This window comes from Clytia hemisphaerica, unplaced genomic scaffold (genome assembly GCF_902728285.1).
Source record: "Clytia hemisphaerica strain Z4C2 unplaced genomic scaffold, Clytia hemisphaerica genome assembly, whole genome shotgun sequence".
NCBI classification, from domain to species: domain Eukaryota; kingdom Metazoa; phylum Cnidaria; class Hydrozoa; order Leptothecata; family Clytiidae; genus Clytia; species Clytia hemisphaerica.
In genome coordinates this window covers 1,510,729-1,582,817 of record NW_027103852.1, presented here as the reverse complement: position 1 = coordinate 1,582,817, position 72,089 = coordinate 1,510,729, and the positions used below count along the sequence as shown (strand labels likewise).

Sequence of the window (72,089 nt, the reverse complement as noted above, 5' to 3'; positions counted from 1 at the left end):
AGACTTTGGTCTTCATCTATCCGCTTTCCATTTATTTCTCAACTTTCTTTAAATTCACTTACCGGTTTTCTCTCCGCTAAATTTGTAGATTTATATTGATTGTTTGTCTTGTAAGATTGTTTATTTGTGGGTTGTTACTTTTTGGTTCTTTGTTTTTATTTTGTTATTGTTGTTGGTTTCAAGGTTTGTCGCTGTTTTGTTTTGTTGGTTTTCAACTTTTGTCCTTGTTGCGTTAAGTTGGTGAAAATGATTTCTCGCTCAGTTTGAATGTTTTTGATTTTTAGTTTGACACGCGTTTTCTGAATTTTAATTAGCTTTTTCAGATAAATACGAGTTATCTTCAAAAACGAAAATATCATTATAGGATTTTATGTCATGTATATATCTTTCTCTTGTTCTTTAGATTAACATTCATAGTTACTATAAATAAACATATGAATAAGACATTCTTCATGTTAATCTTATTCTAATGGATGAATTACAATGTCCAATCCCTGGTTGTAACTACAAGACACCAGCGGGATCATCAGAGAATGTCGCATGCACCCTTCTTTCTGCACACAGCACGATTCATATGGGTGGTCGCACACCTGTCACCCCTGGACCAAAGTTGGATCGGCCCAAAGTGGATAGCGGCCTCAACCAGGAGGATTGGAACTTATTTATTCACCGCTGGGATGCATTTGTGAATGGATCGGGTCTTGACCCAAATGATTGCTCGACTCAACTGTTCCAATGTGCCAGCCAGGCACTTGGAGATAGTCTTCTTCGCTCGAATCCGGGAATTATGAATCGTCCCACTAATGAACTTTTGGCGCTAATGAGATCACTTGCCGTTGTTGCTGTTGCCACTTGTGTCACCAGGACCGAGCTGATGAACATGACTCAACAGCGTGATGAACAATTTCGTATATTTGCCTCTCGTGTCAGAGGAAAGGCAGTGACTTGTGATTATAAGACGAAATGTACCTGCAATAACACTGTTGATTTCACGGATTCAATTATTAGAGATATTTTGATAGCGGGTATTGTAGATTCTGATATTCGTCGAGAGATACTAGGTGTGAAAGACATACTAGATACACCTATCAATGACATTATCGCACTTGTTGAAAGCAAGGAGATGGCACGCGATGCGCTTCCACTTCCAGTTGGGAGTGTATCATCCTCTTCCTATCGTCGCAATAGGTCGAAACAAGTCGAAACACCTCAGACCGACATTCCTGTTCCTTGATTTCAACAGGTGGCCCCTCTATTTTCTCGTCGCTGTCGCTTGGTCGCTCGAACAGTCCAAGTATTTCACACAGGGCTGCCCCTCGCTTATCGTTGTAACCGACCATGAGCCTTTGGTGAAGATCCTCGGAGATCGAACGCTCGACGAGATTACGAACGATAGAATTTTTCGGCTGAAACAGCGAACACTGCCATGGTCCTTCAAGATTTATCATCTACCAGGGAAAACGAACCTTGCGTCCGACGCCACGTCACGCTATCCATCGGCTGTCATTGGATTATTGACTTTTGCTGACCAGGTAGAAGATGCCATTAATGCGGCCATTCGTGCTGATACCAACGCTACCTTCAACATGAGCTGGGACCAGATCATTGTTGAGACAGCTAAAGATCCATCGCTTTCCCTCCTGCTGAAGCACATACAGTCTGGCTTCGAGGAAATCCAACCTGACGAAATTGCCACAATATCCGAGTACTGGCGATATCGCGAGTCTCTCTACATATTGGATGATGTATTGCTTTATCAAGATCGGGTTGTTGTTCCACCATCTCTTCGCGAAACCGTTCTTTCGATACTTCACTCAGCACACCAAGGAGTATCTGCCATGTCATCCAGAGCTCAATCCACTGTCTTCTGGCCCGGTATGTCAAGAGATATCAGTGCAACACGTGCCAACTGTACCCAATGCAACCGAAATGCTCCATCCCAAGCGGCCATGCCTGCAGCCCCACCATCGACACCGTCCACTCCATTCGAGATGATATTCGCTGACTTCTTCTCTTATGCTGGTTCCCACTATTTACTCGCCGGAGATCGACTATCTGGATGGGTTGAAGTTTATCGTTCGCTACACGGTAGCAATAAATCTGGTGCCAAGGGACTCATCACTGCGTTACGCTCTCTTTTCGCCACATTCGGTGTACCTGAGGAGCTGTCGAGTGATGGCGGCCCAGAATTCTCCGCACATGAAACTGAATTGTTCTTGAAGAAATGGGGAGTGAGTCACCGTATTTCATCGGCTTACTTTCCCCAGTCCAACGGTCGCGCAGAGGTAGCGGTTAAGAAGTGCAAACGTCTTCTCATGGAGAATATCGACCCGAACGGTTCTCTTGACAACGATCGTTTCCTACGTGCTCTCCTTCAGATGAGGAACACACCCGACACAGACTGCAAGATCAGCCCCGCTGAAATTATCTTTGACAAGCCTTTACGTGACGCTTTCTCCTTCGTAAATCGTCTCCCGATGTACACCAACCCCTCCATCCGTCCAACATGGCGCGACGCTTGGAGCAAGAAAGAGGAGGCGATGCTCACTCGGTTTTCACGGTCATCAGAACGCTTGAACCGATCTTCCCGCCAACTACGACCGTTGCTCGTTGGCGACTACGTCCTTGTCCAGAATCAACATGGAAACCATCCTACAAAATGGGATAGATCGGGTGTCGTCGTAGAGGTTAAAGATCACGACCAATACGTTGTCAAGGTTGATGGTTCCCGTCGTGTCACTCTACGAAACCGTCGATTTCTACGCAAATTTACACCGATCACTTCGACCATCGCTCGACCCACAACACCTATGAGAGTTGACAACCCGCCACTACGTCAACCATTGCATAGAACCTCCGAGGTACCTGTCCCGATCACGGCAGAAACCACGACTTCTGTACCACTTTCCACGTTTATTGAGGGTGACCAAGATTCTTCACCGTCGATTGTGAGTGATTCACCACCCTCTAACATTCAAACCGAGGGTGATAGGAGAACTGTAACTCCACCCAACGGGGATTCAGTCGCATTGTCTCGTCCCCGTCGTACAACAAGACCACCCCCAAGATACGAACCAGAGAGTGGAACCTGGTCTTGAACTACATTGATGATTTGGTTATTTACGCGAGTTATATTTGTTTGTTATTACGAACGATCCTTTGCGATCTGACACGTTAACGTTCATGATTTACTCGCTAGCTTTGTTTCATTTCTGAGGGACACTCCTTGTTGCTTGACGTCTTGCACGTCATTACTGACAGTTTACCCGGCGTACGGGTGGAACAATGACATGATATGTGTTATTTTTTTTTCTTATGTTGACATCATCTTACATGGTCTCAACGGGTGTTGATCTCATCTTATATGCTTTCAACATGGGGGGGATATAGGATTTTATGTCATGTATATATCTTTCTCTTGTTCTTTAGATTAACATTCATAGTTACTATAAATAAACATATGAATAAGACATTCTTCAATCATAAACAAAAGAAATTAAACGGACTTTCCAATTTTTTTACACCCCTCTTTCAACGTTAATTTCAACGTTAATTAACGTTAACAAAACATCTCGTTTTATAACGTTAAACTAACCGTTATATAACAATAATTACAACGTAATTTTAACATTGAAATAACGTTTTTGTGCCAGCTGGGAAGAGGCCTTCGGCTTCAGTAGCTCGAAAATCTTTCTTCCACTCATGCTTTCAAACTTTAGAAACTGCGCAATATTTTTTCACTTCACTCTTCCAAAAGAAAGTTACTTAAATCTACTCAATTTACGAAAAAGAAAATTCGTCTTTTTTTTCTAAATTTTAATTCAGTTTTGATAAAGGAGTCAGAGCCTGGTTTTTATTTACAACTCTTAAACAAATAACCTTAACCATACGAAGGCGGAAATAACTCTTTGGCAACAATAAACATTTAGCTTTCTTTTTACTTTCTCTGATAAAACTTTATAAAAAAGAGAATTTCTTTGAAAATTATTGGGGTTGCCATGGCAACTCCGGCCATCCTTCCTGGATGTCAAATGAATTTACCGAATGAGAATTGAATTTACCGAATGCAAATTGCATTTTCCAAATGATAATATTGAATTTACCGAATGAGAATTGAATTTACCGAATGAGAATTGAATTTACCGAATGATAATATTGAATTTACCGAAGGATAATCTAATTTACTGAAGGATAATTGAATTTACCGAAGGATATTCGAATTTACCGAACGAAAATGCTAAATTTCATCGAAAAAATTATCGAGTGAATATTTCTACAAGCGGCTCTCCATATAGATGGACCTTTATGACGGAAAGCTGATCAATCACATGAGAAACATTGAAACTTTTCCATTGTCGCTACTTGTTTATAGCATTGTAATATTTTGAACCTTATTAGATAAATTCTTCAACCCTACAATATAGAAATAATGCCTACTACACTTTAAGGCATTGTACTATTTATTTGAATAATACCCACTACCACTATCCAAGTGCCTTATTCCTAGAAGGTAGGTATTATACAGGATTCGACAAAACCCTGAATAATACATGCGTTCTAGGAATAATGCCTACCATCATATGAATAATACCCACTGCTAATCGGAATGGAACCCACTATTTTTGACACCAACGAGTACCCTGGCCCTGAAACCTGTAACCTGAACCTGCTTTTCGTACTAGCCGTTAGATTCATAACTCCTTCATAACTGACTTATTAGATGACTTTGCTCCACAAAATTTATTTAATTCGGCTCTGTAAATTATATGGGTACCCCAATAAGTAGCCTAATTTGGGCCCCAATTGGGGTGCCCTACCTTTTAGGAACACCCAGATTTGTCTTTTTATTTAGCGTTTTTCCCTTTTCCGTGTGGCCGCTTGAATACGGGACGCCGGGCGTAAATTTTTATTCTGTCAGCGGTTGAAACCCAGCCTTAGCGGCCGAAACACAGCTTATGTCATGAAATCAACTTTTTAGTGGCCTAAACCCATGTAAAGGGTGGAGTTCAGGGCGGCAGTTTAACGGCGTCCCATTTCGTGCATTGGTACTTGAGCCTAGGCTAAATTTTAGGCGGGAACAAAAAAACAAGTGGAAAATGAAAGTTGACAGCGCAGAACAGTGAAGGATTTGTGATTCTAAAGTTAAGTAAAGAATTTGAAAGGAAAATGTTTGATAACGTTTGATAGTCTCATTTATTTTTTTGTGATTTTCACAGTCTGTTTTAAGTATTTTGCATCACAATGACATTATTGCCACCTATATGACCTGATGACATCATTAATTTTTGCCATTGCTCAAAATAGGACCTCCTCAGCCTCAGTTCCCCCAACTTTTTGTCACTTACACTTAAACAAAAAATATGAGCTGGAAATATTAAAGTGATAAAAAGTTACAGGGGCCCTATTATTACCTGGTGATGACGTAATTTTTGCTCATTAACTTTTGCCACTGCTCAGTCCATATTTTAGACATACTGAGAAAATCTCATGAAAAAATTTTTAAAGTCTTTCAAAAGTTATTTTCTACAAGGGGGGTCTCAAAAGGTGCGTTAAAAAAATAAATTTAGACTGCCTTAGACCTTTGGAGCACCTTTTTGGATTCTACACCCAAAAACCATAAAATATCAAAACTTGATGAAAACTTTTTGACCCAGACCAGATTCAAACTCTTGGTCTCATAGTGCATGGAGTCTTAGTCACTGGCTGACTTCTGGTGAAGTGGTGGGAATTTTTTTCAGGGGTGTCCATGGCTTGCCACCGAGCTCATAGGGACCCTTCAGTAGTTTTTGACAGAGAAAAAACTCTCACTACGCTTCACGAAACCAGGAGCACCCAGGCGGCCTGCCATCCAAGTACTATCCTGACCAGATGATGCTTAACATCTATTACTTGATATGGTTGATTGCTTTCGCCGTAGTATGCTTCTCTTTTCCATCAATTACTTGCAATCAAAGCGCACAAAATCTATGTCAGGTGTATTAAGACTCAATACTTACAATTTTGTTTGTTTGTTTTCAGAATGACAACAATCAAATTATTTTTAGAGTTTAAGGTGGGCCACAGAGGTAGGCCATGTTTTTGACTGACGCCCTTAGATAGACGTCATATTGTTTTCAGGTTCAGCTGTTGTTGTTTTAAGCTCTGGCGATATATATGAAAGGCTCTCGCAGTGATGCTAAAATCAAAGGTGAAAAAAATTCCTCTTTCTTATACTTTAGTTTCAAGACATAAATCTGAATGGAAATTTGCAAAAATGAGGTTTTAAAAGTGCGCTTGTTCTCACTCTGTCTCATTTGGATATAACTGCAAAAAGAATACCCTTGTATTGGATGAAAGGGTGTGGCTTTCAATGGAAAAACAATTGAGTTTCCAGGGGGGTTGACAGAGTTTGGTATCCCGCTTTACTTAATCAAAGATTTTAACAAAAACTGCCAAATCTGCCGAAATGTTTGCTATTATATTAAACTTTAAGTTGTAATTTGAAGTAGGACTTATAATATCTGCTTGTCTTTTCAGCTACAACTGTTATTTTGGATTCTGACAAATCAGACACAGATATGAAACTCTCGCACAACAAAGTTAAATTGGAAGGTGGGAAAATTTTTCTCTACTAAAAAAAGATGTGTTGCTTATCCATTATAAATCCCCAAAGATTTCATTGGTAGGGGAATTTTGAGGGTAGATTACCGGAGAACTATCTTTTAACGGCATCTTAAAAGCAGTGAGTTGCAGTACTACAAAAGTTTCGTAAATCCTAAATTGTGATATTGAAGTAAGACTTTCTGCTCGTTTTCTCAGGTCCCGTTGTCGCTATTTTGGATTCTGACGAATCAGGCAAAGACATTAAAGGCTCTCACAATGAATCTGAAGTCAAAGGTGAGAATAACTTTCTCTATCAGTATTTTTCTTTGTTAATATAAGTCTCTGATTCAAGAGTTGTTGAAACACGAGAATTTAGTTTCCTTCAAGAATATTGCACTAGCTGTCAGTGAGAAATCAACAGGTCCACTTATATTACATGACCATCTATTTGAGAAAGCTGGGAGACTCGTGAACAGTAAAAGCAATGCATTACTTCCAACAATCAAAGAAATAAAATACCAGCGATCCCTTCAAAGAAAGAACTTATTGACAGAACAAGATCCTGTCTCAGAGTTCATCCGGTACGGCTTGCATGAAAATAATTTCACACCTTTAATTTGTGCTGTACCCGCAGCTGACAACCAGATAAACAACATAAGAAATTTTTGTACGGATCCCTTGGAATTTACCATTCTGACCATTGACACCACTTTCAACATATGCGAGGGGCTTTACGTGACTCCCCTTACCTACAAACACCTGCGCCTGTTAGAGAAGGAAAGTAGGAGAAATCCTGTTCTTCCAGGTCCGCCCATCATTCATTCTTCCCTGGACGCTAGCGTCTTTGAGTACTTTGGCCAGAAGCTTGTGAGCATCAACCCGAAAATGAAGGAGGTGCTAGCTGTTGGTTCCGACCGAGACAAGGCAATCCGCAATGGATTTATGTCATCATTTCCCATTGGAAGCCTCCTATCATGCAAAAGACATGTCCATGGGAATGTTACCTCAAAACTAACACAACATGGCATAGTTGATCATAACAAATTTCTTTAAGAAATCTTTGGAAACAAATCACAATGGTGATCTAAATGAAACCATTTTCTGGATCTACTGATGTTGGCCCTCGTTATCCATTATCACGATAAGCACCAATAACTGAATTTCTATTTCCGGAATATCAAATGAAAATTAAAACTCAGCATTAAGACAAAGGAAAGCTAACAGGCAGGTACAAAGGAAAGACACCCCTACAATTTTAAACTTAATCATGAGTGTTGTAAAGTGCTTTAGGACGGGGAGTTTTATTTATACGTTACGATAACAATTATCACATCCTAGTTAAACGAACAAACTGCAATACACTGGACTTAAGCTCATCTCTCCTAATTTCCTTACATGCCATGGTTGACCCGAGCATGTCTGCTAATTATGTTTTTAAGCAGTAGAATTTGATTCCACAAGGCTGTGAAAGTCCGACGTTCTAGCCACACGATCACGTCTTTCCTTGTATGGTAGTAACTGAAGGCTAATTACACTATTGTTTTAGGGTGTGGTTGATGCAGAAAGCGAGGAAGAATTTGATCAAATATTGATAACGCTAGTCGAAGCTTGGAAGTGAAAGTACACAAATTTAAATCTGAGAAAGACGCAAAATCTGCTGACTAATTTGTGAAGAATGTATCTTTGTATATGAAGCGGAAAATGATTCTGCCAGTCCGCCGTCAATTGATGCAAAACGGGGACAATTTTTTTATAATAATGCTAGCGAGAGCATTAACGATCGCCTCAAGAAACTAGTACAACAAAGAAAAGCAGAAATCACAGCATCTGGCCAACCCCAAAGGAAGTGTACATGGGCAGAATTTTCCAGTCTCCATAAAGTAAGATATTGCATGATACAATACTAGTAAATTAATGGTTTTAAAATAAATATCTAGATATTTTGAAATAATGCGCTCATAGCAGTTATTATGTTTAACTATTAAATTTAACTTCAACTTCAGGCTACTTAAATTAGATTAATTACTGCGAGATTAAATTTTGCGATTTTGCTTTTATTTGCCTTTTTCGCCAAAGCAAGATCGAAAAAAACACTACACCTACACTGAGCTCAATGGCAAACAATTTCTATGTCAGAAAGCCAATTTTGGGATTTGTAGAGGTTCGTAGATAGTACAGGTTAGAGTAATGTAGTTAATATTCTGATTGTTGAACTCTCAATGGACTCTTTTTTTTACTAGGACTATGTCGAAATGATTCAAAGAAACATTCACCGGAGTATTGTTGGTAAAGGCACATACGTTCTCTCTAACGAGGTAGTACAATTTGGACTTGATCTACACATATTTCGAAAAGAAGAGTACAAATGAGTAAAATCTGCGAATCAACGTAATCGATTCAACTCTCAAGGTGAAAGGACCTCCACCATCCGCATTTTCAGAAAATAATTCCGACTGTTCAATAAGTGAAGTGCCTCAGAAAGCTGCCAACACAAATCCACTAAATGAAGTAATCAATTCTAATGAATGTAACGAATTTCCTAGATTCGAAACCACCGGCTTGCCGAATTACTTAGCACACAAATGGAAGAAGGCGTCCGAGATAATCCAAATGAAGGATGGAATCGTTCCTGCCCCAGGACTTAAGTCAAAAGTAATCGTTATCTCTTTTCGACTTTGTTAGCAAGGAGGAGGTATTAAGGAGATCCAAGTCTGTTGATGTTGAAGTTATTCTAGCCCAGAATCGACTTCGTTGGCTCGGTCACATCGCTCGTATGGACAACAGTCGAGCTGTTATCTGGCACCCGATGTAGAAATTTTCTTCCGACACGCTAAAGCTCTGAAGGTCGGGAAAATTTTCAACATCTGGAAGAAATACATTACGGAATTTCGCCTGACCGCGTAATTTTTTAGAAAAATGGGCCCGAGTGCAATTTGGACAGGGAAGGTGTCATGGCCGACAAAATTTGGGTCAGAAAAAACTTCAAAAGGTTTCACGAAATAAATTCAAATACAAAACTTTTTGGAGAAGGAATCATGCTAAATATTATCATTCTTTTCACAAGGAGGGCATGTAGAAATACTCAAATAAGTATTTTTCCTTCTTTAAACTGATCACAGAAGCAAAAACAAAATAGAAATAACATTGTACACAAAAAAGCCTGAAAGAAGAGAAGAGTCATAATCAGCATCTATAATAACACTAAAAGAAAAACTAAAGCTATAGAAAATGAATATTAACCCTCAATGAACACTTTTGTGAAGTTTGATAAAGATTTTATCCAAAAAACTTCTGTTCTGGAACATTGAAGTCGGTTTGTCGGTTGTCGGCCGGTGGATAACAGTTATATTTGGAGGACGGTCTAAGATAGATAACAACATGAAAGTTACTGATAAAAGCCTAAGCCCATAGGAACATACCTGCTTTAGTTTCTTTGGTCTTTGAATGGTATAATATTTGAGAAAGTGCAGAAAAAATCAGCCATCATCAAAACAAACAAAAACAAAAGTTATGATTATCAACTTTTCTCTGGTAGAAACACATTTTTTGGGTTGGTGCACATACAGAAATTACACTGGATACTAAAACTAATATTCAGGGAGTGATAAGTACAGTTAAACTACAAAAAATCCATCAAAAGAAACCAAAAACAACCATAACAGCACACATTTTTTGAAAATTACATCAGCCATGTTGTTTGTAATTTTTGCCGACATACTCATGACGTGGTAACTAACGACAGTGATTTGACGGTCTTTTTGAGGCGCCAGATCTCAAAAAAACAATTTTTGAGCGTTCAGCACGGCCCCGAAAATGAGGGCTAAACTTATGTCGGCACATCAATGGATGACTACTATTTCTCTCCGATGGTATATTGGCCCGCTCCTTTAGAGCTTTAGCGTGGGCGGCCGCCAATACGCCATCGGAGTATCAGATAAGTCGAGCTGTCAAAAAACTCTTCTATGGTGAGCTTGTCCTGGGCAGTAGACCGATTGGGCGTCCACGCTTATGTTACAGAGACAACATCAAAGCTTTACTCAAGACTGGTGACATCTTACAATCGTGTAATGAGTCAGTTCTAGATCGGTCCAATTGGAGACGCAAAATTCTTTCGTTTGTTTGTGAAAAATTTAATGCAAGACGTTTGCATAATTTTTTTTGGTCCGTTGGGACCCAATTAACACAAATCCGAGATATTTTTTGATTTTTTTAATTTTTGACGGTTCTCCGGCCTTTTTTATACCCGAAATGGGCCAATTTTGGGCATTTTTGCCTGGATAAAAAACCTAGAACCTGTTTTGTTGGTGCTACCACCCTCAAATTGGGCTTAAAATATTCCTTTGAAAAAACTAGGATTAGAATGTAACAATTATATACCTCTACCATATAGGTGAAGGCTTCTTCATAAAGACGAAAGACATGTATCTATTTTTCGGATCCGGTATGCGGGAATAGTGTCAGGACCTGCAGGTGACCTGGTAGGGTTGGGTATGGGTGTGGTTTGGGTGTGGCTACGTATAATATTGGCTAGGAATTGGGTTATTATCAGTTAGGTTAGCTTGAAACAAGCACTCTTTTGTGATTTTTTCTTAATGCAGTTTGGTCTGCAATTTGTACAATATAAATAGCCGTCAGAAGCGCTATCCTACCATGAATCCATTGCGCAATGGATAGGGCAATGGGTTTCAAAACATCGGAACTTTGCATTTAGTGGGTGGCGATCCGTCGGTAAGTCATTCAGTAAGTTAGAAAACATAGAAAATAACTCACAAAGAACCAGAAAGTCAGAAAAACTACGAACAAGAGACTGGAAAGTACAAAATAAGTCCAGATCTGTCTTTCGTCTTTGTGAAGAAGACACGACCTACCATATACATAGACTTCAAATAATTAGGTATTTAGGCCAAAATTAACCGAAATCACGAAAAACAGGGTTTTGCCCGGGAAAAAATCTAAAATCTGTTATGTTGCTGCTACAAGCCTCAAATTAGAATTTAAATATTCCTTGGAATGTAACAATTATATACCTCTACCATGTACCGGGTGCGTCAGAAAAAACTTTGGACGTTTGGTGAGCCACTGGGACCTAGGAAAGTCTTTTTGAAACTCAAAACCACTTTTATTATAAAGAGGATAGTCTAACTTAAATTTTGAGGTATAGCTTTTTAAGTTGGGTAAAGTATTTCTCAAGTTATAAGCTTTTGAAGTTAAAATTCACTTTTCGAAAAGTGTAAAAAAACGTCAACAATGGGTAATTAAAATGTTGTGACAATAGACAGTGTTGTCGAGGTATGTTTTACAGAACACAACTTTTTTTCTTTTTTAAAACGAAGTTTAAATATTTATAAGCTCTGGAAAATATCAATAATTTATAAAGTTTGAACATCATTCATTAGGAAAAGAGCCACCACCGACAGCAATACATTTCCTAGCGCGTGTAACCATACCGTCAAAAGCTTTTCTGATAAAGACAGGATTAAGATTATTACAAGCTTGTCTGAGTCGATTCTCGAGCTCGTTGAGGGTTTGGGGTTGGTTTTGTACAGGAACGTCCCAAATCATTTGCTTCAAATGGCCCCAGAGAAAGAAGTCGCATATTGCCAAGTCTGGAGATCGAGCAGGCCAATCCCAATCACCTCCCTTACTCATGACGCGTCCAGGAAATTGACCTTGTAGATATCTCAATGACCGATTGCTGGTATGAGCGGGAGCTCCGTCTTGTTGCCACCATATATTTCTTTGGTTAACCGCGTGCCTTTGAAACTCTCGTTGGACGACGTTGAACCTGACGATCCTGAGGTATTCACGTGTATCGAGCTTGCCACGTACAACATGAGGACCAAATATTGTCCCATTTCTCATCACACCAACCCAAACCATTATCTTATCGGGACCTTGCTCAAACTCAACATAGTGGTCTTCAGGGTGACCTTGACCAAATGGTGCGTAATTTATCACGTTTCTAGTGTTTACTTCAGAATTTAAACTAAAAATGGCTTCGTCTGATACAATCAATTTGTTTAGAAAATTGGCATCGTTTGCAACAGTGTTAACAAAACGGTTACAAAATTGTAACCTACGGGCTGGATCTTCAGGCTTCAGCTTTTTCCTTTTTATCAACACATATGGATGAAATTTGATATATTCGTGGATGATTCGCAGGAACGTACTTGGACTAAGATGAACACCATTTCTTCATGAAGAGCGTCGACCATTTTGTAGAAGAGATTGTCTGACTAGATTAATGTTGTGTTGTGTTCTGGCAGTCCTTCTTCGTCCACTGCGACCCTTATTAACGTTCAAACAAGTGCCCTCTCTGACAAGTTTATTGTAGGTAGCTTTGATTGTCATATCACTTGGAGGTTGAATGCCAGGCCAATGGTTCGGCCAGCGTCTTTTAATTTCAGTGGCATTATTAACTCTGGCGAACTCAAGGCAAACCCAAACTCTCTGATCTTTAGTGAGACGCGGCATTTTGAGAAAGAGAGATTTTTTTCCATACATCACACTCTTCACAGATAGATTCTCTCAAAAATTCACCAAAATAAAATTTTTAATTGTTGTTTTACAAATTCCCGCTGGTATGTTTTATTACCCAGTGGAAACATTAATGACATCGTTAAAAACGCGCACATCAGAACAAAAGAGAAAGAGAGAGATAGAAAAAAAGAGAACAAATTTAATTACCTGTTTTTGATGCATTTTTGCTCTTTTTGATAAGTAATTTTGAGCTTCAAATAGCAATATCTCAAAAAGTTTTGCTTCAAATTTACTGAATGATACCTCAAAATTTAAGTTAGACTATCCTCTTTCTAATAAAAGTGGTTTTGAGTTTCAAAAAGACTTTGCTCGGTCCCAGTGGCTCACCAAACGTCCAAAGTTTTTTCTGACGCACCCGGTATATAAAATTCAAAGAATTAGGTATTTAGGCCAAAACTGACCGAAATCAGGGAAAAACGGGGTTTTGCCTTGAAGTAAAACCTAAAATCTGTTTTGTTGGTGCTACAAACCTCAAATTAGGCTTAAAATGTTCTTTGGAAGAAAGTAGGATTGGAAAGTTACAATTATATGTTATAGTTACTTACATCTACACCGTATTTTGTAAGGTTATTTATGTTATGAAACCTAGGCAAAAAGTGTCAGTTTTCCTCTGAAATTCCTGTTTTTTTCACATTCATCAAGCCTGTTTTTATTATGAAAAATAGCCTGTTTTGTATTGGAAGGCCTGTACGAACCCACTTTGTTTACTAAGAACTTATTACCGAAAGGTATAATGCCTTCAATCAAGAGATATTGATTTGATTCTTATAAAATGGGTGCTTATAAGAAAACTGAATATGCTCAACTTTTTTGCCATACTTTGTTTACTTTGTAAAACTTATTACCGAAAAGTATATTGCCTTTAATCAAGAGATATTGACTTGATTCTTCTAAAATAGGTGCTTATAAGAAAAATAAATATGCTCGTCTTCTTTGCTATCCATTATTTACTTTGTAAGAACTTATTACCGAAAGGTATATTGCCTTTAATGAAGAGACATTGACTTGATTCTTATAAAATAGGTGCTTATAAGAAAAATAGATATGCTCGTCTTCTTTGCTATCCATTATTTACTTAGTAAGAACTTATTACCGAAAGTATATTGCCTTCAATCAAGAGATATTGACTTGATTCTTATAAAGTAGATAAAAAAGTCCGCATGAGTTACATAATCTTTAGGGCGTGAAATATTTGGATTCTCTTTTCATGGAAGGAGGAGAGCGGGGTCAGCTCCGCAAAATTTACAATAGTAAGTATCAAGTATTAAGTATTAGGCGTTTTAGACCTGCCAGTAATTCAATTGTCTTTTGGAGGTCTTGGTTTGGAGACTTGCTGTTACAAAATTCCTGAGAGAATTCTATTGAACTAACCATCATGTAGAGAAAGTAGTACTATCCTTGGCTAGAAAAATACAGGCTAATCCTGTAACATAGGCATGGAATATGTCACAAAAACCTCAAAAACTTGTCTTCTTTTATGAAAATTGTCCGTTTGATTTTTTAGAATAGAATATGAGAAGCAAAAAGAAAAAAACTGCAACTAAAGAATATTTTCATGTGTATTTCACTATGTAATGGCACTTACAAAAGATATTGATCCTGATTATCTTGAAGTTTTTTATGAACCTCTTCCATTGGATCCAAAAGATTCATAAAGGTAATGAAGGATGGAATCCTGAGTTTTCTTGTGGTTTGCGATCACAAAATGATGTTAAGAATTTTGTTGATAAATATTGTGAATTAACAGGTGAAACAATAAAGACCAAAGTTGTATAGCCTCCAACCTCTAAAAGTATTTATGAGACAAGAGCCTTTTACCGCTGCCACCTGGATACACGTCATGGAGCAACAAGAGATGCTATGAAAATCCTATCTGAAAGGCCATCGAGCAGATTTCAAAATACTTGCTGTAATTTTGAAATGGTGTTTAAAGTGTTAAAATGTACCACAGATCAGACTTCATACCCATGTACAATTAAACTAGAAAACTTTCATAACCATTCAACTAAATCTTTAGAGGCTACAAGTTTTTGTGACTACTGATGTCAAAGATAAAGTAAATAGTTACTTTGAGATTGGAATGAGTCCATCATTAGCCTACAACGAATTTCTGCAATCATTACGAAAAGATTGTGAATGTGAGTTGAACTTCCATAAAATCAAGGCTGATCGGTCTGTTTGCCCCCGAGACGAAGAGATTTCAATTACCTTTACAGTCAATTTTGCATCCAAAAGTTTGGTGGAAAGAATGGTGCTGAAATGTTTGATTTGAAGGAAACTTAAATTTTGAGGTATAAGTTTGGTCAAGTAGTGGTCAAGTTATAAGCTTTTTGAAGTAAAAATTCACTTTTCGAAAAGTGTGAAAGTGTTAAAGCTTGGGCCCCTTTTCTACGTCTACTCAAACTTTGTTCAAGGTACCTCAATCCGCAGAGATGATTTTCATTGACGCAACCTCAAACTTAGATGAACATAACTTAAAGTTCTTTCTGCTTTGTACACAATCTGTCGCTGGAGGATTACCCTTAGGTATGTCTTCTATTTTTTATTTGTTTTTTTATTTTACTCTTTTGTGCTTGTAGGGGGGTCATTTTGCAATTTTTGGAAAAAAATTACCCCATAGCATTTTATTAAGAGCCCCTCCCCCCATTTTATGACTTTTCCTTCAAAGTACTTACCCCCTCTGACCCCCTGCTTATTATTATCTCCCCCATTTTGATACTCTGGATGCAAAGCAAACATTTATCAATTTCTACATATATTTTTAACAATAAAATAAAAAACAATCATTTTTATTGTTACCCGCTTTAGCGGCCATAAGTTCAAGATAGAAACTTCGACCTACCGCCTATTATATTAGACAAAATTTGCCCCCTCCCCCTTTGATGCAAATAACCTGAAATGACCCTTATTTACCCTTTTTTGTGAAATATTTTTACTATTGTATAAATTGCTTTTTAGCCATTGTACTTACAAGCGATGAGAAGGAACAAACTTTGGAGAAAGCATTTGATATACTGAAAGATATTCTACTAGACGGAGCATTTTATGGCAATGTTAATGGTCCAGCAGTGATCATGACGGACGACTGTGACGAGCTTCGAAATGCACTCGGATCCAAGTTTCTGTTCTCACTTATGTATTTTTCACCTGCTCCAACAAGTGTGGCGTTGGCTCTACGAAAAAGCACATGGTATAAATAAGGATGACAGAGTCGACATAATGCAACGCTTTCGGAAGATCTTTTACTGCGAGGAGAAAAATATAATTGACACTATGGATGCCAATTTCTTTGATTTTCCTCTGCTAAAGAAATATGGAAATGCCATTGTTTACTTCTCAGAGCTTTTCGCATTGAAGAAAAGCTGGGCTATATGCTTTCGAAAAGATTCGTTGGTTTGTGGATCGAACACAATTAACTTTGTGGAAGCCCCATTTTTGGTGCTTAAAGTAAAGATACTATTTTAAGACGTCAACGTCAATTCAACATCAATATGTTATTGGAACGATTATTTTCAGAATTTGAGGAGCATTTCAGAACAAAGTTGCTTTCCTTATCTGATGGAACATTTGATGGGATCTATCGAAAACGATTCTAAATCTAAAAAAGGTAAGTGTTTGTTTTTAACAACTCTCGGGTACCTAATAGACCGGAGGGGGGGGTCGGAATAAGCGGGGTGGATGGAAAAAATCTCAAAACTTAATAAGCGGGGGTTGGGGGTTGGAATAAAAGTGTCCTGGGTGGAAAATTTTGGAAAAGCAGCCTAATACAAAAGAATCAGGGCAAAAAAGGAACTTAAATTAATAAGCGGGGGGTTGGAATAAGAATGACCTGGGTAGACTGGCACGCCAGTCGAGCTGGAACGGTATCACGCGGGAAAAGTGAGCGTATAGTAGGGGGAAATTTGTAGTCTCTGGTAGTCCAACAACCATATATTTTTGATAAAGAACGTTTGACTTGTGAGTCCTGGAAAATTTAAAAAGTCTTGAATGTCAGTACAATTGTTAGGGTACTGTACCTGGGTTATCCCTTTGATTACCACATGTAAAAACCTAGGAAAAAGAAAGCTGAAATGAAAAAAAACTCACAGTCCATAGTGTTTGCAATCTGAATACTCCATTCCTAAAATTGAATGAGTTATGAATAGGAAAAGATTACAAGTCAACAATTTCTGATAACTGATGTTACAAGATTTTCCATCTTCTCTTGCCTCTCAAATCAAAACAAAAAACAACCAAAAATGAGCCAAAGAATTTTGTATACAGAGAACCATGAAGAAAAGCCACATATACACAAAGAAGAGACTCATCAAATAAGAAACAAGAAACACAACATCTTTTCAAATAAAAATTTTCACTAGAAGTCAGCCATTTTTCTTCCAATCACTCACTCCTCAAAAATCAAAACAACACGATCTGCGACTTTGAAGGAAGTTCATTTCTCATTTCACGAATTTCTCAAAGTTCATTCATTTCTACAACGCCGAAATCTGGCGTTGTAAGATTGGGGCTTCAGCTTAGCCGTTTTTTCCTTCCTGGGGTTTCGGTAAACCTGGTATGGTAAACATCCTTTTCTTAAAGAGTTCAGCGCTAACTCAAAATTATTTTGTGATAGCTTACTGGATTTTTCATGATTTTTTTTTCTTCTATTTTATTTACTTTGGACTTGTCGATTTTTATTTGTGTTTACTTTATTGTATGTTCGGGAAGAAAATTGCTGCTGATGACCACTTCGGTGGACCTGTGTCACAGGTGACCCTGTTTTCTTCTTGGTACATAAGTCAGTCCAGCAACAAGGGTCGAAACTGAGCTACTTATGTACCCTTACAATATTGGTACCGGATTTGTCATTTTATTGGATTTGTCTTTTCATGTGTATGTCGGATGGAAATGGTTATTTAGGTGTGTGGCATTGGGTCGATGGATGTGTACTAAGTGGCAGTTTTCACACTAGGTTTGGATAGTGGTAGTATTCGAAGCATTTGTTTTGAACTATTTCCATCGATGATCTTTACTATTGATTTTGCCTTATATATTTTTCTTTGGATTGATTTGCTAGTTTTGGGTTCAGTTGTTAAACTTTTTCTTTTGGAAAGGTAGTTTTTGGCCTTCATTAACAGCTCTGTATTGCTTTCTTCATGTTTCTCTAGATATTTCTTTGGGCTTGATGAGGATCCTCTCGGTTTTAGCATTTGTCTCATTGTGTTTACACGCCTCCGCATTCCAGTTCTGTTGATGTTTGGCTTCCTTTACTTATCCTTTTGAAATTTTGTTTGACAACTCCCCATCAGGTATTTGATTTTGTTATATGAATAAATTGATATGTTAAGTCCTACGGCGCTGAGGAATTGGTGACGGGTATAGGTTTGGTAAGCTGGAAATACTTAATCATGACCGGTTTGAGATACTGGATCGTACTTTTTACTAACTGAAGCAAAGTAAATTTATGGTAGCTACTCAAATGACCAAGCAGCCTTTTTAGGATAGCACTGCTTGCCCTAATTCAGGGAGGGGGCTAGAAAAGGTGTCATAAACAAAGTTTGTTTCAATTTACCAGGCCAGCTGCCGCGACTGGCGGTTTCCCATATTTACGGTGTCAAGAATAATATGAAAAATGTGAAAAATGTAAATTTAAAAAAATTTAGCCATAAATCTTCAAGTGTGAAGTTAATTTTAAAGTACACACATACTTATAATTTACAGAACAATGGGTGATATATATGTCACATGTTCAACAACCCATTTTTTTCCACAGCTCACTTGTTCAACAAATTCTTGTCAAATTGGATGTCGAACAAGTGGGGTGTGGAAAAAATAGGTGCCAAAATGATCGACAACCCAGTTGATTGACACCACTTGTTCGACAATCTATATAGTTGTTCGACAGGCTAGTTGTTTGAGAAAAGAGTGTCGAATAAGTGGTTGTCGAGCAAATGGGTGTCGAACTAATAACTGTCGAACAAGTGGGATTTCCCCAAAATTATAGTCGTACGTAGATGAAAATTTGTCAGAATTTATATTACGTTGAAAATTCTCAGTTTGACAACAAAAATTTCTCAAATAGGTAATTTTAATTTACATAATTATAATATTAAATTGTAAGATTAGTGTGGCAAGAAAACTCTTTAAAAAAAATTAGCCATAAATCTTAAAGTGTAAGGTTAATTTTTCAGCATTTTTGGTGTGACGAGAAAATTCTTCAGCACATTGCCACAATCTATAGAAAAAGGTCAGATCTTACAAAAATACAGCATTTTTCTAAAATTATGAATACGTGTACCCAAAAGCTTTTCTGTAACCATATAAATTCTGGATTTTCTATCAGAGCTATCTATCACAGCACTAAATTCTGCAAATTTCAATTTTCACAAAATAAATTTGTGCATGTCAGATGTTACATTTTTCATGGCAGACTTAAATACTTAATTATTTCAACATGACATCTTAACTAGCAAAAGGTCTATCTATTTAATTTTCTATGCGTACGTGTAATTTTCCTGTGCTTGGCTGGTATGTTACATGCTGACAGTCAGGACAGGTTGTTTTTGGTAGCAGTGAGTCTGGCTGTCAGACAGCAGCCTGACAGTAATGACATTGAGAGTGATGAGAGGGAGAATCTTTGGAGTTTCTTTAAACTAACCAGGAAACGCTGTTTATTCTCACGATAACCTAAAAATGGTTTCAAACCGTACGAAAAACTTTAGTCAACTGCATATTATGTTGACTAAAATTTTTGGTACGGCTTGAAAACCTGTTTTAGGTTATCCTGAGATTTCAAAAGTGTCAGAATTATTGATTATTATGATATGTTATTATTCTAAAAATAGTATCAAAATGTTTTCAAAAAGGTTATATTGCTGGGTACTTTTGAGCAGAGTTCCTACCTGGTCAGTGTTACTGTTGTATTCATAAAAAAGGGTGTTGGAGAGTTTCACTTTCACAGTTTCCACAATGAGACTAGAGTAATCAAGTTCCTTAACAAGTAGTCTGTAAGTACTAAAATAAAAAAGACTAAAAAAGCAAAAAGTATTTAGGTGGAACCAAAATCGAAAAATATTTCTTACCTTGAGATCAAGAAAGTTACGTATTAAGGAAAGCAGAGTTCCAGTTACCCCATATGATTTGAGTTTGAAACTCAAGCCATCATGCCAAACCCGGTCGAATGCCTTTGAAATATCTAAAAACACACCCCTGGTATCTAAAGAAGGGTTCACGTCAAACTCTGTAAAAATATCATGCGTTATGGACAACAACTGAGAAATGCAAGAGTCACCCTCCCGAAATCCAGACTGACATGGAGAAAATTGATTATTTGTTTCAAAATATCTGTAAAGTGCATCATAGATACACTTTTCAAATATTTTTCCAAACACTGGAAGAAGAGAAACTGGTCTGTAATTTTTAGCTCTGCTCCTGTCTCCCTTTTTATAGACAGGAACCACATTGCCTTTCTTCCACTGTGATGGGAAAATGCCAGAATTGATGGAAAGATTGAATATACTAAACAAAGGTTTTACTAGAGAATCACCACAGATCCTGATCATACGAGTAGAAACATTATCCCACCCATGGGCCTTGTTTACGTTTAAAGAATTAATAATTGACGCGATTTTTTCTTCGTCAAATTCAAGGTTATTTAGCCTGGAGTCAGTAACACGGCGATCTTTGATTGGATTAATCGGATTCAAATTTTCTTGTTTGAGCCAGATTTTAGGAAATTAACTGAGAAGAAATGCTTTCTTTTTCTTTTATCCTTTAGAGGACAAATATAAGTACATTTTGTGAAAATTTCATGTCTCTAGCACTTTCCTATCCAGAATTATCTTGATTCCGATTTTGAGGGATCTCAACCGGGATGAGGACGGGATAGAGGGATCTCTCGAAAACGAAAGTGCCCAATAACTGGTCAACAGTTTGATGTATCAAAAAACTTTTTTTCCTACTTTTAAATTGCTATAAGGAGACTTTATATACCAAATTTCATCTCCTTTTGAGCACTAATTAAGGAGATACAAAGGGATATTAGCCAAAATAATCCCGATTTTACAAAAGTTCCAATGAAAGATCACTGTGTAAAAAATTGTTCAGGTGGCAGCACGCTGCCAGTTTCGATCAAAGAACATTGGTTTGCAAAAAAAGAGTTAAAAATATCGGCCTTCTCAGAAACATCGCTCACAAGGACGTTTCTTTCGTCGCGAATGGGTGGAATTTTAGGGGTTTTTCGTATGCTCAGGAACTGCTTAAGGGTAGACCAGTATTTCTTACTTCCGATGTTTGGATCATTTAAAGAAATGCCAAGACGAGAAAAATAGTTGTCCTTGGCAGTATTAATGGCTAATCTGCACTCGACAACCATATCATCGAGTGCCTGGCGATCTAAGGGATTTTGCCACTTTCTCCATCGACGATATATTTTAGCCTTGTCCAGAAGCATCTGCTTTATCTCAGGAGTCATCCATAACGCATCTTTATCCCTGATTGTTATAATTTTATTTGGGACAAAGTTAGAAAAGATGTTAAGGATACATTCAGAGAGAAGGGCGACGCGATCTTCAACATTGAGCCCCAGGAAGGTAGTGTCCCAATCAATGGCATTCAGAGCAAGCATGATTCCCCTTTGGTCAGCGCGAGAGAAGTTCCAAATCTTGCGTTTATAAGCTGGAGGGAATTTAATTTGATAATTTATTCTAACAAAAGGTATCTGGTGGTGACAACGAGGGAAGGTAAAACCCCAGATTCTAAAATAGGTGTTCGCGAAGATGAAAAAATAAGATCTATACAGGATGGAGAGCACCCAGGCTTCAAGTGAGTTGGCTGGTCAATCAGTTGATGTAACCCATACTGCGTGGCTAAGTCGTTAATGTCAAAGGACAGTTAACATAAGAACAAGAAATCCTATTTATCCTCTTAATATACGAACTGAGCGTTTTCGTAATACATTTTTTCCTTACTGCATATCACAGTGGAATATCCTGGGCGCGAATATAAGAGATCTACCTTCTGTTAAGACCTTTAAGAATGCAATTTTAAAATTTTTGAGACCCAAACAATCTCGTGTTTTTGATGTTTCTGACAATCAAGGTGTAGTCTTTCTAAATCGACTGCGGGTAGGGTTCACTCATCTGAACGAGCACAAATTTAGGCATGGTTTTCGTGATACTTTAGACCCTTTTTGTGGTTGTCGAACTAACTCAGTTGAAAATACTCAGCACTTTTTTCTGCACTGCTCTATATATTCCCATGCGAGGCAATCTCTATTCGACAAACTACAAGACTTGGGTATTATTTTCCTCCCACTAAACCCTTCTTATTTTTGTCGATTTTTATTATACGGTGATGAAAGCTTGACTTTAATTTTAAATCAAACTATAATTCTTTCTGTCGTTGAATATATCCACGAATCTGGAAGGTTCAGTGGTGCGTTATTTTAGTCTACTACAACCATAGCTCTCTCCACACCACACCTTGTTTTACTTTTTTCCTTTCTTCATAGCCTTACCTCTGGCGATATAACTTAAGTTTCTAGCGGAGGGAGGGACTATATTAATGTTTAGTAGTATTTTGTATTATATGTTCGTAATGTACCCTGTGTTTATGTTTCAATAAAGAAAAAAAAAAAAAAAAAAACTCTCTAGATCTTCCAGTTCGTCGAACATCGAAAAACGTGACCACTGCTTGTCTGATGTAGTTTCAAATAATCAACCTTCTGCAAAAAAATAGGGTGGAAAATCTGTGATAGTATTACAAGACATCCAACAAAGAGAATAACGAAAGAACAGTGATTACGACATACGTTTAATATATATCTATAAACTGGAATAAACGTTCTATGTAAAAAAGCCAAAAATATTTTGGTTGTTTGGTCGTTGTTATATACACACGTTTATAAGTAACCACATTTTGCGGCTTGGGATTGCAAAAAAAAACTTCTTTAACTTCAGGACTTGTGATCGTTTAAAATCAATGATTGAAAGAAAACTCTTTCTCAAAAGTTTCTTATGGATGGATGACTCTGAAAACTTTTGAACTGTTGGGCTATTTTCAGGGCTAAGAAACTTGGTTGCTTACATTTTAAAATGTCTCCAATATTTGATTTATATAAACCTATATTTTAAAAATAAGTAACAGTTCAATGTTTTTTCACTTTATGTTGCTTAAGGTTTTCCTTTCTTGTAAAACTTTTGTCACACTTATCACAAGGAAATCCAGCGATTTTCGAATGACTCATGTCTTTTCAACCGAGAGTTGTTTTCGAAGCATTTTGCGCAAGTGTCGCATTTATGAGTTTCAGTGTGTTGCGCAACATGGTGCAATTTAAACGTTTTCTTCGAACGAAACTTCTCGCCACAAACCTCCCAGTTTACATGTTCGTTTTTCCTCTTGATTTTCTGGAACACTTTCCCACATTTTTTGCATGGCGAGACCGGTATGCCATCTTTTCCAGCCTTGTTGAGCTTCTATAAAAAGATCACACATATTTTCTAGGACCCAAAACGAACTATATGATTCATTATTTTTCAAAGTTTTACCAATTAAATTGAATATATTGCCTAAAAGTCTTGCCTTTTATTGAAAAAGAGCAACTCCTTTTTGACACGAAGAAAATAGGCAAAAACTAACCTCTCTTTTTCAGATGTTATTTCTCTCCACTTCAGTCACATATCAGCAGATGTTGCTCCAAACGATTCTTTGTTCTCTTGTGCTTTCATTGTCTGAAAGTAAAAATTAATTAAAATTGGTTTTGATTACTCGATCATACTTAGATTTTATGTAAACATTATCTAACAAAATGAGAAACAGTTATTAGATTTTTCTTTTAAAATGTAAAACCACAATTTACATTTTCTAGGAATTTTTAAATTTTATTTAGAGAAATATATTTAGAATATTCAGGCTTCAGCATAAGAAAATTCTAGGCGTGTTGTCAATCACACTCCTGCACGTGATTAGGGGTTTCATAGTCAGATTTCAATAGAGAATTTTGAAGTGATTATCTTATGTATCAAGTATTGATATCCATTCATCTTTTGTCTTGGTGTCACTTGTTGTTGTTCGATTTCATTTTGATCTTCTTTCTTTGGCTCCACCTCGTCAATATTATCTAGAGCAAAGCGATTTTATTAGTTAAAATTCAACTACTGTAGTGCTGAAACAACCTTCGATGTTTTTATTTGTATCTGGATATATACATATCCATTGTAAGTATACTATAGTAACAACAAATCAGAGCTCTATTTGTTCATATTTAGTAAGAGAATTTGAAAAATGGTTATGATGTGTAGCAAGCTTTTTACTACTGAAAGAAAAACTAATTGAATTGTCATTTTCATTTGTTGTAAACATTTCTATGATTATTTACCTCTCGAATCATCATCATTTGATTCGGGGATTATATCATCAACCTCTTCAATATCCTAAATGAAATAAATAAGTTAGGCTTATTTAACATGAAATTTTGTCTCAACATCCAGACCATGGAAATTTCAAAGTTTAACAAAAGTTATTCAAATTTTTTACTCATCCCTTGCTCATTTGTTTAACAACGTCAAATGTCTCTCTTTTTCGGTAAATTTTATTTGACTATTATTGGACTGGGGAAAAAAGAATGAGATAAAATGTAATAAGTAATCTCGCGAAATTAATTCTGATTAAAATAGCAAGGAAGCTCAATCTTTTTATTGGACTTTCTTGGTGTTACTTTTCCAATGGCCAAGTGAAAAGAGTTGTCGCTACCCATCCTTCATAAAAAAGGACATTAATGCCATTCTCAGGTAGTCATTGAACTGATTGCATCAGTTAGCATTCCATCTCTTTCAATTGCAGCCAACACGGAAAGTGTCCTGACAAAAGAGTTGTCAGACTTGGTCGTGATAAAGTCTGCAAAAAATTTCAATGAGCCTCAAATTGATCCAATTTTGATTTGCAAGTAGGGCTAAGTCGCTAGTTAAGAGGTTTTCATATCCTGGGCTGGCGCTTTTAGTATGAAAATTGTTTCCTAATAGGTTTTTAAAAAGTCCTACTGATAGTCTATCCGGAGCAGGAAATGATGGGGTGTTTGAACATTATCAAGTTGTTGAAACCATAGCCTTTCATTCTCGAGTGACTCTTTCAGGTCACGTGCAAGATGCGTGTTTTTACAGGCATTTACATCTTCTAAGGAGTACAAAACTCCATCAACTTTCGCCACGTTGTAACGATCTTGATATCTTTTTAGACTTTCTTTAATGATTTCACAATTTGTGAGAGGTAGCAAATGAGAGTGTTTTACGCGGGCTCTTTTTTCCACCTTAGCGTAGCGAACAGTTCCTTCTACTGACTGGACTTTGGGTATTTGGATGTGTAAGAATTCCTTCCTTGGTAAAACGCTCAAGATACCCTCTTTGTACGTGATTTCCTATAAGTAACAGGGAAGATTTTTAAAAGTCACTATGAAAAATAAGCTTGAATTCACTCAAAAAAGAGTCCTGCGCTTGAAATATAAATAAAATAAGTGGAATATAATTTTCACCAAAAAGCTCCCGAGTTTTGAACCACCCATATAAACATAAAAGCCGGCTAGTTCGAAACGCAGGTCACAGGTCACAGGTCAGTGATGACAGGTTGACTCTAATCAATGTCATTGCAGAGGAAAATGTTTGGAAAACACAAAGAATTATCAAAAACATAATTCTTCATCCATATAAAACCATTTCAAACATCAAAATTTAACCATGTGCTTTTATCGATCTTTCGCAGTTTGCGCCGTGTATAACGCAGACCAGAAAATTTAAAACCATATTATACGTATAACAGGTATATTACATATTGTAATGTTTGTAATGTTATATGATGGTTACATATAATAAAACTCATCTCTCTAAAACTACCTTCTCAGAGAACTCACGAGCTTCTGATTGGTGTAATTTTATATCCAGCCATATTGTTATCATCACATTCGGTATGCTAAATATTTTTGGTGTTTTTCTCTTGTAAGACATGATATTTTGTGATTCTGTCAACATTTTTGTCAAAAATTGTCATTAGGTCATTAAAATAACAATTGAATGATTGATTAGTTTCATCCTTCTAAAACCACTCTCTTAGGGACCTCACAAGCTTCTGATTGGTGCCGTTTTATATCCATTCACACTATCAACATCACATTCTGTATAATAAATATTTTTCGCGCTTTTGTCTTTTTAGGCATCATATTTTATAATATCTAAATAACATGTATTACTTTTTTGTAATTTAATGCGTTATGTATTGATGTTATGTTATGTATATGTTATGATCTTATTATCTTTTTTCCGGTCTGCACTTTGTTGACCTGTGACCTGTGACCTGTTGACCTGTGACCTGTGACCTGCGTTTCGAACTAGCCGCATAAAAGCCTTGTAGTGTCCTAGTATTTCTATTTCTATATATTTATTTGCATAAATTACTTTCGCAAATATTATGTATGTAAAGGGTTAAATTTTATCTTTTCCAAACAAAAAGAAACCAAAACATTTGAACGATTGAAGTATTACCCGGATTTTTTGGCGCACTGTATAACCCGGACCCGGACCGGACCCTGGACCCCGAGAAAACCAGGACCCCGGACTTTTACAAAAACCCGGACCCTTTTAATTTTTCGAGAAAACCCGGACCCCTCGTAATTCTTCTCGTAGAGAAAATTCCAAGAAAAGAATCTGGGCTAGGTAAGCTAAGTGCTCTGATAACACTTGTTTTACGCGGCTTTACGCAGACTATAGGCTGTTATAGGTCTGTAAAATTGACGAAGTAAAAAACATTGCATGCATTTTTTTGTTGTTGTTCAGTTGCTGGTTAGTGGTTAGTAGAATATGTATGCAAGTAACTGTGGCTTGTATTCTTGAAAAGTTTTGGAAACTTCAATCTATAAAGAAGAAGGTAGGTAGACACTTTTTAGCCTTCATTTGTATATGGCTTGAAATTTGATTTGAATGTGAGACTGGTTAATATTTTCTTGGCCTTGCTTTGTTAGCTAATCCTAATCTGTTCCATTCTCTCCAAAAAAATTTTTCTCTAGCTGCTGGCTTTAGTTACTCGATAGAGTGAAGCAATCAATACCTAATAAGCATATCAATGGATTATATTTCATTTTACTGATAAATCCCACCTAGCATAACACTAGCTAACACCTCATATAACTTTTTATAATAAGACTCTAGCATCTCCAAAGTCTCTTTTAATTTTAATTTTTTTGCCTGCTGTGCTACCGTGAGATCGAGTAACTTGCACCAGTGGTGGCTAACATGCATAGCCCTCAAATAAATAACCTGGCTGGTCATTAAGATACAAAGTTAAATCAAAACAAAAATGGTAGAGTAGAGCTGCAAGCGGAGCTGCGTAGTTCATTTTTTTGAAATTTTGCTGCTTTTGATTGGTCAGTTATTTGATAGTGATGCAAGTTACCCAGCTTCACGGTGCTTTATTATACACCCAATGATATACCGTGAGATTTGGTAACTTGCATCAGTGGAGGCTAACATGCATAGCCCTCAAATGAAAGACCTGGCTGGTCATTAAATAAAATACAACTAAGCAGCTCCGCTCGCAGCTCTACTCTACCATTTTTGTTTTGATTTAATTTTTCTCATGGTACTCAGGTCGGGGTAGGGTACTAAATTTTCAAAAATTACAAGGGTCTCTATGACAGTCTAGAAAGTAACGCATGTATATGATAGATATATATATCCGGCATAGACTTTGTATCTCACAAGCTTAGCCCAAAGTTATGCTCAAAAAACCATCTGGCGTGCATGTTTCCTTATTTTAAAAGATTTATGCAAAAAGAGGAGAAAACTTTAGAAAGAATTTTTACTGAATAATTGCACTGCTTCTAGTCAATTTTTCCAAATCAAATCGTCATGCGTGCAGTGGCAATATTTTTCAATATTTTTTCTTCGTCAAATGACTCTATATACAAAAAAAATAAAAAATTGAGATTATAGTAAATAAAGTATTGAGAAAGTAGAATTTTTTTTTAAATTTTAGTAAGAACCAAATATATTTACCAACCAAAATATCAGAGCAAGATCATGCCTCCGTAAAAAGTTAAGGCAATATTATGAAATACCAGGCTGAAATTGCTTAGACATTAAAACCTAATTCAAGTTAAACATTACTATAGTGATATGACTTCAGTAATCAATAATCGTCGATTTGTTTGATATGTAATATGTAATCACATGATGAGGATAGTTAATGCAATTAGAAGATGATTGCACACAAGCCTACTTTGAAAGTCATTTTCCAGGATTTGCAAATTTATAAGCCTTCTAATTCTATTCTCTTAACCCTATAAGGCCTAGGGGGGGGCTATTTTTGTAGAAAACTTTTGGTAATAAAATTTTGTGAGTTTTCCTACATTTTCGATCGCCTGAGGGCGATTTTAACAGTGTAGATATACAAGTCAAATCTCGTTTTTGAAATCGAAAGTAAATGTTTGACTCGCTTACCTTTATAAACTCATTAGTTTCCTTACATTTTGTCTGAATAGGAGAGATTTTAAAATTTTTTCAGGCTATATCCCATCCCCTTCCTCAAAGTGTAACTTTTTTCTCTAGGGTCTACGCTTTACTTTTGCTTTGATCATGTGTTATGTACTGACTAATAATGGCAAAAGTTGCAGATCAAATAAAATGTATAACAGCCTTAAGTAGTCTATTGTATTCATCACTTTTGTATGGTTTATGACGTCATTCCCCTATCATTTCAATGTTCGTCTCATTTATCCATGTTCATTATGCCACCATTATGCTTAGAGCTGTTAAATTGATTTACTTTAAGCGAGGACAATAATTTCACAGCTGTTTTAAAACGCATGCGTAAACACTTGTTTTTTACTACAACGATTTTGATAGTAAAATAAGTCTCCTGAATTGAAATTGCACGGCCTTTGAAACAAAACAACGATAAAGAAGTTTTTAAAGAGGTAAGGTTCACTCGACCATTTTACTCGACTTTATAATTTAGTCTAGCTGCTCTAATCTTGCCATAATTTACCAGAGATAGATCCGCATCGCAGGGTGTAAGGTAATAAGCCATCAACCTTGCCCTTCTACGACTAAACGAAAAAATGGACAAAGTGAAAATTAATTTCTTAGTGAACACTACCACCAGGTTCTTTCTCCGATGATTTTGTCGGAAATAAGCGATCGCCAACAGTGTGTTTGAAACACGCTGACCTAGTATATAGCATCAATATAAAACACATTTCATCCCCTTATTATCTTCACATCTTGAGCATGATGACATTTTTGTCAAAAAGATATGGCACGTTTTTTGCGTAATTGCCCTTTTAATGTCAAATATATATCATTTAAATAGAAATTTTATGAATAATTTAAAGAAAAAGGTCATTTTTATCTATTAATTCTGTTCTGTACTCAAAATTTTGCGATTTTCAATTTTTGGAGCCAAAATTGGCAATTTTTATTTTTGCTCATATCAGCATGATAAGTGACGTCATTCAGCCTTATGCTGAATATGAGCAACCAAAGTTATAAATAGTTAATAGAAAACGAAAGTGATCTAAATCTTGAGATAGCTAATTTTTCAACCCTCATTTTATATCCTCAATTTAATCAGGGGAAAATTTCCGACCGTTTGGTATAACATGCGTGGGTTTGTTGCCAGAAAAAATATTTCGCATCTAAAAATGAAAAATCCGCCATTATGGATTTCTGACCACATCCCAAAATTTAAACCAAACTTTTTTTTAGCCTTCACATGATTCCTGACCAGGATCAGAAGTTAAAAATTAGTTAAAAAATCATGCACACTCTATTACACTCAGACCCTAGAGTACTAGTGAATTTCAGCTTAATTGTAAGGTTTTCAAACTTCTGCATTTGTACACAGATTGATTGTAAATAAATAGAAATATTGTTACAGGTTATTAGCAATTCTTTATTCAATGCTTTCCAGAAAATATACAGTGAGAAGAAAAACGTTAGCTATATTGTTATCAAGGAAAAATGTCATTTCAACAAGAGAGGTAATTTTCTAGTTTTTCTTTACTTTTTGGCTAATTGGTTAAACATGATTAAAGCATACAGTAATGCCCAATTTTGCAAGAATGGTTAAGTTTAGTGAGCCAAGCCGAGTGCTTTTTATTAAAGAAATGCTACATTACCATGTAAATAGTGACTAGGTTGAATCTTTGACAGGGTTTCATAAAAGACTTTTGAGATTGAAATTCTTGATATTTCGATTTCTTTATATTCTAATTTTTCAATTTTTTTAAATTTTTAAAATGAGAAAAGCTGTCTTATTTTTAGAATTTCTATGTCATTATAGTTGGTCTTCTGATGGAATTATTTTTAGGGTGACCATATTTTTCGTATCCTATTCCTGTTAGCAAAAGCGATAAAGAGAAGAAATTAGCTTGAAAATACTTATCATTAAAACCAGTTAATTTGTATTAGATTAAGATAGGGAGAGGAACTTTTCTTTGCAATTATAAATTATAAATATTATTTTGTACTGTATAGTTAGAAAGTGCACTTTAATCCAATCGATCCAATATATATTTCAAAAATTCTAAAAGAAGAATGGTGAAATTTTGGATTACATAAATAATTTTCAAATTATGTAATTTTTAATTTTCCAAACCTGTGAATGAAATTTAGCAGGCGAGTTATACTGAAAAAAAATTTTCACCCGTCTGGTAACACAGAAACAAGGAATTTTTTAGGAACGACTTTAAAGAAGATCTGAATATTATTTCTGATATTTATCCTTGTAGTATATTCCAACTGCCTGATCCATATTCAATCATTGAAGTCCCAGGTGACGGGCATTGTATTTTCTATTCATGGGAGATATCACTGACAGCATCTTCAACAAGCAAGTTCAAACCCACATATACATCTCTTTTGGATCTGGTGCGTATGGAATTCCTAACGAATCAAGACAACTACAAGCCGTTTTTCTTTGGACAAAAAGATTATAATGATGAAATCACAGACACTTGAGAATAAAGTTACGCAAACTGTATCTGATATATGGCTACGCCTTATCAAATACAACTAAAACACTGCGTTTTTGGAGAAGAGAATGTCAGTTGGTTATCAAATACAACTAAAACAACTGCAGTTGTTTGGGAGAAAGAGAATGGTCAGTTGGTTCAACGGAACGTCATCATTCCAGCCTTAGACGCAAATCCAGTAAATTGAATCATTCACCTACACAAAGAAGGGCAGCATTTTGAACCTATTGTCAAGAGACAACAAAAAGGTATGCACTTTTCATGCTTGATTTTATAACATTTAGTTTCTCTCATATGTTCTATAGGGGGGGGGGGCAGTTTTTCCCAACACTTTATTTTTGTCTGAAAACATTATAAAAACATATCCAAATAAACAAATAAAGCTTAACAAATTTTGAAAAACAAATCTCATTTGGGATTTTATGATTCTAAGTATTTTCCTCAGTGGAAACATAAAATCAAAAATCTGCAATTCTTCCGCCTGTGATGTCATATATGACGTGTAACAAAGCAGAATAAAGATTGAAGTCTGTTTTTAAGAGTTTGTCCTTTATTAAAAGAAAAGAGTTGAATGGTGCAGAAGTTAAGAAGGCAATCTTATATCTTCTCTGTTTAGAAATCTCAGACGCTTTGTCTAGCACACATTTCATTACAGCAAACCCAAGCTTTATCCTCAATACGTGAGTACATTCAAAAATTCAATCTTATCTTCATTCTTACCACATAACAATAACATAATCGCTTCTAATTCTTTCAGTATGGAAATTTGGCATTTACTAAAGGGTGCCATGTTTTTCTTGGTGAAACTTGCAATAAGAATTATCTGTGTGAGACAGCAGGTCTATTGTTTAGTACAATATAAAAAAAAAAAATGCTATTCTTTTATTCTTATAAAAGAGCATGTAGGTGAGGTGTGCTTTGTCTTGGGGATGGGTCAATAAGTTTAAGGAGCAATCTTCTTCCTCTATGTTGAAGTGCTTAGCTACACCTTATTAGATCTTTTCATTTTAATTTTCTCTTTTTTCAGAACGTGAAGATGAAAGTATCGTGACAACATTAGATTCAGACTGTGATTGTGTTATTATCGAAAATGCAGGACAAGGTACTTTCAAACTTTTGCTTATCTTCATTTAGCTTTTCAAAGTACCTTGTTTGTCAAATAGACAATTAAAAGAATAGTTTTATTATTCTAATTTTAGAGGGAAATAATTGTGATTTTTCATGAAAAAGTTGATTTTGGACATTTTTTTGGGTGCTGATCTTTGATTAGTTTTTGATGATTTTTGGGATCTGGTGCTGGTATGGACCTGGTTGGCCAGTAAAAACTAAAAATCAATAAAATTGAGGTGTATCGTTTTTCTGGCCTTTTTGTCTAGATTTTGATAATTGAAATATGGGGAAGAATCATTTAAAGAGCACCCTATTGCATAGCCTATTCACCGATTTGATTACTGGATTACTTCAAATATAATGAACAAAGTTGTTGTATTTTGACTTATAATTAGATAATTATTAAAATACTTTTAAAAGCAGTTTTTAAAAACAGTAAAATTGGTAATTTTAAAGAATTTTCGAAAAATTTTTCGAAAAATTGTCAAAAATACCTAATTTAATCTTTTTCAATGCTTCTAGTTCTACCCAATTTTATTTCAATTGTCAAATCGTGGCAAAAACTTCAGAAAATAGGGAATCTGAAAAATGTTATCAATTTCGACAAACGTCGGTCATCCCTCCCCCTCTACTAATTTTCTCTTTTTTCAGAACGTCAAGATGAAAGTATCGTGACAACACTAGATTCAGACAGTGATTGTGTTATTATCGAAAATACAGGACAAGGTACTGTCAAACTTTATTAATTAATCTTCATTTAGCTTTTCAAAATGTTTTCTTTGTCAAATGGACAATTAATAGAATAGTTTTATTGTTCTAATTTACTCTCTCTTTTTCAGAACGTGAAGATGAAAGTATCGTGACAACACAAGAAACAGACAGTGATTGTGTTATTATCGAAAATGCAGGACAAGGTACTGAACAGTTTTTTTATCTACCTCGGAGGTCCTAAAAATTAACCGATGTCCGTTTTTTCGTCTGTTCGTCCGTTCGTCTGTTACAAGCTTTTCTCGGGATTGGCTAATTATTTTTTTTTTTTTTTACACAATGATGCAAAATGCCAAAATACCCAAGTTGTGACTGAGCCAAATTTTCGAAAAATATTTTTTTGGGCAAATTTGGGCTAAATTGGTTTATTTTTTTTCTGTTTTTTTTGGCAGAAATATAGAGGGCAAGGTTCTCTAAAAGATAGCTGAAGTATTTTTCCCAGAAAATTGTTGTTTACCATAAAATACGAATTTTCGTATTTGGGGAAATTTCCTTTTACCATTTCACAATTTTCATTAGACTAGCTTGTTTATTTTTCCAGTCTGAATTTTTGTACAATTATTGCCATTTTTTCCTTTTTCATCTTACGTTAATCATTAGGTAGGTTCATTCAGCATGTTGCTTGTTTAAATTTGTTTCGAAAAGTCTTTCAAAGCTTTCTCAAGTACTACCAGTATTGAAAATGAAATTAGGTCTTGTGGATAGGGCAACAAGTCGAAAGATCATAGTTTAAGTATTTTTTCCTCTAACTACACCTCAAGTTAAAGTTTTGTGTTACTTACTTTTTAATATTTTCATGTGAAAATTTCCGTTGTATTCTATAAAAGATTACTATTATTTAAGTGATCTTTTTTTCTTCAGGTAATGGCAAATATGTAGATCGACTTAATCAGATTAAATTTGACTCTAAGAAAGACATTCAGATACCTGGTAAGATTGTACTGTTGAACATGATAATATATTTTTGTGCACCCAACCCCAAGAAAGCCCCCATTTTTGCAAAGCGAATAAAGTACTTATGAGTAAAGCGGTTTTTCTCTTGTGTGTATCTATATTATAATACATACGCTTATCTCAGAAATCAATTCATCAAAATTCTCGCATCAAGCTTATTCGGTAATAATTTTTTAAGACAATTCTATATTCGCTATGTGCATTTCCTTTGTCAGTGCAAATATTCCTCCTAAGGATGAATTACAATTAAACAAAACTAAATTTCGCAAGAATTGGTTTTGGTAAGAGCAATAACTTTTTGGTAATTGGCGAAATTTGCTGAAATTTACGTCCGCGAAAATTTCTTCCCTTGGGGTAATCTATAAGGATCTGTAATTAGTTTTTGTTAACAATAAAAAAAAACTTAGCAATGCGAGCGTTCAGAAGTTATTGTCCCTTTGAATGAGAGTATATTATGCTCTGTACTCGATGAGGCTTTGCTCTCTTTAACGTAACAAACGTAGACATGATCGACTATCATTTCCAGACATTCTATCTAAGGTGGATATTTTAAATTTTCTAATTTTAGGAATAACTTCAGAGGCTATATGTTATCTCGATGGTGACAAACGATTCCCTTTCTGGAAAATCGCTTCAAAATCATTAGAAACCCTGCCAGTGGCTGAAAGCATTCACTATGGAAGATACGATCGTAACAAGCTGTGTCCAATCCGAACTTTGTAAATGCCAATTGCAGCTTTCTCGTCAACACTGATAACATGCTTAATGCAAAAGACATCTTTTGTGATCTCCATGGGCATTGGGAACGTGCTGGAACCAAAAGAAGGACATAATAAAAGTAAAATTGATTATTCACCGAGGATTTCATAAAGTTTGGACTAAAACCATCAATGATGACCTTAACGAGAGCCTTGGATGATTAGTAGATGTGCTTGAAAATCGAGGAATCTTGTAAAACGTTCGTCATCGGGAGGTCATTGTCGACTAAGTGGGAAAAGATGGGGACTGGGGAAAAGAAATTTAGGGACTATTTTTGCAATATAAAGCAGACGACATACGCAATTGCATGACTGCCGAACTACGAGCAATGACCAGGACTGGGGTTTCCCCCAAAACAGATGGGGACTGGGGAAACTACACCCAAAACCCGAACGAGTCGAGTAACGCCAAACTAAAATCTGGCCTTGTCGACTCACGCAAAATGTCATTAAAAGAAGTGGTTCAACTATTGCGTACTGCTTCGGAGTACCAAGAAGAACAAGTCGAATTAGCTCTTTTGGGAAGGAACTCTTGGCGGCTTCTACCAGAGTACAGACAACAATTTCCTAACATTAACCGTATTTATCAAATGAACAAGTCACAACGCGCAAGATTTTTGAAACGTTTCAATTCTTTATCTGTTGTTAACAACTCGTCCACAACGGAATTTCAGATAAAAGCCGAGGAAACTGGACTTCTTTATCCTCCGATGACAATTCTTAAGGACATATTCAATGATGGGTCTGTATTGCTCAATCCGGACAGTATTACCGATGCCCCTGGAGCACCCACAGTAAAAATTGTCAAGAATTTACACGACCCGTTACAACCATATAGAGTATCAATCAAAAATGATGGAATCGTATCTTGTCAACAGACATGTGACAGGTACAAAGCTTATGCTATTTGTGAGCACACCCTTAGTGTTTCTCAAAGAGAAGGGATTCAAGATAAATCTATTAACAAATTAAAAAGAAAGCAATCATCCAGATCCACAGGGCGAAACCTTTCTGATCTGTGTAACGTCAACAAGGACCCAAAAACTGGAAAGAAAGCTACCAAATCAACGTCAAAGAGAAAAGGGAAAAGAAAATCCAACAGTGTATTTTCTTACACCAACACCCTTAATGATACCTCCAGTGTTGCCAGGCAAAACCCCGATATCATTGGTCAAGTTACCCAGTCATCAATCAACCCCATCCAGAATCAAAGCATCGCCTCGACATCCCAGACCGATCAGGAAATATCTTCAGAAATGGGAAGCCCAGAAACTATTTATCAAGATACCCATACCAATCGAGAAATGTCTTCAGTATTGAAAGAGCCTGAAAACATTGGTCGAGATACCCATTTATCAACCCAGCCAATCCAGGCTCAAAACATTGCCTCAATATCCCAGACTATTCCGGAAATACCTTCAGTAACGCAAAACCCTGAAACTGTTTATCAAGATACCCATTTATCAATCCAGCCCATCCAAGCCCAAAGCATTGTTTCGACATCCGAGACTAATCAGGGATCGTTTTCATTTTCGCGAAACCCGGGAACCAACGATACCCATAAAGTCAAAAGGAAAAGAGCTGGTACCCGTATTACTCAACCTTCTAAAGTGGTCAAAGAAATGCCAACAAAGATTATTCTAAAAGCATCCAAACATGCAGTTCCACCTAGTGAGCGAAAAGAGCAACCACTTTTACCTTTGGGAAGACCACTCCCACCAATACCACCAATGCCAGAGCCTCAAATCCGTCCCTATGAAATAAAAAAGCGAGCAGGAAATGTTGCAACGTGTCATGGATGTCGTAACGGCTTTAAGAAATCAGATAGCAGCTTGTTTATGTTGTTCAGGGAGGAGGAGGATTGGTTTCCAAAAGTAGATAAAGAAAATTATACGAAACAGTGGAGCACAAGCAAAAAAAACGCCGACGCCCGTTTATCACAAAAGAACATTTGACTGTACTTTACAAAGGTGATGAACGTCACAGCTAGTCTTGAATATGTGACTTTTGAGACTTTTGCAAAGATTTTGAATTTTGTTTTTAGGCTTTATAGTCTGTATTGTCCAGACTAGATCATAGACAAAAATCCTGGTCTGACAATCCATTGTTTTAGCTTTTTGTTAACTTTTGTTTTCTTGATTGGTACCCAGTTTTCCGAAGTTAAATGTGAAAATGAAATATGTAATATGTATTTTACTGAATCAACACTTTAACCTAATCAAACTGAACTAACTAATCTAAAAAATCAAGATCACAGCATGTTTTTTGAACCGGTCAAAGGATATGAAATTCAAGAACTCATTCAAAAACTAGATCCAAAAAAAGCCATAGATCTCTACAAATTTCCAATCAATGTCATCAAAGAAATTGGAGACCTTATTTGTACACCACTTTCACTTATTATTAATAAATCTGTAAAAAAAGGCATTTTTCCAGAAAAACTTAAAATTGCTAAAGTAACTCCTGTCTTCAAAAACAATGGTGACAAACATGACATTATCAATTATAGACCCATATCTGTGTTACCTTTATTTGATAAAATCTTTGAAAAAGCCATCAACGACAGACTTAAAAAATACTTAATCGATAGAAAAATACTCTCTCAAAATCAATTGGCTTCCAAACAGGTAAGTCTACTGCTGATGCTGTCCTGAAGTTTAACGGATGAGATCTACTCGCAGCTAAAAAATGATAAGACCTGCTGCACTATCCTCCTAGATCTTGCTAAAGCATTTGACACAGTTGATCACAAAATTTTAGTAAGAAAATTGTATGCAAATGGAGTAAGAGGTCCTCTAAACAAATGGTTTGAAAGCTACCTTACAAATCGTAAACAAGTGGTAAGTATTGGAAATGAAATCTCGAGTGAACTTGACATGGCATATGGGGTACCACAAGGGTCTGTGCTGGGACCCACCCTCTTTCTGCTCTATATCAACGATCTGCATCATCCTCGTCAAAATTCTCTTTTACCCTCTTTGCTGATGACACATCCCTATTCCTACCTTAGCCATGAAAACCCAAAAACTCTTGAAGAAATAGCCAATCAAGAACTAAGACATGTGGACCACTGGCTAATTAACAATAGACTCTCACTCAACGTTAAGAAATCTTGTTTTATTCTTTTTACAGGGAAAAAGCAGATAGAAAACTTCAATATCTCAATATCCGACCAATGAAATCACAAGGGTAAGATCTGCAAAATATTTAGGTGTTATGATCGATGAAAAACTAACTGGCAAGCACAATAAATCAACAAAGATAAAACAAGGTTCGCCTCATACGAAGCTTTATTTAATACACCTTCTAAGATCTCGTAATTTAAAAACACCAGCATAATTACACTTGGGGCTCAAATACACACAGGTAGTCAAATCATGATAGCGGCATAAAATTAAAAAAATCTAGGAAAAAAATAATAAACAGGTTTACATAAAATAAAATTCAGTATATAAATTAGAGTGTGGTAAACTATATAAACATGTAAAATAAGTCAGCTGATAAAAATAGAACAAAAACTAACGAGAAATTCAAAAATACTGGAACATAAATTTATGTTTTGCTCAAAACTCTACGCAAGTACTCCCATCTGGTCTTTACCACGGTTGAATCACCACAAACCAAGTGTAATATTTTCGTATTGTATCTTCCTGTATCATTTTTTCTTGCTTAGTGACATTAACTCCTAGAGAACTCGAAAGCTCAGGTTGTTTTTCTTAAATAAATCTCTCACATCAACTTTCATTATTTGAAAAACTTTTTGAAAGTTCGTTTTTTTGCAAGTTCATTTTTTTCACTCTGGAAATTTTTTTCAAATTTAGTTTTAGAAGGAGTCTGTTCCAGACCGCTCTGTAAAAGAGTTTTTTGATAAAGCATTAGTTTATCTTTTTTCGTTTTGCCCTCCAAAAATACAACATCATAACGAAAACAGTGGTGGTCCAAATATCATTCTAATAGAAGCAATTTCACTAGCATATTTATTACAGGGGCCCCCAACAAAGGGAAACAGGTAAGTTAAATTCTGTGATAGATAGCATAACAAATAAAATTAAAAAATCTATGAAAAAAATAATCTAACAGGTTTAGCACATTAAAGATAAATTCACTATATAAAATTAGAGTGTGGTAAACTAATATATAAACATGTAAATAATAAACTATCAGCTGATTATCTAAGCACATTATTCACCAAACCATCCCATTCTCTTGGTACACGACAGCCAGCAAAAAACTCTCTAACGACTTTAGTCTTTGACAATTCACCCTCTCCTATTCGGTTCTATGGCCCCCATATCTGGAATCAACAATGTCTAAATATCAAATCCACCAGCTTTTCTGTGTTTGCTCGAAAACTCAAATCAAAATTACTCAATGATAACTAAGTTCCCATCTAGTGTCTTATTCAACCACGTTTATTATCATCCACAAACCAAGTGTAAATATTTTCGTATTGTATCTCCTGTTGTTGTATTATCTTTTGTTGTTTTTTCTTTTCTCTAGTTAGTATCTCTTGTACATTATCACTCCATATATCCTTTCGAACTCGAAAGCCTCTTAGGGTTGTTTTTCGCTTAGGATTTTTTAAATGTAAATAGATCTGAAAAAAAAGAAATATATATCATCATCATCATCATCAACTGGGGACACTTAGCGCCCCAATCTTTGAGAAATCTTTTTGAAAGTTTCTTTTTTTGCCTTAATTCTTTTTTTCACTCTGAACATTTTTATTTCAAATTTAGTTTTTAGAAGGATTTCTGTTCCAGACCGCTCTGTACTAGAGTTTTTTGATAAAGCATCCCTTAAAGTTAAAGCGTATATCAAAATATACAATAATTTTCTTTTTGCCCCTCGAATGAGCTGAAATATCTTGATTAAATTGAACAACATTCATAACGAGCAAACAGTGTGTCCAGAAGAAAGTGGAACAGAATCTACACAAAGATAAACTTTTTTATTTTTTGTGATATAATTTCTAAATTTCTTTTCTGAAAAGCTATTGTAATTGCCTCGGAAATTGGATTTCTTTTGAATGATCAAAGAATGTGCATTGTTATTGTTATCATTTCAGTTTCTTGTTAGTTTTCTTTTGTTATTTTACTATATTCATGGAATATCCCGGAATTAAATTTTTCTCCTGTAAACCTCTGAAATTTCATAAATGTTTTCAAGATGTCCTGAAATATTCAAAACCTCTTTTTCATACTTTTTCGTCTTGCATTCTGAAATTTTAGAATAAAATGTAGACTATCAGTTATTATAATATGTCTAAAATCTTAATGTGTGTCATTTTCTACCCTGGAAAATCCTTATTTTCTCTGTTTTATACTATTTTGTCCTCGAATATCCCGGAAATTTGTGACTTTAGGTCCTGGAAAAAGTCAAAATATGTTACAAAAAAACTTTCTCGATGGTGCTGGAATTCGTTTTACCAATTCCCTGAAGGATTGTCTTAGTTGTCTAGGAGCCATCCACTACATCAGTATAATATTCCGCGGAAAGATGATTTGGCACGCTTTCGGCGGTTTCAGTCAAAATCCAACAAATTAAGTGCTCTTGATTTTTGCCAATACATTTTATTTTTTAAGCTTTATTTTTCAACTGATTTACAAATTTACCATGTTTTCCCAAGAGACAGTTAAATGTTAGTGACGTCGAATGTTGTTGAAGTATCTTGACAACAATACTGTAGTTTCGGCCTTTATTAACTATAATACCGCCAATCTTGATATTTCCTGGCCAACCCGGAATTTTGATCGGCACCGAGAACCCTAAGCTAAAGAACATATGGCATGAGGTCCGGGTTTTCTCGTAAATTTAGATGGGGTCCGGGTTTTCTCGTAAATGTAGATGGGGTCCGGGTTTTCTCGAAAAATTACGAGGGGTCCGGGTTTTCGTGAAAGTCTGGGGTCCTGGTTTTCTCGGTGTCCAGGGTCCGGGTCCGGGTCCGGGTTATACAGTGCGCCGGATTTTTTCAAAACTCATTATAAACGAATTTCGCAAGATGACTTTACACTCAACAGCATGGACCTCAAAAGAAAATATTTTCGAGAAAAGAGAAAGAGAAGGGGGACTTTGCAATGCAATGCCATCATACAGAAAGCAAGCTTAGCTTGGGTTTCGACCGTTAACGCATGTGGTATGCAGAAGTATGACCTTTAGCTTTTACACCCTAGCTTTCGGCCGCTATATAGGGTCCCCATTTGCATGGCTGGGTTTCGGCCGCTAAAGCTGGTTTTCGGCCGCTAAGGCTTATCTGATATTCCGATGGCCGCCCACGCTAAAGCTCTAAAGGAGCGGGCCAATATTGAAAATTTTCCCGACCTTCAGAGCTTAAGGTACCTTAAGAGTGTCGGAAGAAAATTTCTACATCGGGTGCCAGATTAGCTAAGGCTGGGTTTCGACCGCTGACGGAATAAAAATTTGCGACAGCGAACCGAGTTCTCGGCCAACTTTTCCGTGTCTGTAATAATGACTGCAGCATTATTTCTAGTAAAGATGACGGGTGACTCGTGAGTATATCAGAGAGTGCTGAGAGAGACCACACGTAACTCTAGGCTCTGTCTTCATCTTGTCATTATTTTAATTGTTTGTATCTTTGTTGATTGTCTATTATCTATCTGTGCCTTCTTCTTTTGTTTCGTATCTATGTTCTTTTGTGAAAGTGAATGTTCCATCTATGTTGGCCTGGATATCCAGACCGTAAACTATTTCACCGTCTATTTCATCGTTTTTTAAGATCAGATTTCTGGTTTACGGTCTAGTCCAACTAACTCCTCTGCAGGGATATCTGTCCCTGCATATGCGAGTGTATCTAATTGGTCAGTACGCGCTCAGTCACTGAGCAGAAAAAAAAAGTATGTGTATAGTTTGTGAGTTCTTTTAAGATTTACTGTCAAATCTCAGCCTCCTAGTTAACTAAGCCCGTATTCACAAGGCTAGGACACACGGCTTATGGCAATATAGCGTTTTCGGTGCTTTAAAGATTTTTATACTTGCGGATTTTAAGTTTGCCTTGGTAGTCGCGCGGCTGAGGTCGAAAAAAGTGGCTAGAAAATGATTTTCGTGATACACCTCTTAGATTCCACTTTTTTCGATGGAAACTCTCGAATTACCACCTGTGAAGAAAAAAACTAAAAAGTTTCCGCCCTAAAGATGTGCAAGTAACGAGCATTTTGCATTTTTCATTTACTTTCTCTTTCCACTAACCAATATATTATCAGAAAATAAAAATTCAAGCAATATATGCGGTATATACGTCGATGAAACGTAAATATCGATAAAATATCGATAAAATATCGATAAATTATCGATTTTCGCCCTATTTCACGAAGTTTAGTATTTAAAGGTTACAAAATGTCGAAAAATAATATCGATAATTATCGATTTTTTTGTTATTTGGCACTAAAAATCCTCTTTCTTCAAAAGATTAAAACGTATCAAAAGAAGATATATTTTTACAAAAAATAAAGAAAGAACTAATTAAGTTAATCGCTAGAAGAAGAGTCTTCCGTAAGGAAAGCTGATGTTTCCCACTCCGAAATTGGGTCTTCAGCCGTATCACTGTCAGAGTCAAAATTATCCTCACTGTCACTATCATCATCCGAACCATCGTCGTTACCACAAAAAACTAAATCATAATCTTCTTCTTCCTCCTGATCTCCTTTACTGGTGTTAGAAATAATGTTCTCGCAATCTTTGCATTTACATAAATCAGTACATTTTAGGGAAGCCTTTTTACAAGAACAACGGTTAGTTGAACAACCTGCTGTGCATCCGCAGTTAATGAACGATAAAATACTATCGGGGGCAATAGGTAAAGATAGCCATTTTATTTCCAATCCACTATCAGCAGTTGACTCCCAGCCATGATCTGTTGCACTGGGAAGATTTAGTAATACGGTAGAAGCGTGCCTCCAAATATAAGCCTGGTAGTTGGCACGTTGAGAATGGAGTAGGAGAGAATCTTCAGTCGGTGGTAGCGATTCTTCGGAAAACTTTCCACTTTTAAAAATTTCAAAACGAATACGATTCACGTCAAGCGAATCTTGATGGCCATATAACTCACATACAAACTTATTGAAGGCAGGTGGATCGTCGATCAATGTGGAACCAAGTGAAGTGAAAGAGTCCAAATGATCTTTGTTTTTTTCCAAGACTTGAAAGGATTTCGCTTTCCCTTTACCGTAGAAGGCGCTAGTCGAATCACAACCTGAACAAATTAAAAAGAGAACAAAATAACGATATCATTTTTCAAGTAAACTGCCCCCCCTCCTAGCCACAAAATTACTTTATCTTGGTGAATCTTCACTACTATTCTTCTCGGTAAATTGGACCACTAGCAATGATCAATGTTTTGATTACAATAAATGTAGGATTGTAAAATTATTTCACTTACCAGAAAATGCATGGAATCCAACAAGTGCTTTACAAAGCTTTCCTCCGAGTTTCTGTTGGATGGCCGTTACTGTGATGATTCGCCGCTTGATCCCAGTGCCAGTCAAGAAAAATATTTCAGATGCACAGGTGACTGATAGATTCAGCATTATGATGAAGACATCTGTGTCAGGCGATGCGATAATGACGTTGCTTAACCCGTTGTGAGAGGCGTGAGTTGCATGGACTGCCATCCTAGTGTCTGCTTCTTCATGATCACATGTCAACTCAGAAAGGTTTTGAGCCACCACTGTATTACCGATCACTCTGAAACGGTCACACTTGTCTTTGTGGCAGAGATAAATTTCTTTCATCCCAAAGGTTTCATAAGGAACATTTTTCCAAGCTTGAAGGAAGAACTCCATGATACCTTCTTTGTTCTTACCAGATCTTAAGAACTTCTTCCACTGGCGAGGTGTTTTCTGAGTACCACCAAAGATGTTGATGATGGTGGCATCATCACTGCCTCTTTTGACACGCTCTGCTCCTTTGATGCTTTCATCAGGGTACCTGTCACAAACCACGTCTATTCGGGTGCAACCGAACTTTGAAGCAAGTGTCACGATACTTTTGAGGATTACCAGAGCTAGCTCATCAAATGTGTTTGGAATACCTTTCAAAGCTTGCAGCATTGCCATCGCATCAATGACCAAGCAGCTTCCACGAGGAACTGATGAGACACATTCAATTTCTGCTTTCTTCTCAACGATTTCCAGGAGTTTTGACTTCTGCGTTTTTACCATGTTGCCATCATAGCTTGCGAGGGGTGAAGGAAAAGGTCGAAGAGAGTATTTCAATACTTCATTCATGTCCACTTCTCTGCTCTTTGCCAGCAAAACCAGCTTCGCGAATAAGTCTTTAGTCGACTTGATTGCTAATACTTCATTCTTGGCATTTTTGATGTTGACATTCTTAGATTGAGTTCCAAAGGTTTTTAACTGTGTTTTCTTCAGTGTCTGATAGACATCTGGCTCGTCACTTAGCAGGTTATCCAAATAGGTGTCGAGTTTTTCCTCGCCAATATCCCACATTTTGCGTGCAGCCTCTTGTACTTCAGGCGATGCTTCGAGCCCACTGACGATGTGAACAAGGTTGGTGAAATCGTTATTGAAAGGATTAATCATGCTTGTTACTGTGTTTGCGATTGATATGATGTCTCGTTCATCTCTTTTCTGTCTGTTTAATGACAACTCCTTGTGTTTCCTGAGAAAGAGAAAATTGGAAATAAATATAATAAGCGGTTGAAAAACTCATTAACATGCTTCACAACTGTAAAAGATCATACCCCATATTATTAATATTTATTATCTGATAAATGCGCATGAGAAACGACGTCATTCGGGAACATAATTCAGGAACTTGGAAAATAATAAATGGTTTTTTTAAATTTCTAAATGGTATGATAAAATAAATTCGATATACCTGGTATTGGATTGTTCCAAGCTAGTCATTCCTTTGAGACTGTTGACAATTGCAGCTTTTTCAGCGTGACATACAATCCATTTATGCATTGTTGTCCTGTCTAAGGTGAAACCAACAACATCACCTGAAGTTTTACTGTCGCGATTCAACGTTTGTTCAATCGTTTGATCGCAGGCGATGCTTGAAAACCCTTGTTCGGTATGCCTTTGAACTGTCCATGTCGACTCGATGTGTGATGCGGTGACTAAAAAAAAAAACATTTTATATCTTACAATTTGGTGAAAAAAATACTTACCCATAACAATTCAAAAGTTCCCTCAACAATCAAGCTTTTCGGAGCACTGATTGCTCTATTTTTCTCAATTACATCATAGCTTAAATGTCCCTGACTAAAATAAGATCATTTAGAACAAAATACTGAAAATTATACTTACAAGGGTGTGTTTCAGCTAATGTTAGCATCTCAATCAAGTAGCAAGGGAGATAACGAGAATAATTTATTCGATCTGTAACAAAAAACCATGGCAGCATCAGTCGAACAACCTGCAAGTGTAGGTGCCAATTCGACGTTCTGGTGGCACGGATGTAGAGAAGAAGTAGTTGAACCATTTCAATATATGACGACCAGAAATGAAAAGTTGGATTGTTTTTGGATCGAATATCGACATATGCGAAATAAGAGTTGGTAATCTCTATGAAGTCGGATGGTGCATCAGAATAACTTGAGAAATCAAGATTTGCAACTACATCATCGATTTTTAGTTTCATATCTTCTCCAACATTCTCATAAAACGACTTGAAACGAAGACGTTGTAGTGATTCGTACATCAGTTTGTGCGATCGGACACTCCTGTTATATTGTTTACCTGACATCACAGTGTTGATAGACCCCAAAGCAATTACATCAGATTCGACTAGTATGTCCTGAATCGTAAGGATAAAAAAATTTCATTTTTAACAACATAGAAAACATTAATAAAAATAATAATTCAATTTTCTAACCTGATTTGGTTTTCCCCATATAAAAGTGAAAGATAGATAGGCCAAACTGAAACAACGAACAAGATCACCAAAGTTAAGATTAAAGGATACAGCAAAACCTTCACAAACAATGAATTGATAAATAATAGCTTTTGAGGAAGACAATGATAAACGACATGCAAATTGGTTCTAAGAAAATTAACTTCCAAAGTAACAATATACTAAGATAAGAGAATTTGTCTTACCTGCAAACCAGCATGCTGAAATATCTTGGCAATAGCACTACAGAATGACATTGAAAGCAATGAAAATCCCCAAGTCGAATAACAAGACGCTTTTTCAAAATTTCATTTCCCCAACGAATCATTTGAACTTTGGAGTATATTGCTTCATCAAAGACTAATGTAATTTCAGGAAGATTGAGTTTCTCGCAAATCGATATGCCTAAAAACGATAAAAAACAACGATTTTATGACTTGAGATTCTTATATTATATGATCATTATTCTTTCAGGCTGCCATGCCCATCCACAAATTAAAAAGTATACAGTGTGTCCTGAAAAAAGCACATAACGGAATTCATATAAAAAAAGTCCTCAAAACTTATGTTACTTTTTAATGACCTAGTTACTTGATTTATTTTATCTAAAACCTATTAATTCACCTTGGAGTTGAATATCTATTGGTGGAACAAAGAATTTCCATTCTATTGTAATTATTCCAAACAAATTGTGAAAAAACTAACAATATAAGATTAACAATAAGATTGGCCTTAGACAAGTGGAAAAACTAGAAATTCATATAATAAAAAAAACTTACTTTTCCATAGAATAGCATTAACAGTGTCCAATTCAGTGACAGGTGCGTCGATTATTGGAAGATAACCAATTTCAGATTTACAATCAGGGAATGGTGCAACATTGATATTATATCCAGTCCATGATGGTAGCAAGATATCCTTCTCATTAGCCCAATACTTTTTGAAAATGAAGAAATTTTCTGCTTCAACATGCTTGGATGGTTTTGTTGACGCAAGAAGTTCTTTCTTAACATCGGAAAAATCAGGTGAATTCTTTTTTGTAAGAATAAATGGCTCAATAATGGTAGATGGTAGGGAAACTGGACCAGAACTTTTTGAAACAGGAGCTTTCTCACGAGGATCCACAGGATTAAGAAGACTGCGATTCTGAACTATTATACCATTTGCAACGTGTGTAGTGCCTTTCCCAGACAGCGTTTCTTCTGTGAAGTCGTTGTTATCCCATATCAGTGTTGCAGGAATATTAATTTCAATGTTCCTAGGAACGAAAACAGATTCTTCAGATATCTATTTTATCAGTGCTGCATCATGGTTGTATAAAACATCTGGAGAGCAGCAATGTCCCAATTTGTTCAGAATTTGAACCATTCGTTGACTGCCAGTTATCTGCCGGGCTGTGACTCCTAATGCAATTGACTTGTGAGTGAGAGTTCTTCCAGATGTAGATATTTGAATCAAATCTTCAGCAATGGAAACGACTTTCTTTTCTTGTGATTCAGATATATTAAGTTTGGTATCAAGAGGTTCCGAGGTGAAACCTAACAGCAAAGCTAAAAAGTGTTTTAATTTTGGTGGAATAGTCATTGCAGCATTTTCATACTTCAAGTCGTTACTATCTGGTGGCCAAGGTAGATTTGTCTCGATCTTTGACAAAACATCTTTAAGAAATATAGCAGAGTGATAAAGTTCTCTGTCCTGAATATGTGAGAGAGTAGACAGTGTTTCAGTGTTTTCATCTTGCGAGTGTTCATCCTGAGAGGAGTCATCAACTGAAGAAGGGATATCATCAGGGACAATGGAGGCATCTATCACATCACCAGGTGTAACTGAGTCATTATAAACCAAGTCGCTTTTATTTTGTTGTTTTGATTTATAAAAAATGAGGGTTGGGTACTTTAACTGCAATTTCGCTTTCAATCTGGCTGTTGTAAAAGTCGAGTCATTAACATCATCATCATTATGGTATGTCTTGAATAAATCAAGAAGTTTTCTTTGTGTGAATATTTCATTATTAGATGTGATATGTTTTTCAATAATATTGGTACAAAAACGCTCAAAAGGAGTATCATCTTTGACTGGATTGCTTTTACCACTAGCTGCTAATATGTTTGCGTATTCTTTAGTATAGGAATTATAGCAAGCTTGGTGATATCTTGCCTCGACGCAGGAACAGTCCTCTCCACGTATGTAGACCAAAATAGACTCGTCATTCTTGAAAAGAGCTGTATCATACAATAAACCACATTTTTCAGTCATAGCTTTGCTCAAATCCTGGCGTACTCTCTTCTTTTTCTGAAGATAAAAAGAAAGTATATAGGCAATAAATGGTCCACGGGTAACCTTATTCAAGACAGCTAAATTTTATATGAAAAATAACTTTTCAAAATCTTAGTACCCTGAAGTCAGGTAACTTTCATCAACATCAGGTAAACTTTCATCACCTGGAATTTGCAGCTTTTCATGGTTTTTTAAGTTGACTGAAAATGTGCACAACTATAAGATGAAAGTTACCCAGTCGACATGGATGAATATTACCCAATTTCATGGTTCTTAGTATATATGGTACCAGCATGAAAAAAAGTGAAAGGAAAAACTTTAAGAATTATACTAAAATAAATAAAAAAGTTCTACGTAAAATTTCCTTTTTGCGCTTAGTTAGCTCGCCAGTATTTACTCTATTATTTAAGTCATTATTTTCACCAGAGATGTACAGTATGAAAAAATTCATAATAAAGTATATATATTGCTGACCTTAGTATCTACCACATATATTGGATCATAACTTTTACATATCAAGCACTTCCTTGGCAAAATATTTGAGGTAGATGGAACAGGATCGTCCGGATTAACATTGGCCTCATGATCTTGTCGTTGTTGAACTCTAAGAGAACGTTTGGGTGCAGGTCGTTCAAGCTCTTCTACGTGCTCTTCTTGGATTATTGGTACTGGTAATGGAATTTCTGCTGCCCTTTTTGCACGCTCGAACTTTTCTTTATTGGTAAATTGTTGATAGCAAGATACGTGGTAAGTTTTCTTGTCATTGTCTAGATCTTCTAGTCTGCTATTGGGTGGAATCAAATCTAAGGTATTTCTCGCAACATCGATGAATTCTTTGTAGTCTTTCTCCAATGATAGCCAGTCATGTCTTTTGGTTAAAAAGGTTTGAAATGAACTTTCTGTAAATGTACGTGTAGCTCCACTCTTTCCAGCAAAATGCAGAACACAACACCGATCCTCTTCAGTCATTTTTTTAACTTTACTTTTTATTACATTTCTACATACATTTATTATTATCTGAGAGATAAAATATAACAAAAATTACCAAAAGTTTTAATTTCTCAATGTTTCTTACACACCCAATTAACCAAATGAACACCAACACACATATGAAAAAAGTTAAAACGAACTCACACTCAACGAGCTCTAGTCTAGATAACACATGCAGAATCGAGTAAAGTAATATAAAACATAAAAAGGGTTACATAGCACACTATTTTAAAAACATTCTAAAAGTTGCATTTACATAACATCATAGTCAACATAGCTCACATTGAGTATAAAATCCATAAGTTCAAGATCAAAGTTTGATATGTAGATTCTCACTGTACTACCAGATAGAGAAAGCACTTTATTACGCCAATTACCGCTACTTTATCTACCATATTTGTTTACAAGCGTTTTTATAAATTTTGGAACGTTCAGGTCATGTAAAAATAACGGCGTTTTTTCGTTCCTCAAAATACAACTTTGTCGATTTTGTAAAATCGATCAACTCGATTAAAATCGATAAGAGCCAAAATCAGGCATTTTAAAACTCAAATTGTGCACTACTTGCACCTTTTTAGGGTGGAAACTTTTTTGATTTGTAATCTACACATACTAATTCGCGAGTTTCCGTTGTTTTTTTTGAATCTAAAATATGTATCACGAAATGAAACGTTTTTCGACCTCAGCCGCGCGACTATGGAATACTGCCTTAGGAAAAGGGCGCATTCATAATATGAACGCAGGATTCGGTGAGCTTCTGATTGGTTAGAGTGGGTCATGTGGTAAAAAATCCGGAGTTTTCGTGAGCGATAGAAGTTTATAATTATTTTATCAGAAAACGAGTAGAAGAGGACGGGACTCATTGAATGCAAGATCTTTCTTTCAAGTTTTCAAGACCTGATCCCGACCTGATAGTGCTTCTCTTGTTTTTGGGAAGAATTAACTGATGAAGAAAAAAGAATGCTATTCGTCGTAAAGACAGCAAAAGTTGCTTGTTTCCAGAATGGCAAATAATAAAGTAAAGACTTGTGATTGAATATTGACTATCGTATGTGGCAGTATATAAGAGAGAGTACTTGTACAGATCCTGTAGTTCTGTATTCTGATTGGATTGCATGACATGATTAGATGATAGGCAGTTCTTGGTTTTTGACTGGTTGTGGTTTCTTGTTGTTTTAAGAATTTGAGACTTTATGCTCGATTTTACAGACAATGACATCTTTCGTTTTGGAAGAACATAAAATTCAGAAAATTGCCGGTGCTTATTTTCAGTGACAGCTATACGAATTCAAGACTCAAGAAAATGTTTTTTTTTTGAGGGATTGATTACATTGTTTTGTATACGGTATTTTAGCCTGCTAGTCTAAAGTAATTTTTATTTATTTTGTTGAAGGTTATTTTTATGATGAGCTTTGTAAAAATCATACAAAATACTTTTATGTCAAATCACAAAATTATCACTCAAGAAACGAATTTGTCTCTTGTTGACTTTTCCATAAAACACGAACATAACTTTTTGAATAAAAGGGGCACACTTTACAATAGAAAAACCCGCGAATTTTTCGAAAATCGATAAACCGCGAAATTAAATTCCCGCGAAAGTTTCTTCTCTTAAGTACTCAAATATATCTAACTTTCCTCTAAATTCAATCGCCTTCTTTTTTCATCTACGTACCACTAAAAGAGATAATTGAAAGTCAGATATAATTTCGCAGTGCCTTTCTTGTGAAGGTACGAAATAGTAATTTCCGATTTTCAATTTCCAAGTTTATCCACGCTTTTTAAAAGAAAGACTTTTGCGAGATAAACTATTCCTTCAAGGTAAGCTGTTCGATCAAGATTGAGGACAGAATTCGTGCTCGATGAAGGTACACCAAGATTTATAAATGTGTAAAAACAACACAATATATAAATAATCATTTTCATTTAAGCATTTTTAAACGTTCGAAATTAAGATTTGAAATTTTAAACTCACGTTTCTGAAGGTTTGTCCAGCTTCTTCATCTAAAGTCTGGTGGTACCGTTTGGATAAAGGTGTGAATACCTAAATTCTATAACAGAACAGGTACAAAAATTCAGTACTGGGAGCGTGACATTTTTGTAGCTCGTTACAAGATCATTCATAGATTGAAGCCCATTGTGCCAAATTCATTAGGCTTTTAACCGAGTTAAGTTTAAAATCTTGTATTTTTTCTTAATAAAGCTTGACAAAAATTGATTTTCTATATCTAAAGCTATAACTTAAAACAAAATGTGACCAAAAGTGACTTACTTTTATGGTGACTTACTTTACTCTAGAAGATTTAATTGAATATTAGGAAAGATTTATAGGGAGCATTGACTTGTAACTTCTCATATGCATAGCTGAGTAGTACATTATGGTTATGTGACACTTTTTAGTGACTTAATAGTTAACTGGGCCAAAATCTGACTTACTCATAAAAATAATGGCTAAAACTGCTTTAAAATTGAAGTTGACTAAAATTAAACCAGTATGTCTGGAAAATATAACTCAACACTAGAGTAACAATATTTCTTCTAGTCATTGTCTTTGTTAAACGTGACTTAAAATGACTTACCTGCGAATTTTCCCTGTCTCCAATAGACGAAACTATTAGAAGATATTGCTGATGTATATACAAAATACTGCTACTTTAAGCAAATTTTTAATAGATGTAAAATATTTGAGCTTTTTATTGCGTATGATATGCTGTTATATGGTCGGAAAGCCATCTCATCATTATAATATGTTACATTTAGTGACTTACTTTATTTTCTGAGTTAATTATCAAGTAAAACTTGGAATGATTAATGCTTTGAATTATGTTTGTTGAAACTTTTTTATTCGAAGGGTATTAAAAGGACTCTTTTCTAGTCTACATAATTAAATGTATTTGGATAAAATGTGACAGAAAACGACTGACTTAATCTAATTTTGGTCATAACAAGGCTATCATTTTATCTAGTAATCGTAAAAGCAAAAATATGAAAAGTAAGTCATATTTTGTTACTTCTTTCTGCTTTTATTAATAAACTAATGATTCATTAGCATTCTGCATCTATAAAACATCATTAAAATGTTTTAAAGCAGAAAATAAAGTGCCTAACAATCTAAAATAGTTTAAAGCAAAGTTTTTGGGTCCATAAAGTAAGTCATGATTTAGACACAAGCAACCCAGAAATTTAGTCACATTTAACCGTTGAGCGATCAAAGGGGTATTGAACCTTTGATTTTCATGTAAATCATTCGTTAAATTGAAAAGTGACGAATGGTGACTTACTTTAAAAAAAGAAATAGTTTCTTTTTGTCATATTTAATGCTAGGACAATTATATTTCTGAAAAGCTGGTGAAATTTCCTATCACTTGTTAAAATTTCACTGAGTATAAACCAATGGAGCAGATTATATTCAAGATTTATGATTTTTTTGATTTTTTTGTCTCAAAAAACATGTCACGCAATTTTTGTACCTGTTCAACAATCTACTACATTACATTGTAATTTGTAACACCATTTATAGAATACTAACAGATCTGAGATTGGAAATCATTTATTGTTTGATATTCTGAGGTAATCCCAATTTTAAAGACAAAACTTGAATGTATTTGAAAAACAACAATTTTCTCCCCACGCGTTGGCCGCAAAAACATTCTTTGTTTTTTGTTATTGCCTTTTTATTGCTGAGGTAAGCATGGAGACGCATGGAGGTTGGAAAAAATCTCAAACTTAATATCAGGCTTTTTATATTTTTTTGATCTCCTATTTGACGGTTTTAAAGCTTTCCACAGAAAAAAAGTACGTCCATCTTTTCAGGAAAGAATTCTTTGGTGGGAATTCTTTAGGGTTGGCTCTCGTACCTCGTTATTTGCTTCATCTTGAGGCGGAGCTAAAATAAACGAAAAGGTGCAATTTCAATTTTTTTACAACTATGTGTCATTTTTTCAAAAAATAGCTATGAAACTTAAAGGTTGTATATGTTAATCTCAATTTTGATTGACTATTATGAGAAAGTTACGGAAGCCGAGAAGGGACATCCAAACTTTCTTTTTTTGTCGACTTTTTTTCTTTTTTTGCCGACTTTTTTTCTTTTTTTGCTGACTTTTTTTCTTTTTTTGTCAACTTTTTTTCTTTTTTTGAAAACTTTTTTTCTTTTTTGCGGACTTTTTTTTTTTTTTGAAAACTTTTTTTCTTCTTTAGTGGACTTTTTTCTATTTTTTAAAAAAGACTTTTTTAAATTTAACTTTTCTTTTCGAGACTGCTTTCGACGAGGGCAAATTTTTAATAAATAAATTCCTAATAAAGTGTAGAATTGACGAGAAAAAATTGCCCTCCAAATCTCCTGCAGTTTTCGAGTGAATCGATTTTTAGTTAATCAATAGAACTTATCAAAAGTCCCCCCCCCCCTTAACGTTTTTTTCAAGGTCTGAAAATCAGCTATCGGAGGCTACCAACGAATTCAGTGTGGAAAGTAGACGATGTTATCGTCCGTTACAGTGGTGATAGTAAAGGCGGGAAAAATGGCGGTATGGCGTTATGGCGGTATACGGGAAAAAATCGGCGGGAGAGTTTCGAAGAAACTAGCAACTCTACCGAGTGTAAACTCTTTTCGGCAAAAAAACCCGTTTGCGAATTTTCTTCGGCTTTGGGCTTTTTTCTTAATTTAATTTTTTTAATTTACAGTAATATATTTCTCAGGTCTATCGACCTCTATGAAATAATCATGCTTAACATTTTACAATTTTACAGTTGTAGGCGCACGGTGGGCCTCTTTACCAGTCGTCTTTACAATATTTCATTTTCAGTAACAGGTTTGTTATAGATCTTCTTAAAGTAGAGTTTTGTCCGAGGACTTCCTCTAACCTTATATATCCAGCTGCCATCCTTTTGTAATTCTGTTTTCTCCTTTGCCTTCCTATGCCACTCTTTGATGGTTTCGCGTTCTTTCTTCGAAAAATCGTCGGATACTCTAAATTCGTCTTTCTCTAATTTGTGGACTGATGCCAGAATATGACGTTTCTCTTCTTCGTTCTTTAGCACGACTTTCAAGGGTCGCCATCTTTTTGTTTTGAACATTTCGTCCTTCCGAGCTCCTATTCTTTCTGCGCTGTGGATGTTTACCTTTAATCCCATTTGGTTTTGTAGAACTTCTTCGACATAATCCTTATCACCTACACGTTGTTCTTCTAGGTCTTCATCTTTGTTCTCTCCGAGGTTGTGAACAATGATATTGTACTTTGTTAAGTTTAACCATCGTTCTTCTTCTTTCTCTTCTTTGATGAAATTCTTGATCTTTACCTCTTGTTTCTTTAGCTCATCTTTAGTAATGCTAGCGTATGTCTGTTGTTGCTTTGATTCTATATCGTGGTCTTTTTTCTTTAGCTCATCTTTAGCGATGCTAGCGTATGTCTGCTGTTGTTTGGATCCTTTAACGACATCATCTTTGTTTACAAGATCGTCGATCTTCTTCTCCAGTCTATCCAGTCTAGCGAAAACACATTGCTCATCTTGATCTTTCTCTTTACCTCCAGTATTTGTTGCCTTGTTATTGGTCGTTCTTTGTTTACTTGTTTTGAACTTCTCTAATAATATTGGCGTGACTGTGATGCATTTCGCACATTCGAATCTCCTTGCTTTGTACTGAAGGCAAATCTGTACTTGGTAGGCTGGAAGCTCCGAACAGGCATAATGAACAAATCTGTGACACTTCCTACACTGCAAGACATCGTTATCCCGTATTATTTCATTTATAAAGCATTCATTTGGGGTGCAGGATCCATATTTTGATGAAATTTCCGTGTTAAGATTTTCAGAAGTTTTCGCCATTTTGTTGCATTGTCAAGAGCACAACCGCACAGATTTTATTTGACATCAAGTGATGATGATTTTGAACCTTCTTAGATAGTGATTCGTCTTAGACTATAACATAGTCTATGTGAAAAGTAGATAAAGAAAATGGGCTTATTTGTTAAGTTTTGACCATCTGGTGCCGAGAAATGGCATTTTGTTTGAAGACGAAAATTGCGTTTTCCGATGACGTCAGCATTTTGCTGGGAGCATTTTTTTAGGAAAAATCTCGACAGATATTTTGATTTAAGTATTGAAAATTATCGATAATTTCAGCTGAGTCAGCATTTTTTCAGTATATATACACCTTAGATATGAATTATCTCGAGATCTAGACACTAAAACATAACAAACCATACCATTTTTAAACCTGGGGGTTTTTTGAAAAAAAAGAAAAAAAAGTCTGCAAAAAAAAGAAAAAAAGTTTTCAAAAAAAGAAAAAAAGTTTTCAAAAAAAGAAAAAAAGTCTGCAAAAAAAGAAAAAAAGTTGGCAAGAAAAGAAAAAAAGCCAGCAAAAAAAGAAAAAAAGTCGACAAAAAAGAAAAAAAGTCGACAAAAAAGAAAGTTTGGATGTCCCTTCTCGGCTTCCGTAGAAAGTCCACGAGAGGCGAAAAAGTACCTTGACCAGTTGTATGTGCTAAACTGACAGTTTGAAAGACTACTCTCATGCAATTTCTTTCTATTGTGTTTAATTCTTCCCTTGCTTCAGGAAGTTCGTATTCTTGGTCCAATGCAAGATCCCAATCAACATCATCAGGGAAGTCCTTCCTCTCGAGCTTTAATACTGAAATTAATTGAAAATAATCATTCTGAAGAATTCGGAATTAAGAAGTTAAGAGCCCTAAGCGTCACGCTTCCAGCTACAACGCGAACTCGTCGACGACTCGCATTAACATGGTACCCAATTCCTTTTTTCCGCTGACATGGTATGGATTGATCCGGGAAAAGGTACATTCACTTGTCAAGTTGGAATCGAATCGAATACATTTATTACTGCAGCTTTGTTATAATGTCAGTAAATTTCCCCTCAAGAAAAATTTGCAAAACCAAGTTTCCAGCGATTGAAAAAAGCTGGAAAAGCAGGTTCTCAACAATATCGCACTGAAAATCAATTATGCATGCGCATCACTAGGTGATACTTAATGATTCAAAGTCTTTGAATAGAATTCTAAATTCTAAATCATTCATGCTATTGTATTCAATTAGAATCATTTTAGTAAGCTTTGGCAAATTTCTCTGAATTTTCGGAGTATTTGATTATAAGCCCTGTATACTCCGGTCAACCTTTCTTTACTTTTATGACATTGGAGCAATCGGACGACTGCTTTCTATGTGCGATCTATCAATGATCAACCACCAGATAATTGACGAGAAATACAACTAAAGATCCTAAAAGATCAACGATTACCAAAATAAACGCTGGTCATTGGAGATTGATAATCTTAGATTAATATTCACCAACTATGGAATAGGGGACGCGTTTCAAGTCGATCAGTTATTTCCTAAGTGAAAATTTCAAACATATTGTTAACATTATGAAGCTATGAAGCTTATACGTCGTAAAAATGGATTTTTATCCTTTTAGTTTATAAATTTGTTATATTTGTTTACTCTAATGCGATAAACTTTCGCGGAGATTAAATTTTGCGGTTGGGCCTATTTGCGGGGACTTAATTTCACTATTGTGTGACATTATTTTCCCGATTTTTTTGCCTTCACTGTCAAATCGTACACTTTGGTCGTTATAATACGTATTATTAGCACTTCTTTGATCCCACTTACTGTAACACTCACAAAGTATGGTCATTGGTTCGGAGAAAATGTTTCCTCCAGAATATACAGCCACTAAGGGTTTTTACGAACATGCTCCGTCACAAAATTTAGTTGCATTTTTTATTTGAGTTTATTCAAATTGTAATTTTACTACTGATCAAATAATTATCAATAAACTTTGTTTAACATAAATTGCATGACTAAGCTACCATCTAAACCACTCGTTGATTTGATGTTGAGAGTAGTGCAGAATATCTGTGGGAGGATTTGGCTTTCGGCGGATGTGCACCAAAATCTTTGAAATAAAGGTTCTCTATTCGGGAAGTCCTTAAAACTAATTTGTCATAAATAAGGCACTAGGACTCAGGATCTTTTGTCCTTGTAAAACTTTGTAAAACCGGCATAGGAAAACTAAAGGTGCAGGGTTAGGGAATGTCGGGTTTGTGCGGACCGGAAATCCGAAATTTTAGCTTAAAAAGTGACTCTAAGGGAGAGATAATTGGTGTCTGAAGTAACCCTATCCTATCACATTTTTAATGCAATCGAAGCCTTTTGCATGATGAAAATCAAGTGTATGGAAATGAAATAAGAATACACAATAAACTTACATATACCTGTTAATGATTTCTCACGCATCAATTTTGGTAGTTTCAACCATGGCAACTTGTGACCTGAAATATCAAATTGAAGTTCATAATTATATTCTAATTATAGTTTTGAGCCAGTGATACCAGATTGAAGTTTGCTTTCTAATAATTTTTACTGAGTTCAGTTAAGGAGAGTAGGAGCTTATGGCAAATCTTTATTTTCAAAGCTTTTCACCCTGGATGGGTAGAGCAAACATCAGAATAGAGCCCAACACTTCTATTAAATGCATGTTAGATAAAAGCTTGACAAAAGACTAATGTTAAAAATTGTCTTACATGATATTTCGCCCGATTTGTTTCATTAACCAACAAAGGGGCGTCCCGGTCTTTGGCGAAGTAGTCCCACTGATTGAATGCATCATCCCCAAAGGACTTTAGCAGACTGAGACACGACTAAAAAGAGAAAAATGTCTCTATACTGTCAGGTTATAATCTTTTTCATAGGAAAAATGAGTACTGCTGTCCGCATACCTGGGGGAATTTTGCAGCCCCACGTACCTTATGAGGATCCACTCATTTATTGATTTTAAGAATATTTTCAGCTGTCCCTTATTTCGCAATTACGCATCCCCTATATCAACTCATATTAGAGGGGATGCGTGTAACCTACTGCTTGTGGTGATTTTTCAGAATATCATGGTTTTGACTTGAAGTAAAAATCGGACTCGGAATCGGACTCGGAATCGGGGTTTTGCGCATTGCTATTTTGCATCTATGTTCCAAACATCAGGAAAAATTAACGAGCGAGAAAAACTGGTAACAGACGAACGAGTGGACTGACTCGTCAATTATAGGACCTCCAGATTTGATAAAATAGTGCCAGAAAACTTTTTTAGTGGTTAACTCGATAGCTTTAAACGAATGAGTCTAATTATAAACATACCCTAATTGTCATATTTCTTAGCAATGGTATCACGTTTGATCTAATCAAGATTGCCCGTACTTCTACGCTGGTATGATTGATAAATGCTCCATTAACCAAGTCGGGACCTGGAAAATGAAAATTTGAAGAATAAAGAGTTTGAAAAAATTACCTTGACATGTTTTATATTCAGATTTGGGATAAATAAACGAGTTTTTTATGTTGTAATTAGCTGAAGACAAGGAAATTGGGGAAAATCATAACGTTATACGGGCCCAGTGGATTTCGTTTTCAGGCAAAATTAAACACATTATTGAAAGAATAGGCTGAATAAGGCTGTCAGATCACATTCACCGCGTTCCTTTAGTGCAGAGCAAGGTACTGGCAGAATGGACATCCACCGATCATCCTGGATGATCGGTGGATGACATGTTTAACGTGAAAAAGCATTTTTTACAAACTTAAACTGACTTCAAGGATGCAAGGAAAAGCAAAACATCAAAATATCTCCTTTTCTCTCTGGATGTGTAAGATAAGGCTTTCACCAAGTTTCACGATGAAAGGGATATCTTTTCCATCGACTGCGGGGCTTAGCTGATCTAAAACTAGCTCGATAGGATCTGTTTGAATTTGCGTAGTAAAAACCAACTAAAATGTTAATTACAAAGATAGTTATAAGACCAATATTACATGTATTCCATATTGAGTTCCATTGTTTAGTTTACGAAGACCCCCAATCCCTCGTACGGTTGCGTACGCTTTGACAGTACCCCTTCCGCGTACACACACACTCCGATCACAGCCCCCTCTCTAGGAAAAATCAAGATATTATAGCCACAATTGAAATGTCCTGATTTCGATAACATAATTCTCTCAAGACAAGACAAAAGTTTAAGATTATACTTGTAATTATAATGATTTTTTGAAAATTTGACTTTTTTAACAACAAGCAAAAACACTGGAGTACCAATGAAACAATTGAAACCTAACAAATAGTTTGGCCTAGCTCCACTTGCTTAGCTAGAATGAGCAAAATCTCTTAAAAACGAGTGAAAATGAAAACACTGGAGTACATATGAAACCATTGAAACCAGATAAATAGTCCGGCCTAGGTCTACTTGCTCAGCTAGAATGGGCAATATATCTTAAAAGCAATAGAGAAAACATTGGAGTACCATTGAAACCAGAAAAATAGTTCGACCTAACCCTTCTTGCTTAGCTAGAAGGTCCAATTTTTCGTAAAAACAAGTAAAAACACTGGAGTACCTATGAAAACATTGAAACCAGAATAATAGTTCGGCCCGGGGGGGGGGCACTGTAAGGGTTGATTTGTTAGCAAGTGGGAAAAAGTGCACTATAACGGTGTAAAATTTGAGCAAATACCAAATTTTGAGGTGAAATTTGAGAAATTTCAAAAAATTTTGCCCTGGAAGGGGCAAAAAAATTCGAAAATTGCACTATAAGGGTCGATTTTCAGCCAAATTTTTCCTGCACTGTAAGGGTCAGATTTTAGAGACCTGATTTTTGTCCGAACGTACGGTCGTTTTCAAAATCGAATGCCCCCCCCCCCCCCGGAGTACGGCTTAGCTCTACTTGCTTAGCTAGAATGGCCAATATCTCTTAAAAATAAGGGAAAACACTGGAGTACCTATGAAACCATTGAAACCACAAAAATAGTTCCACCTAACCCTTTTTGCTTAGCTAGAAATGTTCCGTAAAAACAAGTAAAAACGCTGGAGTACATATGAAACCATTGAAACCAGAAAAATAATTGGGCCGAGCCCAATTGCTTTGTTAGGAGGGTCCATGTCTTTTAAATACAAGGGAAAACACTGGAGTACCTATGAAACCAGAAAAATAGTTCGGCCTAGCCCTACTTACTTAACTAGAATGGCCAATGTCTTGTAAAAACAAGGGAAAACACTTGAGTGTAAAATAGCAGTATAACCGGACACGTGGAATATTGAATGTAAACTAAAGTCTTCTACATATAAAGACGACCTAACTATACATTAAAATAGCGTGTAAAATAAGGACCGTATGATATTGAAGATATCACACTTCCCCCTTTTCCTAACAAAAGAATATACTAAAAATTTAAAACACTATCAGACCAGCTGATTTGACATATCCAAGTTTTACTGTTTTAATCGTTCCTTTGACAAGTCCGTTTAATTTGAATTCACTTCGAGTAACCGTTTTAGAGTCCATATCGATTTACTGACTTTCTATTTTGTTTCGGGTAAATTCTATGCTCAGTGGTTTTTCATTTTCTTTCGTTTCAGTCTGTTGTTTTGATTGTTTCTTCTCTGCTTGTTGATGATGTACTTCCTCCCCTTTGCGGTGTTTGAAGAAAAAGACGTTTCGTGTGTATCGTTTTCCAGACTCTGATTCTACGGTAATCATAGTTCCTTTAACTGCTGCTACGGTGAAGTTCTTATTGTAGAAGTAGCTGTCAAATTTCGAGGTACGTTGATCTCTTTTCATGATGACTGCATCACGTACGACGAATGAGACATTTTGTGATTTGGGATGATACTTTGACGATCTTTCGTACTGGTGCTGTTGATTGTTTTTGACACTTTCGTAGAAAGGCGATGTTTGCTGTTGCTGTTGACTGTCGGGAATGAAGTTTCGAACTCTACGGTTGAAGAAAAGTTGTGATGGTTTATAACCAGTTGTTACGTTTGGCGTGGTACGATAGTTGATCAACATATTACGAAGTTGATCCCTCCAATTCTTGTTTTCGGTGATTGATGTTTGGATGCATTTGTTTAGATTCTGCATGAAACGCTCGGTTAACCCGTTGGCTCAAGGCCAAAGAGGTGTGATTTTTGTGTTTTTGATACCTCTTGATTTGAAATACAGCTTTATTTCATTACTGTTCCATGGTCCGTTATCGGTGATCATAGAGTTAGAAAAACCGTGTATTGCGAAGAGTTCATTCAAACGATTGATGACACTTGCGGCTGTTGTGGTTGTCATGATTTTGACGATTGGATAACGGCTAAAGTAGTCAATGATAACCAAAACTTTCTTGTTGTCGGGTGTAGGGCCGTAGAAATCTGCTCCAGTCTCTTCCCATGGTGACTTTGGTAGTTCTGTTCTATTGATTGGTGGTGGAAGGTTCGGTCTAGGTACACGTTGACATTGTTGGCAGTTGTTGATAGCTGTCTCAATGTCCTTGTCCATTTGGAACCAAAAACACTTGGCACGCAGGTGTTATTTTGCTTTGATGATTCCTAGATGGCCTTGATGCGCGAGTGAAATAACTCTTTGGCGAAGGGAGCTGGGAATGACGATACAATGTTGACGAAGTATTATCCCATTTTGTAAACAAAGTTCGAATTTTAGTTTTTCATAAATTCTCGTTGATGGGTATTGATAAAACTTTCCAGTTCTTATTGCTTTCATAAGTTCAATTAATTCAGGATCGTTTACGGTAGCCGCTCGGATTTCATTCAGCGTTAATGTTGTAGGTAGAGAGGACTCCTGGATAAAGCAGACGTAATTCTCGGTCACAGTGTTGGTTGTCTCGACTGGCTTGGGTAGATTTTTGATTCTCGAAATAAAGTCACTTATATTCTCTTTTCCTCTGTGATACATTATATTGAAACGATAGGGTTGTAGATGTAACTGCCAACGTTCGACTCGAGCACTGTGTTTAGCAGTTAACCCAAATATAAATTCAAGTGGTTTATGATCAACTCGCACATCAAAGTCTGTTTGATGTAGATATAAATGAAGTTTTTCGATACACCAAACTAGAGCATAAGCTTCTTTCTCGACGGTACTGTATATTTTCTCATGATTTCTGAGAGCGTTTCCTACGTAATGGATTGGGCGTTCGTGTCCATTTTCGTCTTTTTGTAAAAGTATTCCCCCGACGGCGTAGTCTGAAGCGTCTGTTACCAAGATACTTTTCTTATTGGGGTCGTATGTAGCAAGGACGGTATCGCTTGTTATTTCACGTGTAAGTATCTGAAAAGCTGATTGGTGAATTTTTGTCCATTTGAAATGTTTTCCTTTTTGAAGGAGTTCTCAAAGTGGTGCTGTCTTTGTCGAATAATCAGGGATGAAACGTGATAAATGGGTGCAGAGTCCTAAAAGGATCTTAATTCGCTTACGCGTGTAAAATAAGGGCCGTATGATATTGAAGATATAACATGGAGTACCTATGAAAGATATCACATGGAGTACCTATGAAACCATTGAAACCTGACAAATAGTTCGGCCTAGCTCCACTTGCTTAGCTAGAAAGTAGAATGGGCAATATCTCTTAAAAACCTGTCATGATACAACCTTACTACTCTATAATACGTCTAATGTTTGTTGGAATACAGTCACATTCAGATCTGATGTGTATTGAAAAGGCCGACGATTTCGCTTACCCATACATTGCGAGCTTGCCGAAGAAAGTTCATGCCTTTTGAAAATACCTTGGAAATAGCAAGGGAAATACAATCATGGACAAAAATGTTGAGACAAAAGCTAATTCTAAGCTGCTTCCCCTCTTTCCTCATTTGCAATGTTCAAGGCTTGATATTGAGTGACACGAACTTTCTTTCAAAGGCAAGAACTTTTTTCCGAAAGGTACGAACTTTTTTTTCGAAGGCACGAACTTTTTTTCAAAAGGCACGAACTTTTTTTCAAAGACATGAACTTTTTTTCAAAAGGCATAAACTTTTTTTTCAAAGGCACGAACTTTTTTTCAAAAGGCACAACATTTTTTTCAAAAGGCACGAGCTTTTTTTCCAAAGGCACGAAGGAAATCACACTCAAGGATGAAGTATTCAAACTGTTAATTGAACAAGAGATTCAAGGACCTGGATCCCTCAAGGGTATCGTAGTTTCCCCCGCCATTTTGTGTGCCTTTGTCTTGGGTTTCCTCAAGTAACTCATATCATGCATTCTATAATCGAAAATGTTTGAAGAAATAAGATGCCATAATCGGGAGTCGAGTGAGTATTCGATCACCGATAGAATCGATAAGTGGTCACTGACCACCTTCGATTATTATCGATCATTCAACTGGTACCTTCTGGTATAAGAACCGTACCCATTTAAAACTTGAACTGTTTTGGATAGACTTGCATGAAGAAAAAAGGAAATAAGACGTCCATCGATTACGTTTGATGATGGCCATCGATTATGTTTGATGACGTCCATCGATTACCTTCAATGTTCATGAATTACGTTTGATGACGTCCATCGATTACGTTCACTGTTCATGAATTACGTTTGATGACCTCTATCAATTACGTTCAATGTTCATCGATTAAGTTTGATGACGTCCATCGATTACGCTCACTGTTCATGAATTACGTTTGATGACTTCCATCAATTAGGTTCATGAGCACATTATTAAAACTTTACTGACTGCAACCGTAGTATATAATCTTTAGTGCGATCCAAAGCAGCTAGAAAACTTGTGAAGTTGTAAAAAAATATCAATTTCTTGAATTTTTGTTTGTTCACTGTATTTGATGTTTGTAAATACCTCAAGAAGCTTGTGAGATTTTTGTTTTCGTGGGAGCAAAAATTCTTTCGAAATTTCATCAAAATGATCAGAGAGTATAGATTTAAGACCAAATATGTCATCAATCCCATTGCTACGGAAGCCCATTAGTGTAATCCAGATTCTTCTTTAATTGTTTAACGACGAAACTTAAAAATTGACGACTAAAATGAAATTCTTACTTCGTTTCGTTGTCGAAAAAATTGACAACGAAACTAAGAAATTGACGACGAAACCGAAAATAAATTGCTACTTCGTTTCGTCATCGAAAAAAAATTTAAAACGAAACTAAAAAATATTTGAAAATGGTGGCCCTGATGGTTGCGAAATGGAATCTATATATTAATACGCTAAAACGTGTGTGTTTACAACATGTTGTAAAAAGTTTTCGAAAATCTAACAAAGCCCTACAAAGCCTCCTCTTCGTGGCGTTGAACCATCATCTTTTTCACTTTATGCAGATTTCCTACCACTAGACTAACTAGACCCCAAAAAACTATTTTCTATCCAGGAAGATTGGAGCTGGATGGGTTAAAATCAACCTTCTTCCCAAATGTTATTTTTCATTTTAGAGAATTCTTATTTAGATGCTATTTAAAACTTTCTGTTTACAATAGCGGCTTCCTGCCTATCACTTTCAAAACTTTTTAAAGTCTTTTAAAGTCACCCTCAAATGTCCAGCCACGATGGCTAAAAAGATCTATAATATAATTCTTCTAAGCCATTCACTTAATTGTGATTATAAATTGCAATTGCAATGTTATCTTTTTTCTGATTTCTTTTATAAAATCAAAGTCTTATCAATCGGCAGCTTTCTTTCTTCCGTTAGAGTTTTTTAGATGTATAGTGATTTGCTTGATTGGGACACGCAGCGTGCGACGCTGCGCATACGGCTAGTTATCATTATTTCTGGTGGATTCTGAAGAGGGATTTGATAGTTTTGGTGAATGCAATGCTGGTGAAGATGGTTTTTGTGAATGAGATGCTTGCAATGATGAACCAAAATTGACTGATTAAACAAATTTTAATGCACTTTGAACAAGATTATTTCCCCCTACGGTTCCCCATCCCTGTCAAGAGTTCATGTGAGATCGACTCGTTGATCACGAAAATCTTAGTTGGAAACTGGTTGTTAAAGTTAAAGCTTATAACCCTTTTTTGGTAAGGGTGGGAAGGTGGGCACATGAACTCTTGTCAGGGATCGGGAACCGTAGGGGGAAATAATCTAGATCAAACTGCATTAAAATTTGTTTAATCAGTCAATTATTACCCCCCTTAGTTCCGGCATCCTGGCAAGATGGCAAGATGTTCACATGAGACTTTAAAGCCATTTTAACAACCAAACAATCCACATTAGATGCATGGATAGGACAGCAAAAATCCAACACGTGTCGTTAATGAAAAAAGGAGTTCTTCCTTATACATCTTTGAAATACGACCAAAACTGACATAAGGATTTTATGATAAAAACATTTTCAAAAATATGTACAACATAACATTATTATTATTATGATGTATACAAGCTCACAGGCCCGAGGTGGACCTCTAGAGCCGATTTCTAATTACAATATTAATATGTCAAGTATCTTAGTTGGTGTTTTTCCCACGCTTTGTTAAGGCTTTCTTTAAACGATTTGATTGAGGTCGATTCGATGACAAATCGCCGCAGTGCATTCTATGTTGGGATCGATCTATAGTAGAAAGATTTCGTCTGAGCCCCACGAAAACCATCATCAGCAAAGTTTGGAACAAATTCATGATCATGGAATCTGGTTGGACGGGATTTTTTAACAAACTTGTTCCGAGTTGTCTGTGGGAAGTAAAAATGAATATGCTTATATATATTTGCACCATATCACTGAAAAGCCTTCTGAACTCAAGAGATGGAAGTTTGAGTCTTTTTAAACGTTCTTCGTAGTGGAGATTACGATATTGAGGAATCAGTCTTGTCGCCCGTCTTTGATTACCTTCAATCAAATTTATTCTACGACGTAATTTTGGCTGCCATACTGATTGTGCATATTCCAAGTGAGGTCTGACAAAGGTGGTGTAACATGTAAAAGCTATGTACAAGTTTCATGGGCATCCAGCAGTTGTGAACTAAGGTTCTTGTTAATGGTGATTGGTTTTTTGTAGTGTCGTCTGAATACCGATACCGAGGTCCATCCAGCAGCTTTACCAATTTCCGCCAAGGACATGCCCAACTTTGAAGCCTTTGACGTGGATGCTGCCCTTGTTGAGTGTGCTCCATAATTTGGATCCACTCCACTGTCCTGTAATAAAGAAGAAACCCACCTCGCAATCGTTTTTGAAGAACTGCTTTGTGGAGTGGAACATAACTAAAGAAAAATCCTTTTTCTTCACCCCTGATGGCCTTGGTTTTTTCTATGTACTTTTTAATGTTGAACACAGGACAAATCCTAGGATCCTTATCATACATCAAAAACTCTAGAGTTTGGGATCTCTGTCCAGAAAGAATGCACAAAAGTGTTGTAACTCTCATAGATAATTCTTTTAATGTAACACTCCCTGGATGAGGTAGACCTTGAATGTAAGTAAAAACTATGTACTTTTTAATGTTGAACACAGGACAAATCCTAGAATCCTTATCATACACCAAAAACTCTAGTTGCTCTTGGTGATGATCTGGCCTGCATTGCTTCAGGAGTTACTCTATCGGGAAGGTAATCTTTTGTTCGGCATGATTAATAAAAGTGTTGATAAAACAGAAAGAGTTTGGGATCTCTGTCCAGAAAGAATGCACTAAAGTGTTGCAACCATCATAGATAATTCTTTTAATGTAACACTCCCTGGATGAGGTAGACCTTGAAGGTAAGTAAAACTATGTCAACATCAAAAGTGACAGTATATTTTGGCAGTGTTGACTTTCAAGAAAAATACCTTTCAATAGCCTTTTCACAACAGGTTATTTCCCGAAGGTCAGGCCATTAAACTCAGGGACTACAGTAGATAGAGCTGACCTTGCTGTATTTAAATCTGAATATTCCAAGTTTGAACTGTGAAATAGATGAGCTAGAAACTCTACACCATCCCTTGGCGTTGCCTCACAAGGGTTTATCTTGTATTTTAGGCAATATTCCTAGACTCAAAATCTGCCTCTTCGTTAAAAATCCCTGGGATGTGCGATGCAATTAACCAATTGCTTTGAGAGATTGCCCAGTTCCAAACGTATAAAGTTACTTGATTACAATTAATTGACTTGCAGCTACCCATATTGTTAATACACCCTACTGCGGTTGTGTTATCACTAAGTATTTCGATACATTTTTAAGTAATATAAGACATAAGAGACCAAATAGCACAGCTCTTAGCTCAAGAACATTAATATGGTCACTGTCATCAAGGGTAAACATCCCACCTGTTGAAGAGTCTTCAAATACTGCCCCAACCCTTGAGGGATGCATCAGTAGTAAGAATAGTATCGGGATTTCCTTTGTAGATGTCATCATAAGCTCTAGAAATATTATTCCTCCACCATCAAACATCTTTTTTTTCTTTTTTTTTTCTTTATATGATTTGAAAAGCTACATTACACTTACGAACATATACTACTTACAAAAACAAACACAGAAAAAATAAATAGCTCCTCTCCCCGCAAGGCACTAAGTGATATCGCCAAGGGTACTAAGCTATTGAATAAAAGAAAAAAAATTAAAGGAAAAGCCATCACTTAAAGGATAAACACAAATATTAAAAAATATTAGAGCTGTGTAAGAAGATTAAACTAAAATCAGGCACCACTAAACCTTTCAGAGTCGAGAATAAATTCAATGGCAAGATTAATTATTGAGTTGTTTAGGTTGAAATGTAATTTTGGATCACCATACAACAAAAGGTTGAATAGCTTAGGAAGGCTTAGTGGATAAATATTTATGTCTTGGTTCAGAAGTTTGTTGAACAAAAGATGTCTTGCCTGAGAGTAAATAGAGCAGCGCAAAAGAAAGTGTTGAGAGTTTTCGATGGAATCTGTTCTATACGCACAAAATGGATCTAAGGTGTCACGAAAACCGTGTCTAAATTTATGTTCATTGAGGTGACTAAATCCTACTCGAAGACGATTGAGAAGGATCACACCCTGGTTGTCACGAGCTCCAAAAACAGGAGAAGGTTTGGGCCTTAGAAACTCGAGGATTGCTTTTTTGAAGGTAGATACTGAAGGCATATCTCTTATACGACCAGCCAGAATATTCCACTGAGTTATGCAGTATGGATAAAAAGAACTAAATCGCCGATCAGCAAGACTCTCGAGACCAAGTTCAGAATAAAGTTTTTCTTGAGACGTTCCACGAAAGTAGCCTGTTATAGCAAGGCAGGCATTATATTGGATGGATTCAAGCTTACAAACAAAAGTCGAATTTCCAGTATGGTCGTATATAATATCCCCATAGTCTAAATGTGGTCTAATGTAAGATTTGTATAAAGTAAGCAGAGATTTTCTTGGTACATGTTTGCGAAGTCTGTTAATGAGGCCAATACCTTTGTTGGCTTTTTTTATTTTTTCGTCTAAATGGTGACTGAATGAGACTTTGGAATCCAAGATAAGACCTAGATGCTTCTGACACTCACTAGTTCTTATGTCAGTGTTATTGAAATATAAAACAGAAGCATTAGCTGGTAAGAGCCTTTTGGAAACACAGGTTGTTTTGTGGGATCAGGATTAAAAGACATCTTCCATTAACGATCCCACTCACTTATTCTTGCAAGATCTCTGTTTAATTCCTCACTGCTCAAGAGTTGGTCAATCACTAATGAAAATAAAGACGTGTCATCAGCGAAGATTTTAGCCTTGGCCTCGAGATTGTTGTGAAAGTCGTTGATGTAGATTAGAAAAAACAAAGGACCAAGATTTGAGCCTTGAGGAACTCATGCCTTGATTTGTTTCCACTCAGAAGTTTTTCCATTCAAAACAACCCTCTGATACCTACCTGATAGAAAATTTCTCAAAAGGGGAAGTAAGGGACCAGTTACCCCGTAGGATTGGAGTTTGTAAATTAAACCCTCATGCCAGACTCGATCAAATGCCTTTGAGATATCAAGAAACACTCCCCTCGTGTCCGAAGGTGGATCAGAGTCAAACCCTGTAAAGATGTCATGCGTTATGGACAACAACTGAGAGACACAAGAATCACCCTCCCGAAAACCTGATTGGCACGAAGTAAAAAGATTGTTGCTTCCAAAATACTTGTAAAGTACATCATAAATGCACTTTTCAAATAATTTGCTAAACACTGGAAGAAGAGGTCTGTAGTCTGTGGTTTTTAGCAATTCTTTGTCCATGTTCTATGTCCATGTTGTAAAGCATGTTATGTTGGGCAAACAAACCGACACACTCTGCAGCGCATTAAAGAACATCAACGATCAAGCAGTCCAGTCGGCCGACACCTACAAGCATGCAATACAACAATAACAATGGATGACGTCACAACACTAGCTCAAACTAACAAATCTGAAGACTATCTAATGACATTGGAAGCTTTGTTCATTAATGAATTGAAACCAACTTTAAATAAAAAAGATGAATACAAAAGTAGGGCCTTGACAATCAAAGTTTAATTATCTTATTCCCTAGTGAATGCACTACGGAATTCTGATAGTTAAACTTTGATAGTTCATTTTTCAAACGTAATTTTGTAGAGAGGAGCTTGTATGTGTTTTGATATGAGTGTGTATGAAATGTTTTGAGTGTAGATATGGATTTTAACTGTTTTTAATGTTTTAATATATTATTTCTTTTAGACCTGAAGATGGACATTATATCCGAAATATATAGTTAAAAATGAAATAATATTAATTGTTCGCTCAACTTTACTTGAATTCTTTTGTCCCCCTTTTTATAAACAGGAACATAACATTGCCTTTCTTCCACTGGGAAGGGAAGATACCTAAGTGAATTGAAAGATTGAAAATACTGCACAAAGGTTTGACTAGAGATTTACCGCAAATCCTAACCATACGTGTAGAAATATCGTCCCATCCATGAGCCTTGTTTATGTTTAAAGATTTTATTGAAGACTCAATCTTATAATCGTCAAATTCTAAGTTTTCCAACCTTAATTAAGTCGGTAAGGAATTGTTTAGCTGGCAGAACACTGCCAGTTTCAATAAGAGAACATTGTTCCGCGAAAAAAGAATTAAGGATGCTGGCTTTGTCAGAAACATCAGATACGAGGATGTCTCTGTTATCACGTATGGGTGGGATTTTTGGTGTTTTGCGCATGCCCAAGAATTTTTTAAGGGTAGACCAGTATTTCTTACTTCCAATGTTCGGATCGTTAAGAGAATTGCCGAGACGAATAAAATAGTTTTCCTTGGCTTCTTTGATAGCCAGTCTAGATCTTTGGAGATGTCATCGAGTGCCTGTTCATCCAAGAGATCCCCCGCTTTTTCCACCGGCGATAAATTTTAGCACGGGCATGGAGCGAAGGCAAAACCCCAGAGTCAAAAACAAGAGCCTGGGAGATGTAAAAATAAGATCTATGCAAGAAGGTGAACAGTTGGGACGAAGATGAGTTGGCTCGTCAATAAGTTGATGTAAACCATGCTGTAAGGCAATATCGCTAATGTCCTCACCTTTGTTGCATCTCCAGCCCACCATTCCGAACTCCTCCCATTGAAATCACCAAGTAGAATCGTGCCAGCAGAAGAAATATTGCTTATATTTATAATTGTCTCCTCCCATTTATGCTTAAAGTCTGCGAATTCATCCGCATCTTGACTTGGGGAACGATAGAGAAGGCAAAGAAAAAGTTTTTTAGTACCAGAATTAACTTCGCAAACAAGACACTCATCAAGAGAGGACAGATCAGGTCTTTCCTCGACAAAGATACCAACTCTGCGATATAAGCACACTCCACCCATTTTAGAATTCGAAGGGTGGTCGGATCTAAGGAGTTCATAGTTATCAATCTTTAGCCTTAGATCGTCCGTCTCGATAGAAGAATCGAGAAAGGATTCACCAACACAAAAACTATCAAACTTATGAACATTTAAAAAAGCTGTGATTTGAGCAATCTTCGCAAAGTTATCAACCCAAACGCTATTTAGATTCCAATGACAAACAGACAAGGTGTTTTCCCTCTCCACCGGCCCCCGATTCGACTCAATTGTCCCCTCTAGGAGAAAAAGAGCAAGCTTAAAAAATAAAAAGAAGTATTGGACCCAAAAGAAGTAGAATTCTGTCTTTGAAAGAAGCTATGGTGTTGAAAAAATTGTAATTGTCATTTTTCAGCTTTCCGACTACGTTACAGTTTACATCTGCAAAAGCAAAATCAACATTGGAATTTGCCGTAATCAATTCTCTTGCACCATCTAACAATCTCAAACGTGCCTTCGTCAAATCCAGATGAACTTTAATGTTATTTTTGGCTGATTTCCTGGCTTTGTATACGCTCGTCCGTTTGTTGAAAGAATAAAATTTAACTATCATTGTTTTCCTTTCTGTCCCCACACGATGTGCCCTGTCAATGTCACTGGCCTCAAGATTGATGTTCATATCTTTGCAAACTTTGAGAACTTTTTCGACACAATCTGAACTCGACTCATTTGCACTCCTTCGGATCCCATTTATTCTTAGACAGCTTCTTCGCGAACATTGCTCTTGTGCATCGTTTTGTTTAGCAAGAAAATCAACCGAATTATTAAGAACAGCATTTCATTTTCTAATTTTGAGATTCTGTTCTCGTGATTAACAGAGTCCTCTTCTAGGGACGTAATCCTTGCATCCTGCTGCTCAATTTTATCATTTAAATTCTGAAAAAGATTCTTCATTTCATCAAGATCTTTCTTGGTTGCAAGTTTCTCTAGCTTTCTGTCCAAAATTTCCTCAATCGTTTTAGAAATTTCAGATGAGCTCCTCGTTTTTGATTGACTCATATTAGCAATGTTGATAACCAAATCAAATCAAACCAAATCAACAAGGAACCAGATAATAAAACAAAAAAAGGCCAAGCAAAAAGATCAAGCAAAAAGTTTTAAACGCCCTTTTTTCAACCACGTCAGTTAAGCATGACCGTTCTCCACGGATACCACGGATAAAAATGGAGATTCCAAGATATCTAACATCTTCCCTACTACCCTGGTGAAGGCCTCAAAATCTCCTTTGTTGATAGACAAGGCCTCAATTTTTTGTCTCTCTAAATGTCTGTAATGCATTTTCCCATGCTTTACAGCAAGAAAACCATAACTCATATACCCAAGAAGTTTAGCAATGTCTCTAATTTGACAGGATTTACGAGCTAGAGCTTCACACAACTCAATAATTTTTGTCTTTTTCTTTTGTGTTAGAGAGATGGTCATTTTTATAGTATCAATAACCATACCAAGATATTCTAGAGTTTGGGTTAGTGTAAAAACTGACTTTTCAGGGTGAATAACAAAACCCAACGAGGTAAAAAAACTGAGCAATCCTTTTGATATTATGAAAACAACCCTAAAAAGAGTCACTTTGAGTATATAAATCATCTATGTAAGCGAAAATAATCATGAATTCTTGAGCCCTAAGGTATGCCAAAGGAGGTTTCAAAAGTTTTGTAAACTTTCTAGGGCCTGAGCAAAGGCCATTTGGTAAACATGTAAA

The 72,089-nt window shown here is 36.0% G+C and overlaps 1 long non-coding RNA gene across 1 annotated transcript; it reads left to right on the top strand.

Moving 5' to 3' along the window:
• The first annotated feature begins 32,154 nt into the window (after positions 1–32,154).
• On the top strand, positions 32,155–34,649 carry LOC136808019 (uncharacterized). The gene is made up of 5 exons (XR_010846737.1): positions 32,155–32,219; positions 32,879–32,953; positions 33,067–33,141; positions 33,857–33,925; positions 34,518–34,649. It is a non-coding gene; the product is annotated as an uncharacterized lncRNA (long non-coding RNA).
• Positions 34,650–72,089: the final 37,440 nt, after the last annotated feature.